At 36.1% G+C, this 72,089-nt stretch overlaps 1 long non-coding RNA gene across 1 annotated transcript; it reads right to left on the reverse strand.

The window, feature by feature from the left end:
• Window positions 1-24,247: 24,247 nt before the first annotated feature.
• On the reverse strand, window positions 24,248-45,709 carry LOC117098089. The gene is made up of 3 exons (XR_004443170.1): window positions 45,582-45,709; window positions 35,177-35,183; window positions 24,248-24,258 (listed from the first exon to the last, which is right to left on the reverse strand). It is a non-coding gene; the product is annotated as an uncharacterized LOC117098089 (long non-coding RNA).
• Window positions 45,710-72,089: the final 26,380 nt, after the last annotated feature.

The raw sequence follows: 72,089 nt of genomic DNA on the forward strand, positions 1-72,089 counted from the left end.
GCACATACCCCTCTGAATTTAAAATAAAGATTGAAAAAGTAAAGGAAAAGAAAAGAGAAGTGATCAGAGCAGAAATAAATGAAATTCGAATTTAAAAAACACAAAAGATTAACAAAGCAAAAAGTCATTTTCTTGCAAAACAAAATGCAAAGGATCAACCAAATAAAAAAAAAATTTTTTTTTTTTTTTTGCAAAGATAAAGAAAATGGACAGATCTTTAGCTATCCAGACTAGGAAAAAAAAGAGAGAAGATCCAAATAAATAACATAATAGATGAAAGAGTATACATTACAATCAATACTCCAAAATGCAAAAGATCAGTAGCAGCTAGTATGAGTAAGTATATGCAAATAAATTGAAAAACATAGAATAAATGGAGTAATTCCTAGACGCATGCAACCTACCAAGATTAAACCATAAAGAAATTCAAAACATGAAAAGACCAATAACAAATGATGAGATTGGAGCTGTAATAAACAGTCTCCCAACAAAGAAAATCCCAGGATCTGATGGCTTCACTGCTGAAATTTAGCAAACATTTAAAGAAAAGCTAGTACCAAACATACTCAAACTATTTTGAAAAGTAGAAGAGGATGGGATATTTCTAAATTTCTGTGAGACCTGTGTTACCCTGATTTAAAAACAAACAAACAAAAAACAAAGACACATCAAAAAGAAAAAAAAAAAAAAAAAAAAACACCTTACAGGCCAATAACTCTGATGAATAGTAATGTAAAAATCCTCAAAAAATTTACAAGAAAACTGAATTAAACAACACATTAAAAAGATCATTCATCCTGACCAAATGAGATTTATTCCAGAGATGGAAGGATGATTTAACATACCCGCATTAATGTGACTTCTCTTAGCAACAGAATGATGAAAAAAATCTATATGATCATTTCAAATGATGCTGAGAAAGCATTTGAGAAAATTCAGCATCCCTTCATAATAAAACCCCAAAACCAGATATATAAAGCACATATCTTAACACAATAAAAGCTGTATGAGAGACCCACGCTAGCATCATACTAAATGGGGTAAAACTGAAAGCCTTTCCTTTAATATCTGGAACATGATAAGGATGCCCATTTTCACCACTGTTATTTAACATAGCACGGGAAGTCCTATCTAGGGAAGTTATTCAAGATGAAGATATAAAGTGCATCCAAACTGGATAGGAAGAAGTCAAATTATCCTTATTGGCAGATGACATGATCTCATATTTGGAAAAACCTAAAGATTCTTCCAAGAAACTATTCAAACCGATCAACAAATTCAGTAAAATTGCAGAATACAAAATTAACAAAAAATTAATGGCATTTCTATATGCCAACAGCAAACAATCTGAAAAAGAGACCAAGAGCTTGAACCAGGGAGTCAGAGGTTGCAGTGAGCCGAGATTGCACCACTACACTCCAGCCTGGCAAGAGGGCAAGACTTTGTCTCAAAAATAAAAAATAAAAAAATAAAAAAAGAAACCAAGGAAGCAATCTCATCAATAGTAGCTATAAATGAAACAAAATATCAAGGAATAAACTTAATCAAAAAGTGAAACATATCTACAGTAAAACACTAAGACATTAATGCAAGAAATTGAAAAGGACACCAGAAAATGAAAAGATATTCTATGTTCATGGATTGAAAGAATCAATTTTGTTAACATGTTCATTCTACCCAAGGGAATCTACAGATCCAATGGAATCCCTATGAAAGTTTCAATGACATTCTTGACAGAAATAGGAAAAAAATGTAAAATGTATATGAAACCACAAATGACCCATAATAGTGAAAGCCATCCTGAGCAAAAACAACAAAACTAGAGGAATCACATTATCTAACTTCAAATTATACCACACAGCTATAGTAACCAAAACAGCATGGAAATGGCCTGAAATCATATGCATAGACCAATGGACCAGAATAGAGACCCCAGAAATAAATCTATCCATCCACAGTGAACTCATTTTCAACAAAACTGCCATGAACATACATTGGGAAAAGAATAGCCTCTTCAATAAATGGTGCAGGGAAAACTAGATATTCATGTGCAGAAGAATTAAATTAGACTAATCAAATCAAAATGGATTACAGACTTAATATAAGGCCTCAAACGATGATACCACTAAGAAAACTTTGGGGAAACTTTCCGGGACAGACTGGGCAAAGATTTCTTGCGTAATACTCCACAAGCACAAGCAACCAAAGCAAAAATGGACAAATGGGAACCCATCAAGTTAGAAAGCTTCTGCAAGCCAAGAAAATAATCAAGAAAATGAAGAAACCAACTATGAAATGGTTGAAGAAAATATTTGCAAACTATCCATCTGAAAGGTATTAATAAAGAGAATATGTAAGGAGCAAAAACAACTCTAAAGGAATAAACAATAATCTAACTAGAAATGGGCAAAAGTTCCCAATAGATATTTCTCAAAAGAAGACCTATAAATGGCAGAAACAATATAAAAATGTTCACAACATCATTGATCATCAGAGAAATGCAAATCAAAGCTACAATGAGATATTATCTCACCCCAGTTAAAATGACTTTTATACAAAAGTCAGGATATAACAGACTCTGATGAGGATGTGGAGAAAAGGGAACCCTTGTACACTATTGATGGGAATGCAAATGATTACAACCACTAGGGAAAACAGTTTAGAGATTCCTCAGAAAAGCCAAAGGAGAACTACCATATGATCCAGGAATGTCACTCCTAGGTATATAACCAAAAGAATAGAAACCAGTATATGGAAGAAATACCTGCATATTGCAGCAGTATTGGCAATAATCAAGATTTGGAAGCACCCTAAGTGTCCATCAACAGACAAATGCATTAAAATGTGATATATATTCATGATGGAGTACTACATACAGCCATAACAAATGAGATCCTGTCATTTGTAATAGCATGGATAGAACTGGATATTATTGTGTTAAGTGAAATAAGCCAGGCACAAAAACACACATTTTGCAAGCTCTCACTTATTTGTGGGACCTAAAAATTTAAAGTCATTGAACTCACGGAGATAGAATAATGGTTACCAGAGACTGGGAAAGGTAGTAACCAAGGAGAAAAGGGGATGGTAAATGGGTACAAAAATATAGTTTGATAGAATGAATAAGATTTAGTATTTGACAGCACAACAGGATGAGTAGTCAAGAATAATGTATTGTATATTTAACCATAACTTAAAGAGTTGAACTGGATTATTTGTAACATAAAGGAAAGATAAATACTTGAGATGCTGGATACCTCATTTACCCTGATGTGATTACTATGTATTGCATTTTAGTAACAAAATATATTATGTAACCCAGAAATATATATACCTACTATGTACTAACACAAATTAAACAGAAAAGAAAAATGTGAAGCAAAATCCTAACAACAATAACAACAGAAAAGGTGGCATAACTCTTAGACATTCAGACAGATGCTGGGGAAATTCTAAGTGCTCAATCCACAGCCTTTTGATTTCTCTCCTGTTGGCTGTCTATTTGGGGAAACTCCTGAATCACTGCTCTTGTCCCAATTCACAGCCTCTAGGAGTCAACTGAAGTTGATGAGGATCCAATTCCAAGAATAATTTTGGGATAGATCTAATTTTAAATTAGATCTAATGTTGTTATAGGATGTTTTATTTGCAAGCCAAGTCTTTTTGTATATACATTTACATTGAAAAATGAGAATTAATTTTAATCAATCATATCTATTTTCTTTAACTTAGTGGAATAAAAATTTATTCTTGTTTTTTTCAGAAAATAAAGTTAATAAAACATACAAATTACATTATCAAGTACCTACAAGTGAGATAACAGATTTTGCAAGAAATATCTTCATCAAAGGTCACATAACTGTGCAGTTTTCCCATGCATTTTCCTTTATTTACAAAATGAAAATGTCTAAAGGAAGGGTACATGAATATCTATGATAATTTTTCTTTAAAAACTAGATATACATACAGCTTTAATGAAGAGCTCATTAAGAATATTGCATTACTACATTACTTAGATCAGTGTAAACTTTCTTCACATCAAGAGTCCAGCCACAGGTCATCTGTTCATCCTTCGCCATACTGTAATCTCCAGCTCTCAAACTGCCTCATCCCCTAAGCCAAGTCCTAAAAGTGGTTTCATATGAGGACTGTGTGAAGAGCTTTTAGGAAAATCTGACATTTGAATCCAACCTCAAAGGTTTTGATTTTATTAATCTTGGGCATGGCCCAAGCACAGGAAAATTTTTAATTCCAGTTGATTTTAATGTATAGCCAGTGTTGAAAACTACTGTCCTAGAACCTCCCACTGCTTATTTTTCAAAACTCATAGTCTATCATAAAATCCTGCATGCACATAAGAAAAGTTTGTTTCTTCCTTCTGTAACAGAAAACAGGCTCCTTCCCGAGAACATTTCTTACTCTTCAGCTTTCTATTCCCTCCTCAAACCTGCAGTACCTCTCTCCAGTATCACACTCAGCTGATGACCTTGTCTGGTTTATTTCTCTGCTTCAAGAAAAAGAGCAAACATAAAATAATCCCTTTTTTTTCCACCAACCAAGCTTCTAATCTCCCTGTACTTGTGCCCTTCACACTATCTTCTCTGCTAATGAAGGGCTGACCTGATCATTCTGTTACAAAAGGCCAGTCCTTCAATTTCTGTACTAGTCTCTCACATATTCTAGAACCATGATGCTGCAATTAACTCCTTGATATCCTTTAGCACTAAACTTTCTCTCTCTGTTAGATTATTCACAGTAGCAGGGGTGATACTCAAATAATATCATTGGAAGTAATAATACAAATAATACAATGGAAGTAACTGGAACAACCAATCTTCCAGGAGAATATCATCTGTCTTGCCCCTCATGAAATTAGGACGTTTTAATGTCATTCATCTTCATAAACACTTCCTCTTGATTTCACAGACCTCCTCCATTTACCATCTTCTATCTCTACATTTTTTACTGTAAAACTCACACTGTTGCCTCTACTGTCTAAGTCTTCATCCAGCTCACTTTTGTCCTACATCTGATCAGGCTTTCTCCTCACCACTCTAGTGAAGCTCCTTTTGTCAGTGTTAGCAGTGTTACCAGTGTTCACACTGCTAAGCCTCAGTTCCCAGCCTTCATCTACTTTAATGCCTCAGCAGCATTTGAAATCACTTTCTGTTCCTTGAAGATCTTGAATAATGAAGTTTTAGCTAAATTAACATTTTTGCACTTACTTAAAAATTTTAGTTGATATGCCATACTCACTGTTTTGTAATGATGATTGACACTATCAATCAAGTTTAAGAGAAACTATAAGTCAAGTTTAAGAGAAAATATTGAAAATATTCATTCAAAGTTTAAAGGAAAACATTGGAAGGCTCTTGTATAAATATCAAATCATTAAATAATTTTTAAATAAAATTATGTTGAGAGAGGCACAGACATGAGATTCCCGTTACTGAAACAAATAAAATACATTCAGATATATGACTATAGAGCTGAGAGTGTGTATATTTCTATAAAAATTGCATCTTTATGTTTAGAGAGTCATAAAATATCTGATTGTCTAGATCAGTGAAAATAAAAGTTTAGGTATGTCTCAAGTAGAACAAAATATGGACTGAAACTTCTATAATTGATCTTAAGATATATTAGACATTTTCATGAAATGGAACTATTTTAACATTCTAAATATAGCTAAAATACATTAAATTATGGGTTTTCTGATAGAATATATCATAGAGAACCTGAGCTGTGAAAAGCCTAAATGAATTCAAGAAATGAAAAGTATTAGTAATAGATAAACACAAAAGTTATTTTCATAAAGGTACCACTAATTAGTTCCTATTATTGCAAATCTAGCCAGGCAGACTCTGCAAAGTAATAATGTTTCAAGTTTCTATTATGGCTGAAATGAAAACCTGATCTTCAATAACAAGGACATTAACTAGACTCTATAAGACTTATGTAACCAGTTTGTGACTGGTAGGCAGCTTCTTTTCTTTCTCTGCTTCCACCCTTCGAAGGTAAACTTTGCTCTTCAAAGCAACTTCAAAACCAGACAGAATTCAATGTGTTAAAAAGAGGCGCTTATTTTTCCTAGAGATTCCATAAGGATATGAGGAAAAAGATTCTCATTACATATCCCACAGTAGAAACTATAAAATTTCTTTTTAAATAGCTGTCATTTCCCAGAAAATGCCTCTCTCTGGTTAGACAGCTCAGTTTTTATTCCATCTCACCCATAATCAAAGCTTTTCAAAATTGTTTTTACTGATTCTGCTCTCCCACTCAACTTTGTGAACAAAAACCCAGTGACAACCACACAATGGCCCCTGTGATGGTTAATATTGAGTGTCAATTTGATTGGATTGAAGGATGTGAAGTAGTGTTCCCGGGTGTGTCTGTGAGGGTGTTGCCAAAGGAGATTAACATTTGAGTCAGTGGACTGGGAGAGGCAGACCCACCTTCAATCTGGGTGAGCACCATCTAATCAGCTGCCAGCATGGCTAGGATAAAAGTAGGCAGAGGAACCTGGAAGGACTAGACTGGCTGAGTCTTCTGGCCTCCATCTTTCTGCCATGCTGGATGCTTCCTGCCCTTGAACATATGACTCCAAGTTCTTTAGCTTTTGGATTCTTAGACTTACACCAGTGGTTTGCCAGGAGCTGTCAGGCCTTTGGCCACAGACTAAAGGCCACACTGTTGGCTTATCTATTCTTCAAGCTCATAATTTCAAAGCCTAATTTTCCCACCTATGTGGCTCTTCGAGATACAAAAATGACAATCCACTGCTAAGAAAATAAAATTAATCTATAACATTACACTGCCTTAATGGTTTGTATTGAATTGCTAACATTTTAAACACTTAATAAGAAATTGGGCTTTACCTCTACTAAAAGCCCAAATAATTTTTAAATTTAAGATTCAGAAGGCCCATGTGCAGATCTGTCATATGCGTATATTGCATAATGCTGAGGTTTGGGTTTCTAATTATCCCATCATCCAAGTAATGAACATAATACCCAGTGGTGTTTTTTCAACCCATGCCCTCTCACTCCTTCTTTTTTTTTTAGAATCTCCATTGTTTATTGTTCCAATTTTTATGTTTGTGAGTACCTAATATTTAGCTCTCATTTACATAGGGAGATATCCCATTTACAGTGAGAATATTTGATATATAGTTTTGCTTCAGCTTTAATTTGCTTAAAATAAAATAGCCTCCAGCTGCATTCATATTTCTGCAAAGAACGTAATTTTATGATTTTCTATGGCTGTGTAGTAATCTATTGTATATATGTACTACGTTTTCTTTATCCAGTCCACTGTTGACAGAGACCTCAGTTGATTCCATGTTTTTGCTATTGTACATAGTGTTGCAATGAACATACAAGTACATATGTCTTTTTAGTAGAATGATTTATTTTCTTTTGGATATATAGCTTTGGATATATACCCAGTAATTGGATTATTGAGTCAAATGGTATTTCTATTGTTAGATCTTTGAGAAATCTTTAACCTGGTTCCAAAGGGGCTGAACTAATTTGCATTTCCACCAACAGTGTATAAACATTCCCTTTTCTCTGTAGCCTCACCGATACCTGTTGCTTTTGACTTTTTAATAATAACCATTCTGACATGTGTGAGATGGTATCTCACTGTGGTTTTAATTTGCATTTCTCTGAGGATTAGTGATGTTCAGCATTTTTTCATGTTTGTTGGCCCCTTGTATGTCTTCTTACAAAAGTGTCTGTTCAGGTCCTTTACCTTCTTTTAAATGGGCTTGTCTATTTCTTGTTAAGTTCCTTACAAATGCTGATATTAGACCTCTGTTGGATGCATAGTTTGCAAATACTTTTTCCCATTCTGTAGGTTGTCTGTTAACTCTGTTGATAGTTTCTTTGGCTGTGCACAAACTCTTTAATTAGGTCCCAATTGCCAATTTTTGTTTTTGGTACAATTGCTTTTGATAACTTGGTCATAAATTCTTTGCGTAGGGCAATATCTAGAAGGGCATTTCCTAGTTTTTCTTGTAGGGTTTTTATATTTTGAGGTCTTATATTTAAGTCTTTAATCCATCTTGATGTAATATGTGTATAATGTGAAAGGAAAAAGTCCTTTTTTATTATTCTTCTGCATGCAACTTTCCAGTTTTCCAAGCACTATTTATTGAAAAGTTGTCTCATTTCCCCATTGTTTATTTTTGTCAGCTTTGTTAAAGATCAGTCAGTTGTCCATGTGCAGCTTTATTTCTGGAGTCTTCATTTGTTTCCAGTCAGTCTATGTGTCTATTTTTTTTTTATTATTATACTTTAAGCTCTAGGGTACATGTGCATAACGTGCAGGTTTGTTACATATGTATACTTGTGCCATGTTGGTGTGCTGCACCCATCAACTCGTCAGCACCCATCAACTCATCATTTACATCAGGTATAACTCCCAGTGCAATCCCTCCCCCACCCCCCCTCCGCATAATAGACCCCGGTGTGTGATGTTCCCCTTCTCGAGTCCAAGTGATCTCATTGTTCAGTTCCCACCTATGAGTGAGAACATGCGGTATTTGGTTTTCTGTTCTTGCGATAGTTTGCTAAGAATGATGGTTTCCAGCTGCATCCATGTCCCTACAAAGGACACAAACTCATCCTTTTTTATGGCTGCATAGTATTCCATGGTGTATATGTGCCACATTTTTTTAATCCAGTCTGCCACTGATGGACATTTGGGTTGATTCGAAGCCTTTGCTATTGTGAATAGTGCCGCAACAAACATATGTGTGCATGTGTCTTTATAGCAGCATGATTTATAATCCTTTGGGTATATACCCAGTAATGGGATGGCTGGGTCATATGGTGTCTATTTTTATACCATTGCCATGGTGTTTTGGCAATTGTAGCCTTGTAGTATAGTTTGCATTCATGTAATGTGATATCCCTGGCATTATTATTTTTACTTAGGTTTGCCTTTGGCTATTCAGGATATTTTTGGGTTCCATATGAATTTTAAAATAGCTTTTTCTAATTCCATGAAGAATGATGTTAGTCATTTGATAGAAATAGCATTGAATCTGTAGATTACTTTGGGCCATATGGACATTTTAAAGATATTGATTCATCTAATCCATAAGCATGAAATGCTTTTCCATTTGCTTGTGTCAAATATGATTTCTTTCAGCAGTGTTTTATAGTTTTCCTTGTAAAGATTTTTCACCTCCTTAATTAGATTTATTCTTAGGTATTTAATTATTTATGTGTGGCTATTTAAATGAGATTGCATTCCTGATTTGGTCCTCAGCTTAACTGTTATTGGTACACAGAAATGTTATTTATTTTTTATGTTGTTTTGTGTCCTGAAATTTTGCCAGAGTTGTTTATCAGTTCCAGGAGTCTTTTAGTGGAATCTTTAGCATTTTCTAGGTATGGAATCTTATCGTCCACAATGACAGGTCATTTGACTTCCTCTTTCCCTATTTTGATGCTTTTTATTTTTTTCTCTTGCCTGGTTACTCTGGCTAGGATTTCCAGTACTAGGTTGAATAGGAGTAATGAAAGTAGACATTCTTTTCTTGTTTCAGTTCAGGGGGATTGTTTCTAACTTTCACCCATTCAGAATGATGTTGGCTGTGGATTTGTCATAGATGGCTCTTATTATTTTGAGATATGTTTCTTTGATGCCTAGTTTGTTGAGGGTTTTATGCTTTCTCTGCATCTATTGAGAGATTCATATGGTTTTTGTCTTTATTTTTATGTGGTGATTTACATTTATTAATTTGCATATGTTGAACCATCCTCACATCCCAGGAATAAAACCCACTTGATTATTGTGAATTAACTTTTGATAAACTGCTGGATTTGGTTTGCTAGTATTTTGTTGAGGATTTTTATGTCCATGTTTATCAGGGATATTGGCCTGTAATTTTCTTTTTTGTTGTGTCTTTGCCAGATTTTGGTATAAGGATAATTCTGATTTCATAGAATGAGTTATGGAGAACTCCCTCTTCCTCAATTTTTTTGGAAAATTTTAGTAGAATTGGTACCAGCTCTTATTTGCATGTCTGGTAGAATTGGGCTGTGAATCCATCTGGTCTGTCTGAGGTCTTTTTGTTGTTGGTGGTGGTAGGTTGTTTTTTATTCCTGATTCAATTTCAGAACTCATTATTGGTCTTCTTAGGAGTTTTATCTCTTCCTGGTTCAATCTTGGGAGACTGTGTGTTTCCAGGAGTTTATCAATTTCTTCTAGATTTTATAATTCGTGAACATAGAGATGTTGTTTGCATAGTAGTCTCTCAGTACCTTTTGTATTTTTGTAGGATCAATTGTAATGTCAACTTTGTTATTTCTGATTGTGCCATTTGCATCTTCTTTCTTTTTTTCTTTGTTAATGTAGCTAGTTGCCTACGAAACTTGTTTATCCTTCCAGAAAACCAACTTTTTGTTCCATTGATCATTTGTCTGAGTGGATTGATTCAAGGAACTGGTCTTTGAGCTCTGAAATACTTTCTTCTTCTTGGTCTAGTTCAAGCTTGTCCAACCCATGGCCTGTGGGCCACATGCAGCCTAGGACAGCTTATAATGTGGCCCACCACAAATACATTAACTTTCTTAATATACTATGAGTTTTTTTGTAATTTTTTGTTTTTTTTTAGTTCAACAGCTATCGTTGGTGTTAGTGTACTTTATGTGTGGTCCAAGACAATTCATCTTCTCCCATTGTGGCCCAGGGAAGCCAAAAGATTGGAGACCTCTGGTCTAGTCTGTTGTGAAGACTTTCAACTGTCTTTTTAAATTTCTGTAGTGAATTGCTCAATTCCAGAAACTCTATTTGGTTGTTTCTTAATATGGTTATTTTGTCTTTCATATTTTAGATCATTTGTGTGTGTGTTCTAAGTGCTGGATTTCAACTTTATCTTGGATCTCACTGAATTTCTTTGCCATTCATATTCTCAATCCTATAGCTATCATTTCAGAAATTTCATTCTGGTCAGGATCTATTGTTTGGAAGTTAGTGGGATCCTCTGGAGGTGACCAAACACTCTGACTTTTTCTATTGCTGGAGTTCTTGTGTTGGTTTCTTCTCATCTGAGAGTCTGCTAGGGCTGATACTTTTTTTAAAAATTTGCACTGATTTGGATGGGGCTTCTTGATTTTATTCCCTTGAGGGTATGACTATGGTATATATTGTTTGATTGGCTTCATTTGGGTACTTTCAGGTTGCCACATCTCTGCACAGGTTTCTTGGTGGAAGGCAGGTTTGTGAAATGGCTTTCTCAGGCATTGCTTTTGTAGCAGTGTAATTTTTCTTGGTAGTATAATTCAGGCTGTACTCCAGTAGGTGTTGTTTAACAGTAGGAGCCAGCAGGTAGGGGCAAGGGATGTGGCAATGGAGAAGTGTGAAAAGGCACCAGTGTGTGTTTTTCACACACTTGTGTGTGTGAAATAGAGAAGTGTGAAAAGTTCTCCAGTGTGTGTTTGCCTTCGTTGGGGGTGGAGCTGCTGCAGAAGCCCAAGAAGCAGTCTCTTTCTGCCCCTGTTCCCTGGGCTCTTAAGGGAGGAGCTGCTGCTGAGTCCACAACAGTGCATTGAGGACATGTGGCAAGGGATAAGAGATGACCTTGTCTCTACATCCATTCCTGGGCTTTGGTGGAGCTGCTGTCAGTGGCTGGTGCCATGCTTGCATTTTTATTGTGCTAACGGGGGCTTTAGTGGGCTGCACTTTTCCCTACCTTAGGGGCAAATCAAACTAAGAGTTAGATTAGAGGAGTGGGTTCCACCTTCCTCTTGCTCCTCAGAGCTGGTAGGACACTGTTCCCTAATTGACCAAGGGAACAGACTAGAGCACCCAGAAATGACACATGCAGACCGGGTTTCAGGTCACAAAGCTGTCTCTGGCTATAAGTCTCACCACCCAGGAGAAATGTGGCTTCAGCTACTCTCCTCCTCCAGTCCTACAATGGTGGGGAGCATATAATTCCAACACCTACTCCTGGGGCAATCTCCACACTTTCCACTCAATTCTGGCTATTACAGCCCTTCTTGAAACATCTGTTTCAAGACTAAAATGCCTACTGTGACTGCTGCTACTAGATCACTAAAAAATGTCTGTAAGTTCTCAAAATGATGCCATCTATGGAAATGTGAGTGGAGTAGTTTGGGCCTGTGTCAGTTGGGCAGCAGGGGCAAGAAGCTGTGAGGAGTATGGTCTGCTTGATTCTTGGTCTCACAGCAGCCTGTAGAAGGGCACTGGGTATTGTCATAGGTTGCAAGAGAGCCTCACTTCCCTCTTGGCTGGGCAGTGGCTGCAGTCATAAGCCCAAACTCAGGGTTAGGGCAGGAAACAGCTTGGCATAAAATTCTTGAAATGGTACCTTGGGCCTGGGACCAGAGAGAATGGGCACCACCCAGGCAAGCAGTGTGAACAAGAAACTACAGAATGCAGTTCATTTGTATCTCAGTCTCAAAGGCAGCTTACAGCAGGATGGCAAGTACCTTCCCAGGGGTATGTGAACACCACCAGTTTCCCTCTCCTTCTTTGGAACAGCACTGCAACTGTAGCTGTGTCTGTAAATCCTCGGTACTGGGGCTCTCAAAATGGCTTGCATCTGAGGCTGCACCAGGCTCATATGCCTGTGGGATTCTGTGTGTGTTTCTTTTCTAGAGCAACATCTTGTGAAATCTGTAGACATCTCTGTATTTCAGGCATCAGGACCTAGAGGGTCGAGTATTTCTCCCATACCCAAGATCATTAAAGCCCATTTCAGATTTCTGAGGATTTCTCTCTTACTATTTTCCAATGTCTAGTAGCCTCTCCCAGCTTTCAGTTGGTTCCCAGCTGGGCAAGCTACTGTAAACTTTCTCCTTACTTATGGTGCCCCTCACCTCTTCTCTGATGAATCCAGGCATTCTGTTCTAGAAAATCTATTCTGAATGTATCCACTTACTATTCTGGGTCTTCTCCGTGGAGGAGGCACATAGGACCTGAATCTAGTCTGCCATCTTGATTCCTTCCCAACTACAAATAAATTTATACAAAGTTTTCTACTACTCAGGGTTGCCATGAAGGAGTTCTCCACTCAAGGTGTGGAACAAGTTAGTGCAGGACCTTGTTTGTGAAGAATAATCTAGATTTAACTATCATCCTATAATTACAGCAGACACATTTTACGTTGAGAGTTTTATCCATTTTCTCTCTTAGATAGTGGGAACACTTCTGAAGTATATGCTCACTTTTATGAGGATGACTTCACTTTAAAAATTGTATTTTTGTGTTTTACTAGGAATAGATAAACATCAAGGGGACACATGATTATTTTAAAAAGAAAGAAAGTTAAAATAAAATCTTTATTCAAAATGACAATGGTTATATATTTAGGTGTCTTGTCTGTTTATTGGGTATTTCCTAATTTTAATTTTTAAACTTTGATTCTCTTTTATTTCTGTTGATCTTTCTATTTTCTCCTTGGTTTCAAATAAGTAAGAAAAGGGTTCTGGAATTGAAGAGTTACTTACACCCTTTTGACAGAAACATACTTGTGAGTAAGGGAAGAAGAAAATTAGAAAGTTAATCTTTAAACTTTTTACACATGATTTTAACTTGAAATTTTTTATTTTGTGTCTTTCATTTGTTTTCTCTTTCATTTTCCATATTTCTGACTCTTTCATTATTTACCTCTGAACCTTCTAATAAAACTCCTGTTTGAAGTCTGACAATGCTATTCAGTTTCCTATGGAACTAACATTTAAACCTGGTATCTACATAGTCTAGACTTTGCTTCCTAGAGCACATCCCAAATATAATAGTATACAGACCATGAGTTTTTAAAATAACTTTTGACTCAGAAATTTGACTTTTAATAATCTATTCTAAGGAAATTAGCATGTAAATATTTATGAAAACACTATAGGATATAGTTTTAAAGAGCCTAGTGTCTGGTATATAACCTCCTTGACTTACATCTCAAAGCTTACTAATTCTATGATTTTGTAAAAATTACTTAAAATCCATGTGCTTCTGTTTTTTTTCATTTACAAAGTAGGAATACCTTGAGACCTACCTCAAAGAATTATGGTACGGATTAAATAAAATAATACATGCAAAGTCTTAGCATAGAGGCTCTCGCATAAGAAGATCTCTATATGTGTGAGCTATTTTGTTAGCTAAGATTACTGGTATTATTACACAATAAATATCTGTAATACATGTATATGTGTGAATGTTTATGAGATAACTCTCTTGCATTATTGATTTCAATTTAAAAATAAAAAATATCCATCAATATAATATTAATCAATCATATTATAGCACATCTAATATGCAGCCATTAATAACTGTGATCTTGAAAAACTATTTTTCATTATTTTGATAAACATTTACTAACATGAGAAAATGTTCTTAAATATAAAATAAAAGGAACAAGATATAAAGATATATCTTTCTCTTATAAAAGAAAAAATATGCACATAAAGAACACCAACACATAGCAAAATGTAGCAGTTTTGTAGAGGTGATTTTTATATCTTTATATTTCTATACATTTAAAATATTATAATGTATATTGTATAATATAAATATAATTATAGAAATATCAGACTTGTGTCTGAGAATGAAATGAGAACTCAAAAGGTGAGAAAGTGTGTGGTCTTTCCCTATCATTTACTACATGAACAACCCAAGACAAAGAGCTTTGAGGCTTGTCCGGGGCCACAGCAATGGTGTAGTTGGAATAGGATTGAGCAATGGTATAGTCGGGATAGGATTGGTAATGATCATGCTTTCCAATTCTGGCTATTGAAGTCTTTGAGAATAAATATTCAACTAAATATTGTTGTAGTTAAAATAGAGATGTTGAATTCAAGTCAATTTCAAATAATATCTAATGAACCGAGGGGATGCCACAGCCATTAAAAATGTTTATTGATGATGAATGTGTACCACACACTGACAGGCAACACAGAACAACAGCAATGCTCTTCTGTGTTTTTCCTCTGCCCTTGGCAGACACGGCAGTGCGTGACCCAAGCCTGAAGGTAAGATATGTCCACAACAAATTCAGACTCATGGGGATTTCTGAAACACTTATGATGGGGCTACAGAGGGAGAATGTGTGAGAAGAAGAAGTAGGCATAAAACTCTGTCCTAAAACAAAATCTGCCTAATCCAAATGAAGAGGCAATTTCAAACAAGGAGCCACTGCCTGTCACTTAGATTGCTTCTTACATCTAATGCTACCTTCAGAACACATACATGTATGTATGCACACATATGCACATAAACCTACATTCTCCCATTTCCAAAGAGTTCAGATCTGAGTTGTAGGTAGAACTGTGTTATAAGAGCTGAAAGAGTTATTTTCTCCTAAGAGACATTCAGGGTACAAATTGTAATTTAAAAGGGGTTGAGAGGTATTTGGTTCACTTCTATGAGGAAAGTAGAATTAATTGCTTAGGACCTGGAGAACTCCTGAGAACAAAGAATCAGTCTGGCACTTTGAAGCCCTCAGCAATAGATTCCTCTACAGTGGCGAAAAAGTGCCAGGTGATATGCCAACATCAGCAAGCACAGCAGTAGTTGGAAAAGTGGATCATATGCAGTGGTACTATTGGAAGCAGCATTCTTCCCTAGCCCTGGAAATCTAGCAAAGCATTCATGTATCTTGGTTGTGTGTTAGATGGCAAGATACATCATAAGAGCAACATAAGAGCAACATTGTTTCACCCCCTAGCCCTCGCAGAGATCCAATGGCACGACGAGATTCAAATGCATAATTACACAAATAATTCCTTAATTCTGATTTCAATCATGCTCAAAGGAGAAATACAGAGGTTAAAAGGACATGTGTGTGTATTATATATATTTTATATAAATGGCAGATATATATATATATATATATAAAATCCTCCAAACTGAATTAATTTTTTCTGCCACATACATATATGTGTGTGTCATATATATATTTTCTGCCATATATATATACATATATATATATATACATATATATATATATACATATGTATATATATATACATACATACATATATATATATATATATATATATATGGCAGAAAAAATTAATTCAGTTTGGAGGATTAACTGTAGAGGTTATAATAGGGAACACATACAAGGAGACCAAAGCTAGAAGCCAGAACAAAACCAGCAATCACTATATTGGTAGGTTAGTGAATTTGAATATGAATACATGTAATATCCCCACTATGAATTCAGAGTTGAGTCTTACAATAACAGGAGAGGAAAAAGGCAGTGAAGTATGATTGTCAATGCATTGCTGATCTTAAATTTAACTTCAAGTTTAGATAGCCTGACACTGTTACTTATGTGTCCTCAATTGTAAAGCGTAGAGGGATATTTGGGACACATAGATGGGAGATGCTTAACTAGATGTAAAATACTCATCCTGACAAGTAAAAAGAGCAGAGTTGGGACTGCACACATCTTACCTGCCAGGCCTTCACCCTGCATGGCTCTTTGCATCCCTGTTTCTTCTTTATTTCATTCATGAGTGTCTTGGCAAGCCATTTTAAAATTTTCTGATTTCAGTTCCCTCTTTTTCTTCATTCTTTTCTAATTATTTGTTTTCTTTTCTTTCTTTTTTTTTCTTTTTTTACAATTCTCCTGCATCTCTTTTTCCACCTCCCAATTTCTTTCTGATTTTATCCATTTTATATTTCCTTATCATTACATTTTATCATTATATAAATGAGACAGAATACAAATAAAAATGATTGGTTAGGAATGAATTCTTTATTCAGTATAAACAATGACAAATGGCATAATAAGAGAATTTAAGGAAAATAAGAAAACACAGGAACTAAAGAGTCCCAATAGCTAACCACATGAAGATGTTAGAGCAAGAAAGCAAATCTTTATTCCTTATATTGTAACCAATATGTTTAAATCTTGTGATACATTGAAAGTATTACAGAGAAATGAAATTGTATTCATTGTGTAAAAATGTTCATTTTCATTAATAATACATTAAAGTACATGTAAAACTTCAAAAGTTAAAACTATTTTACATATGGTTTCAAAAATTTATTTTTCTTATAATATTAAAAATTATTGACTTTAAATTGACAAAATTAAATGTTAACTAATAATCATTAATAAACATTGTTAATAAATTGGCACTTAAAATAACAAATAAATATAAATTTTAATTTAGACAACTTCATTAAATATTATTAAATATTTTCATAAAATATTTTCTGTTCTAGTTTTCAGTGTTTATCTAGTTGCCAATTACAAAAATCAGTGTCAAGATACTTGTTATATCTAGACATATACAAATTTAAGAGAATTTAAATTGTTTGGAAGAGAAGAATGCTCCCCAGGTACCACAGGTGATATTTCAAATACCATATTAATTTGTGAGTAACTCCAGAACTTCACATTGGAACAAAAAAAGAAACAACAAAATAACTAGGAAATGAAATGTTTTTGAGAGAAGCTGTGGAATTCATGCTATCGGAGTTATATATTTTCTTCCTTCGGATCTAAACATCCTGCTGCACAGATCATTTTGGTACTCTGAAACAGCACTACCCACAAACCTTCATGAAATCTGAGACCAGTTACTTAGTGTTTTGAGGGCATAGTGCAAGAGATGTGGAGAACTGTTTTCTTGGTGTCTGAAGAGTGTTAATGAAGACAGTGAATGTTTAGGATTTCCAGGGACGGTCTGCCACACTGAATGTAGAAAGCTGTATATCAAAACTGTGTATATTCCTCTTTTTTTTTTTGAGACAGGGTCTTACTATATTGTCCAGGTTGGCTTCAAACTCCTGGGTTTCAGCAATCCTGCTGCTTCAACCTCCCAAGCAGCTGGGTCTACAGGTGCATGCCAACATGCCTGGCTATATTATTTAATGCTGCATGTATGTGTGTGCACATGTGTATGTGCGTGCGTGTGTGTCTTTGTGTGTGTGACAGAAAGTCTTGTTGAAGCTGGGAAATCCAAGAGACAATGGTTGTCTTCTCACTATAATCTCACAATAAAGAAGGAAAGAATGAGAGATTTTCCTCATCTCTTCTTAGGAGGGCACTAATCCAGTCATTAGGGCTCTTCACTCTTGACCCAATCACATCCCAAAGGCCCTGCCTCCTAATATCATCACATTGGGGTTTGGGATTTCTTCTTTTGGAAGAAACACAGGTATTCAGTTCACTGCAACTGGCATGGACCTGTAGGTAGAAAGGTATACACAGTAGGATAAGCATGATACAGCAAAAACAGAAAATGCATGGGACTAAGATTTCAGATATTCTTTGCAAAGGGTTTTATCGATATCCTAGAGAAGAGGAATAATGCACTCTGAAATTATTTTATTATATATTATGCGTTGTTGATATGGGATGGGGGCAGGAAAATGCTAGGTAGGGAAGGGCAGGGTCCCTGGAGAGGGCTCCATGCTCAGGCCTGTGCCCACAGACCTAAATGAGAACAGCCATTTCTATTTTTATGCCCAAAAAGTTGCCTTTTGGCCTGCCACGCCCCCATCCTGTGGCCATAAAAACTCGAGACCCTAGCGGGCCAGACCCAAGTGGCTGAATGTTGAGAAAAGCAGATGAACAAACCGACAGACACCACCAGACACAGGCATGCCAGCAATGGTGGAACAACGCAGACACCGAGGGGAATTCGGCAGGGGGCAGTCGGAGGCGAGTCTGGTTGCTGGATGGCCCAACTCCAGAGCAAGACCAGCTTCCCACTCCATCCCCTTTCTGGTTCCCCATCGATCTTGCTGGGATCTACCTCCACCAGTCAATAAAATCTCCGGTTTCATTATCGATTATATATATATTTTTTTCTTCAGTCTTTTCTAATTATTTTTCTTTTCTTTTTTTTTTACAATTCTCCTGCATCTCTTTTTCCACCTCCCAATTTCTTTCTGATTTTATCAAGTAGCACTGCATAGTTAGTCCATTTTCCCAAAAAGAATATTGACCACAAATGTTGATTGGATTTACAATCAACTAGCTGAAGTATGTTTATTAACTATTATTTGCAGCATTCTTCTAACATTTAAAATTCGACAAAAAGATGTATTGATATGGTTTGAATTTGTGTCCCCACCCAAATTTCATGTTCAATTTAATCCTCAGTGTTGGAGGTAGGGCCTAGAGGGAAGTTATTGGATCATCAGGGCAGTTTCTCACAGCTTAATACCATCTTCCCGGGTGCTGTTGTGATAGTGATCAAGTGAGTTATCACAAGATCTGGTTGTTTAAAAGTATGTAACAACTCTCCTGCTTCTCCACCTCCTGCTCCAGTCATGTGAAGACACCTCGTCCTGCTTTGCCTTCCACCATGTGTAAAAGCTCCCTGAGGCCTCTCCAGCCACATTTCTTATACAGCCTGCAGAACTGTGAGCCAATTAAACTTCTTTTCTTTATCAATTACCCAATCTCAGGTATTTCTTTTTTTTTTTTTTTCTTTTTTTTTTATTATACTTTAAGTTCTAGGGTACATGTGCATAACGTTTATATCATGTATAACTCCCCAATGCAAGCCCTCCCTCCTCCCCCCTCCCCATGATAGGCCCCAGTGTGTGATGTTCCCCTTCCCGAGTCCAAGTGATCTCATTGTTCAGTTCCCACCTATAAGTGAGAATATGCGGTGTTTGGTTTCTCTTCTTGTGATAGTTTGCTAAGAATGATGGTTTCCAGCTGCATCCATGTCCCTACAAAGGACGCAAACTCATCCTTTTTGATGGCTGCATAGTATTCCATGGTGTATATGTGCCACATTTTCTTAATCCAGTCTGTCACAGATGGACATTTGGGTTGATTCCAGGTCTTTGCTATTGTGAATAGTGCCGCAATAAACATACGTGTGCATGTGTCTTTGTAGTAGAGTAATTTATAATCCTTTGGGTATATACCCAGTAGTGGGATGGCTGGGTCATATGGTACATCTAGTTCTAGATCCTTGAGGAATCGCCATACTGTTTTCCATAATGGTTGAACTAGTTTACAATCCCACCAAGAGTGTAAAAGTGTTCCTATTTCTCCACATCCTCTCCAACATCTGTTGTTTCCTGACTTCTTAATGATTGCCATTCTAACTGGTGTGAGATGGTATCTCATTGTGGTTTTGATTTGCATTTCTCTGATGGCGAGTGATGATGAGCATTTTTTCATGTGTCTGTTGGCTGTATGGATGTCTTCTTTTGAGAAATGTCTGTTCATATCCTTTCCCCACTTTTTGATGGGGTTGTTTGTTTTTTTCTTGTATATTTGTTTGAGTTCTTTGTAGATTCTGGATATTAGCCCTTTGTCAGATGAGTAGATTGCAAAAATTTTCTCCCATTCTGTAGGTTGCCTGTTCACTCTGATGGTAGTTTCTTTTGCTGTGCAAAAGCTCTTTAGTTTAATGAGATCCCATTTGTCAATTTTGGCTTTTGCTGCCGTTGCTTTTGGTGTTTTAGACATGAAGTCCTTGCCCATGCCTATGTCCTGAATGGTACTACCTAGATTTTCTTCTAGGGTTTTTATGGTATTAGGTCTAACATTTAAGTCTCTAATCCATCTTGAATTAATTTTCGTATAAGGGGTAAGGAAAGGATCCAGTTTCAGCTTTCTACTTATGGCTAGCCAATTTTCCCAGCACCATTTATTAAATAGGGAATCCTTTCCCCATTTCTTGTTTTTCTCAGGTTTGTCAAAGATCAGATGGCTGTAGATGTGTGGTATTATTTCTGAGGACTCTGTTCTGTTCCATTGGTCTATTTCTCTGTTGTGGTACCAGTACCATGCTGTTTTGGTTACTGTAGCCTTGTAGTATAGTTTGAAGTCAGGTAGCGTGACGCCTCCAGCTTTGTCCTTTTGACCTAGGATTGTCTTGGCAATGCGGGCTCTTTTTTGGTTCCATATGAACTTTAAAGCAGTTTTTTCCAATTCTGTGTAGAAAGTCATTGGTAGCTTGATGGGGATGGCATTGAATCTATAAATCACCTTGGGCAGTATGGCCATTTTCACGATATTGATTCTTTCTATCCATGAGCATGGTATGTTCTTCCATTTGTTTGTGTCCTCTTTGATTTCACTGAGCAGTGGTTTGTAGTTCTCCTTGAAGAGGTCCTTTACATCCCTTGTAAGCTGGATTCCTAGGTATTTTATTCTCTTTGAAGCAATTGTGAATGGAAGTTGATTCCTGATTTGGCTCTCTGCTTGTCTGTTACTGGTGTATAAGAATGCTTGGGATTTTTGCACATTAATTTTGTATCCTGAGACTTTGCTGAAGTTGCTTATCAGCTTAAGGAGATTTTGGGCTGAGACGGTGGGGTTTTCTAAATATACAATCATGTCATCTGCAAACAGGGACAATTTGACTTCTTCTTTTCCTAACTGGATACCCTTGATTTCTTTCTCTTGCCTGATTGCCCTAGCCAGAACTTCCAACACTATGTTGAATAGGAGTGGTGAGAGAGGGCATCCCTGTCTTGGCCAGTTTTCAAAGGGAATTTTTCCAGTTTTTGCCCATTCAGTATGATATTAGCTGTGGGTTTGTCGTAAATAGCTCTTATTATTTTGAGGTACGTTCCATCAATACCGAATTTATTGAGCATTTTTAGCATAAAGGGCTGTTGAATTTTGTCAAAAGCCTTTTCTGCATCTATTGAGATAATCATGTGGTTCTTGTCTTTGGTTCTGTTTATATGCTGGATTACGTTTATTGATTTGCGAATGTTGAACCAGCCTTGCATCCCAGGGATGAAGCCCACTTGATCATGGTGGATAAGCTTTTTGATGTGCTGCTGAATCCGGTTTGCCAGTATTTTATTGAGAATTTTTGCATAGATGTTCATCAGGGATATTGGTCTAAAATTCTCTTTTTTTGTTGTGTCTCTGCCAGGCTTTGGTATCAGGATGATGTTGGCCTCATAAAATGAGTTAGGGAGGATTCCCTCTTTTTCTATTGATTGGAATAGTTTCAGAAGGAATGGTACCAGCTCCTCCTTGTACCTCTGGTAGAATTCAGCAGTGAATCCATCTGGTCCTGGACTTTTTTTCGTGGGTAGGCTATTAATTGTTGCCTCAATTTCAGAGCCTGCTATTGGTCTATTCAGGGATTCAACTTCTTCCTGGTTCAGTCTTGGGAGAGTGTAAGTGTCCAGGAAATTATCCATTTCTTCTAGATTTTCTAGTTGATTTGCATAGAGGCATTTATAGTATTCTCTGATGGTTGTTTGTATTTCTGTGGGGTCGGTAGTGATATCCCCTTTATCATTTTTTATTCTGTCTATTTGATTCCTCTCTCTTTTCTTCTTTAGTAGTCTTGCTAGCGGTCTGTCAATTTTGTCGATCTTTTCAAAAAACCAACTCCTGGATTCATTGATTTTTTGGAGGGTTTTTTGTGTCTCTATCTCCTTCAGTTCTGCTCTGATCTTAGTTATTTCTTGCCTTCTGCTAGCTTTTGAATGTGTTTGCTCTTGCCTCTCTAGTTCTTTTAATTGTGATGTTAGAGTGTCAATTTTAGATCTTTCCTGCTTTCTCTTGTGGGCATTTAGTGCTATAATTTCCCTCTACACACTGCTTTAAATGTGTCCCAGAGATTCTGGTATGTTGTATCTTTGTTCTCATTGGTTTCAAAGAACATCTTTATTTCTGCTTTCATTTCGTTATGTACCCAGTAGTCATTCAGGAGCAGGTTGTTCAGTTTCCATGTAGTTGAGCGGTTTTGATTGAGTTTCTTCGTCCTGAGTTCTAGTTTGATTGCACTGTGGTCTGAGAGACAGTTTGTTATAATTTCTGTTCTTGTACATTTGCTGAGGAGTGCTTTACTTCCAATTATGTGGTCAATTTTGGAATAAGTGCGATGTGGTGCTGAGAAGAATGTATATTCTGTTGATTTGGGGTGGAGAGTTCTATAGATGTCTATTAGGTCCGCTTGGTGCAGAGATGAGTTCAATTCCTGGATATCCTTGTTAACTTTCTGTCTCGTTGATCTGTCTAATGTTGACAGTGGAGTGTTGAAGTCTCCCATTATTATTGTATGGGAGTCTAAGTCTCTTTGTAGGTCTCTAAGGACTCGCTTTATGAATCTGGGTGCTCCTGTATTGGGTGCATATATATTTAGGAGAGTTAGCTCTTCCTGTTGAATTGATCCCTTTACCATGATGTAATGGCCTTCTTTGTCTCTTTTGATCTTTGATGGTTTAAAGTCTGTTTTATCAGAGACTAGGATTGCAACCCCTGCTTTTTTTTGTTCTCCATTTGCTTGGTAGATCTTCCTCCATCCCTTTATTTTGAGCCTATGTATGTCTCTGCATGTGAGATGGGTCTCCTGTATACAGCAGACTGATGGGTCTTGACTCTTTATCCAGTTTGCCAGTCTGTGTCTTTTAATTGGAGCATTTAGTCCATTGACATTTAAGGTTAATATTGTTATGTGTGAACTTGATCCTGTCATTATGATATTAACTGGTTATTTTGCTCATTAGTTGATGCAGTTTCTTCCTAGCCTCGATGGTCTTTACATTTTGGCATGTTTTTGCAATGGCTGGTACCGGTTGTCCCTTTCCATGTTTAGGGCTTCCTTCAGGGTCTCTTGTAAGGCAGGCCTGGTGGTGACAAAATCTCTAAGCATTTGCTTATCTGTAAAGGATTTTATTTCTCCTTCACTGATGAAACTTAGTTTGGCTGGATATGAAATTCTGGGTTGAAAATTCTTTTCTTTAAGAATGTTGAATATTGGCCCCCACTCTCTTCTGGCTTGTAGAGTTTCTGCCGAGAGATCTGCTGTGAGTCTGATGGGCTTCCCTTTGTGGGTAACCCGACCTTTCTCTCTGGCTGCCCTTAAGATTTTTTCCTTCATTTCCACTTTGGTGAATCTGGCAATTATGTGTCTTGGAGTTGCTCTTCTGGAGGAGTATCTTTGTGGCGTTCTCTGTATTTCTTGAATTTGAATGTTGGCCTGCCCTACTAGGTTGGGGAAGTTCTCCTGGATGATATTCTGAAGAGTGTTTTCCAACTTGGTTCCATTTTCCCCCTCACTTTCAGGCACCCCAATCAGACGTAGATTTGGTCTTTTTACATAATCCCATACTTCTTGCAGGCTTTGTTCATTTCTTTTTCTTCTTTTTTCTTTTGGTTTCTCTTCTCGCTTCATTTCATTCATTTGATCCTCAATCGCTGATACTCTTTCTTCCAGTTGATCGAGTCGGTTACTGAAGCTTGTGCATTTGTCACGTATTTCTCGTGTCATGGTTTTCATCTCTGTCATTTCCTTTATGATCTTCTCTGCATTAATTAGTCTAGCTGTCAACTCTTCCACTCTTTTTTCAAGATTTTTAGTTTCTTTGTGCTGGGTACGTATTTCCTCCTTTAGCTCTGAGAAGTTTGATGGACTGAAGCCTTCTCCTCTCATCTCATCAAAGTCATTCTCTGACCAGCTTTGATCCGTTGCTGGCGATGGGCTGCGCTCCTTTGCAGGGGGAGATGCGCTCTTATTTTTTGAATTTCCAGCTTTTCTGCCCTGCTTCTTCCCCATCTTTGTGGTTTTATCTGTCTCTGGTCTTTGATGACGGTGACGTACTGATGGGGTTTTGGTATAGGTGTCCTTCCTGTTTGATAGTTTTCTGTCTGACAGTCAGAAGGACTGTCTCTTGGTCTGTTGGAGATTGCTTGAGGTCCACTCCAGACCCTGTTTGCCTGGGTATCAGCAGCAGAGGTTGCCGAAGATAGAATATTGCTGAACAGCGAGTGTACCTGTCTGATTCTTCCTTTGGAAGTTTCCTCTCAGGGATGACTCCACCCTGTGAGGTGTGGGGTGTCAGACTGCCCCTAGTGGGGGATGTCTCCCAGCTAGGCTACTCAGGGGTCAGGGACCCACCTGAGCAGGCAGTCTGTCCGTTCTCAGATCTCAACCTCCGTGTTGGGAGATCCAGGGCTCTCCCCAAAGCTGTCAGACAGAGTCGTTCGCGTCTGCACCGCCCCCGCTGCTTCCCCTATTGGACCTCAGCTGTGGGCTGTCCCCAGAGGTGGAGTCTACAGAGACAGGCAGGCTTCCTTGAGCTGCTGTGAGCTCCACCCAGTTCGAGCTTCCCAGCGGCTTTGTTTACCTACTTAAGCCTCAGCAATGGCGGGCGCCCCTCCCCCAGCCTCACTGCTGCCTTGCGGATAGATCACAGCAGACTGCTGTGTTAGCAGTGAGGGAGGCTCCGTGGGCGTGGGACCCTCCCGGCCAGGTGTGGGATATATTCTCCTGGTGTGCCTGTTTCCTTAAAGCGCAGTATTGGGGTGGAAGTTACCCGATTTTCCAGGTGTTGTGTGTCTCACTTCCCCTGGCTAGGAAAATGGATTTCCTTCCCCCTTGCGCTTCCAGGTGAGGCGATGCCTCGCCCTTCTTCAGCTCACGCTGGTCAGGCTGCAGCAGCTGACCAGCATCGATTGTCCGGCACTCCCTAGAGAGATGACCCCAGTACCTCAGTTGAAAATGCAGAAATTACCGGTTTTCTGTGTCACTCGCGCTGGGAGTTGGAGACTGGAGCTGTTCCTATTCGGCCATCTTCAGGTATTTCTTTATAGCAGCGAGAGAACAGACTCATATGTTGAAAAATAATTCACTATGGAAAGATCTATAAATACAAATATAAATCTGTGTATAGATTCATGAATACATTTAATTAATTAGGATTATGTTTGCTTGCAAGTGAGAGAAAAGCAAAAATAATAGTGACTTAAATAAATAGCAATAAATTTCTCTGTCATATAATCAAAATCTAGAGGCAAGAAATGGTCCCAGGATAATTTGGTAGTTATGCTCTATGAAGCCTCCAAAAACCTGGGATCTTTCCAGCTCACCACCTTGCCATCCCTAACATATAATCCTTGACCCTGTGGCCCACAGAGGTGGTATCTATACTCCAGGGAACAGCATGAAGAAAACTCTGAAAAGGGGACAAATGGAGAGGTGCCAACTGAATCTTAAGAAATTTTCCTGGCAGCTGCCATGTGACACTTCTATTTAAACCTCATTGGCCAGAATTAGTCACATGGCTAAACCTAGCAATGAGTAAAGTTTTATTCTGGATGGCAAGAAACTCCACTAGCATATGAGAAATGAAAAACAACTACTGACGGATAACATCACTTTGCCATGCTTATTTTATATAGATACCTTATTGATGGCAAATAACATACTACAAAAGAATTTCAGGCCAGGCTCAGTGGCTCACGCCTGTAATCCCAGCACTTTGGGAGGCCGAGGAGGGTGGATCACGAGGTCAGGAGTTTGAGACCATCCTGGCTAACATGGTAAAACCCCGTCTCTACTAAAAATACAAAAAATTAGCCGGGCGAGGTGGTGCACGCCTGTAGTCCCAGCTACTCTACTCGGGAGGCTGAGGCAGGAGAATGGCGTGAACCCGGGAGGCGGAGCTTGCAGTGAGCCGAGATCATGCCACTGCACTCCAGTCTGGACAACAGAATGAGACTCTGTCTCAAAAATAAAAAGAATTTCAGTGTGCCTAATTCTTTCTCTCTAGGATATTGATGCAGCCCTTTACCAAGAATATCTGAAAGCTTAGTCTCAATGTGTTTTTCTTTGTTCTTTATCTTGTTCACCCTACTTTGTGCATTTATCTGTCTCCATATCCATGCCAGTTGCAGTGGACTGAATGTTTATCCCCAACCCCAAAATGAGTATGTTGAAATCCTAAACCTCAATGTGATGATATTAGGAGGTAGGGCCTTTGTAAGGTGACTGGGTCACCTTTGTGAGGTGATTGGGTCATGAACGAAGAACCCTCATGACTGGATTAGTGCTCTCAAAAGAAGAGAAAAATTTCTTATCCCTTCTTTCATGTGAGATTACAGGGAGAAGACAGCTGGCTATGAGGCAACCCTTATCAGACATTTAATTTTCTGATGCCTTGATCTTGGATTTCCAAGGTTTTGGAACTGTGAGAAATAAGTTTCTGGCATTCTTATAAGCTACCTAATCTATGGTATTTTGTTATAGCAGCCCAAATTTACTAAGACACAAGTCCAGCCAGTTTTGTTATTCAGAATTGACTGATAGGCTAATTGCAAACCATTTCTATATTTGCAATTGTGCTAGATTTGCTCTTTATATATCCCAACTGAATTGTGTTCTGTTCCATTTCATAAAAAATAATAAAACTTTGGAGATATTACAGTGTTGATACCTTTTGCAAACAACACACCTACAAATAGTTTCTGTTGCTGTGGTGGCAGAGGTTTTAGAGGGTGCCTCACCTTTAGTGTGTGAAACATAATGCCTGGTTTGATTATTGCCTTCCCATCACTAGAAATCCTTTACTCTGAGATTAGTTTCCATAATTCATTAATAAATACTGCTATTCCCCAAAAGTGCAGCTATAATTAGAGCTAAAAATACTACTGTTAAATTCGTTTTTGAATTTTATTACTTTTATTAACATATCACATTTGTTTATTTCACTATGTTTAGTTATTATTGATGAATTTTATCTCTTCTTTCTAGACTCTAATTCCATCTGTAAGAAATGTGTGTGTATAACACAGTCCTTGACACATAGGAACTAAAATACACAAACAACGCATTGATTATTGATTTACACTGCATGTACATTAATGACAAAATAGTTGTGTATGATGTCAGTTGAAAGAAGAAAAATTTTCAAAAGTCTTTATCAGTTTTTGTCAAATCAGAGAGAATCAAGTAGGGGAATGGGAGTAAATTGGTATAGCTATTAACTGTCCTTGGAAACAATAATAGAATGCCTTTTTATTCCAACCTGGACTGAAAATGGTAAAAGAATTTAACAAAAGGGGGAAGGCATAGTTTTTGACATATATTTTGGGCATAGCACTGGAATTTAAAATAAATAGTGAACAAATGATTATAATCCCCTAAAATATTTAATATAAATCAACCATTTTTAAGAAGTCAATTCTGCTTTGGAGTATCTTGAGAAGTTAGAATACTCTTCTACTTCTATGTTTCTACTGAATGTACCCAGGAGCATAGCTTCCTATCAAGTCCACATCAGGACTGTCGTGATAAGGGGAAACACTACAAGTCCCAGGGCTGTGATTGGGCAGGTAATAACTCGTATCAGTTACCAAGATAACACTTTATTGAGGGAGTGACATAAACATTTCCACTTAGAAATTCTATTGTCCATTGTCTTTCTTATTATCTGTTTCCCTCAAATTCCTCATTCACATTTCCTGCGAGTCAATTTTGGCAAGAAGGAGAGGGAATAATGACATATGCCTCCAAACCTTGTGCGTGCCATATAATTGCCATGTTAAAGTGCATCTACACTCATGGATACATTCTGAGGTAGATTTATATTTTTGTCTCATTTCCTCAGTTTATGAAACCTGAATTTTCTACCTTTCAGGTACAAGGATTTTATGGTTATATAAATAGGTATGTATAAAATAATGTATATGTTGAATTTAGACTGTGAAATATAAAGATGATTCAAGGAATTAAGAAATTATCAGCTCCTGCATATACTTTTACCATGTAGAGTTAAGGAACAAATAGAATAAAGCATGGAGGTAATTCAGTTTCCTAACAGCTATATAATTTTTCCAAAGATAAACTTTATTAATTATTATTTTTCATTTCCTTGAGAATTTAAGATTCAGTTGATCAGATTTTCTTCCCGAATTTATCTGGAATCAGCATCTCTGCCAATTTACTACTTATTCACAATTATGATATTAAAAATACATCATAAAGGGTTATGTTAAACATCGGTTCTATCAAAACTATCAGATTTTTCAGACATTCTGTTGTACTTACTGTGTTTTATAAGTAGAAATTTGCTTTGTTTGAAATAATGAGAAAGGATTTGTTGTTTCTTGCTTATAAAAGTCCCCCAGAAAAAAATTTTAATATTCAGCAAATGACAGAAGTAGCAGCTGCCATGAAATTAGTTTTTTACTTTAACAAGGATAATGCATAGAACTGCTCAATCTTCAAATGATTTTCAAGACATTCATTGATTAATATTAGTTTTTGAGGAGAGTACTTATTAAAGGTAGGTGATGATATACTAGAGAATCTATAATTTATTTGTGTATATGTGTGTACTCATTAAAGGTACAAACTTTTTTAAATTTTGATTTTTTAATATGGTATATATTATAAAAGTATTTAAGTGCTTATCTTGACTTAAAGTTTGTCCATTGAGTGAATTTTAACGTTTTAGTTTGGAGAGGTTTTTACTTGAATGATCTTACAATTATGATTAATAGTCTTTCTGGGATATCTGGTATTCAATGAAGAAACTAGAACAAAAGTGGGCTCAATCATCTTTAAAGTCATATGAGTATTGCTATAAAAGCAAAAGTCAATTACAAGCGTGATTGATTGATAGCAATGTAACATAAAGCAAGTTAGCTGAAAAGATTAGCATTCAACTTTTCAAGAGACATAAAAGAAAGTCCCAGGCTCACAACTTATAATCAATGTCAAGATTTATTCAAATCTGTCAATTGATTTTTCTGTTATGCTCTCAGAATAGTTGAGAAATGTAATTAATTTAAAAAATGACAGAAGAGTACCACTCTCTTGCTAATTGGCAATAACTTTGAGCAAAGGCTGGCATGTGCAGAAGACAGGAAAGTTGTTAAGCACCCCCATCTGGTAACTTAGTCCCACACAATTACATTACCATCCTCACCTGCATTGAGAAGGGCCTCACAATCTTGAATTTTATAAGTAAATGACACTGAGAAAAGGAACCATAATGAAGGTAAATAAACAGAAGCAGGATGTCTGGAATACGTCTAAAGCAAAGAGGTGATTCCAAATAGCCCCAGTGTTATTGGAGTCATAGTTTTTATTTAGTAAAGCTTGCTCTCTGATTAGAGGAGAGTTTATTAGATTGGTTTATGAAATATGTATTTACTCAAAGTAGTGGAGTTTGAATGGAGTCAAAAAATGCATTATATTTTAAGACATTATTTTATTTATTTATTTATTTATTTATTTATTTATTTATTTATTTTTTGAGATGGAGTCTTGCTCTGTCACCCAGGCTGGAGTGCAGTGGTACCATCTTGACTCACTGCAAGCTCCGCCTCCCAGGTTCACACCATTCTCCTGCCTCAGCCTCCCGAGTAGCTGGGAATACAGGTGCCTGCCACCACGCCTGCTAATTTTTTGTATTTTTAGTACAGACGGGGTTTCACAAAGTTAACCAGGATAGTCTCAGTCTCCTGATCTCATGATCCGTCTGCGTCGGCCTCCCAAAGTGCTGGGATTACAGGCATGAGCCACAGTGCCCAGCCAAGATGTTATTTTTAAAGAGAAAACTTTAAATAAGAAAGAAAGTAAGGTGTATAAATGTGATCAAAGCATTGTCAGAATGACATAAACCAAGGATCAAGACAGACTATCTGTAGATGTGCCTGTGAAATCGTTCTGAAATTTTAACACCAGTCAACAGGGGGGCAAACCAGGGAGAATTTCCAACCGGGAATCTAGTTGAAGGTAGATTAACTCTTTTCTCTCTTCTCCATCTTTCATATTGCTCTCCCCCTCCCTCCTTTTCTATTCCTGTTTCTATCTTTTCCCTCCCACAAAAATTCTCAACTTCTTGTCAAATAGCTACTCACTAGCTAGTCTTCAAGTCAGTCACTAAATTGTCAAGTATTTACCAGGCTTATGAAAACTAGTTGGGTTCTGAGCAGGAATGGAAGACTATATGGCAATTCTCCAAAATAATATGTTTTTAAAATTTTGTTGCAACATCTAAAGTAAGCATTTAATGTACCTAACTAAATAGATTTTGGAAAAAAAAAACTGCCCATGTGCAGAAGAGACAGGAAAGTTTTAATCATCCCCATTTGATGTGGTTCCACACAATTACATTATCATCCTCACTTGCATATTTTGCTGGTTGCATAATTTTAACAATTATAACTGATTTAACCTCTTAGTTACTTTCAGCACACGTGATAAAAATGGATTTACACAGTATCATCTAATAAAACAGATACTCCCAAATATTTCATAGCAAAATTTAAATGTCTAGTGACAGAGGACTATTTTAATAATTATTATGTATTCATTACATGATATATTGTAAGAACCCTACTAAAATAATTCTGTGAAATTTGTATAGAAACTGCTTATGTTACACTGTTAAGAGAAAAAAAGAATGCAAAGTTAAACATTTACTGAAAGCATTCTGTCTATAAGATTAGTGAGTTGGTATTAAATAGCTAGGTCGTAAAATGCCTGATATACTGTGACCAGAGTGTGCTTATTGTTATCACACAAAGTACATCTTATTACCCAGGTTGACAAACAATGCTGGAATTCAGTTTTACTTGGGATGCAATTTGGAAGTTAGCCTTTTCATCCATGGAAAAGCAAAGTGAACTTCCTGCCTCACAGTTGGAGAAGAACAGAAACAAAATAGATACTCAGGCAATGAATATCTCTAGGGCTGGACCAAGAAAGAGAAACCATTTCTGGTAATAAGCAACTATGGGCAGGGATTTTCTGACGTAAATAAGACTTCTTTAGAAACATACTTGACGAACAAATATCTGTACTTTAAAAGAGCTTTGTGTAATTGCAGATTTAGAGACATAATTTCTTGCAAATAATAATAAAGATTTTGAAAGAAGGAAACAGTGCACACTGCAAGGGCAAAAGTGGTACACAGAAGAGGAAATTAGGCTGAAAGAAATATTTTTCTGCCACATTTGACCAAAGGTTTTCACTAGCACCTTAGTGGGGAGGGGTTTAAAATTAGTATAAGAAACATGCCACTATATATTAAAAGACATGAATTTTTATGTTTAGATTAATTTTATACTGTTGTCATTCCATCTTGGGTATTTATAATTGTAACTAATTTATTTTGCTTTCTTCACAAAGAGCCAAGTTAAAGGATCTCGGAAAGTGGGGTTTTAGATAGATATTTAGCTCAGATTCTCTTTTACCTAATAGTGAAGTATATAGGTTTTAATTGGTAAAACCGTATACTTAATTATATTTTTACCATGTTGACTTGAACCTGTCTGGTTGTACAGCTAAGATAATTAAAATTATATAAAATTATATATAAATATGGACATAGGCTTCTAAGAAGCAAGATCAAATCTAAAAATAATTCAGTTTGTGGGATAAGGTTTGGGACTGATTTACTGTCACTTTTATAAGATTTTAATTATTATTATTTTACTAATATTTATTTATATATTACTGTGTCTCAGGAAAAATAAGGAGAATTTATAACAATATTATTTGTGCAATATTTATCAATTTTAGTTATGATAATATCTTACTAATAGATGTTATTAATCTATTATCAACTGACATCATTAATTTTAGCAAATCCTTTCTGTTCTTTGGTGTCAATGACCTCTAGCCAAAGATCCCTAGAAATACACTTATAATTAAACAAGTTGAGTTTGTTGCTCTGTAGTGGGATTGATAGGGAATCAGAGAGACTGATGGGGTTCAGGAGGATATTTATTATTTAGGTGCACTGGCCCAGTTGGATTAACGTCCAAAGGATTGAGTCCTGAACAAAGAGTTAACTTTTAAGCATTTTGTGGGGTGGGGTGGGGCAGGGGAGATCTGTACGGGGGGGGCACATATTACAGAAGCAAGAAAGAAAGACAGTTTTTCAATTAATTGAGATATGCATTACATCATTTCTTACTTTTTAAGGAAAACATGTTTTACGACTTGAGTTTATCTGTCTGGTGACCTTGCAACTACACAGCTAGAAAAACAGGGTCTTCACAATGTCTGGGAAAGGAGGAGAGATAAGGCTGACTAGCCACAGAAAAACAGGCGGTTAATTTTTAAAGGACTCCAGCTCTTTCTTTTTCTTGGGAGGAACTGAGTTTTCTTACATACAATTGAATTTCTGCTTACACATTCTTTTTTTTTTTTTTTTTCTCCAATTCCTGTTCTAGCTCACTGCAGTGAGAAAGAACAGATGCCAGGGGAAATCATGAAGTATACAGTATATCAGTAAATGGTTAGAAAGTACCTATTACAAGATTTGTGCTTTGAATGTTGAGTAATTCTGAGGAGAATCTAAAGAAGTGGGCCTTCGTTCTGGATTGGATACTGTTGGGAAGGTAGAATAATTCTACAATTAGGCATTTAAAGAAATATTATCAATGGGAAGAAATGGATAATGGTATACAGAGAATCTAACAGTCACTCATATTAATTGGAAGGGGGAACTATTTGATATTTTGCTGGTTGTGCCAACAAAAATAGATCTTGTTTTGTCCCACTTTATTATTATCTCAGATCGTTTAACTTCAACCTGAGAACATGGACTACCTGTGAGCATCAGACCAGTTCTCAGATGTGAGGTGTTGCCTTTTTTTTTCTTTGTCCTTGGCAATGCCATATTCTAAAGCATCACCAGAATGTCTATTTTCATAAGTATCAATGCCTATCTGAGAGCTGTGGCTGAATCTGGCCAGAGACTAAGATCCGGAAACTAAGCTCTACAAAATAAATAAGCAAAGTGCATATTTTTAGCCAGTTGTATTCCTAAAGAGCTCCTATTTTCTACTCCTAGTAATTTCTGGGAATGGTTTTCTTTCTTATTTAAATGCTAGAGAGATCCTTTGTCTGAGTATCTGTCCTGACTCATTTGCCTTCCAAGGGATACAGCCTTGTTTAGCCTGGGAGGAGTTAGTTTCTCTAGATTAGGAATACACTAAATGCTTCAGCTGGCTGTACAAAGGAGAAGGAAAGCACCAGTGAAATAAACTAGATAGGTGCAGGGGAAAGATCATCACTGCAAAAATGCAAAGTTAATCATGTCAAAGGCCAGTACCACAAGAAATTGAAGACAAGACTCTGTGAGTCAACACAGCCAAGAAATGGGCTGAAAGAAGGAATAAGAATGAGGTACATGGGAGTGATGTTCAAGAAGAGACCTTCCCATGCTGAGCATGCTGCCTCTGGGGACCTGTTTGCTCCTCTCTGTCTGTTTTGCAGGTGAGCCCCATCTGCTAAAAGTGGCCTATCTTTAGCTCCCTTGACCCAAAATAAGCAAATAGAGGATCTAAAAATACACACACACACACACGTATATATACACATGTATACATATGTGTATGTGTGTGTGTGTAATTTTAACAGAAATCACATATACTTCATTAAAGGTGTTCACATAAAACTGATATGGTTGACACGTGCTGTTTTCATGGGAACATTTTCCAAAGCCTGAAAAAGAGAGAGAGAGGGAAAAAAAATACTTAACAACAAAACAGAACATTGAGAATGGAAACTATGTATGAAGTGTAAGAAATGTTTCAGTGGTGGTGTCTGACAACGAGAAACAATAGCCTTGGCTCTTGGCATTAAGAGTTGACAATAAGGCTTGATCTTTTCCTCCTTCAATTACTCTCAAGGATCTGCTTCACCTCCTACTATCCCATCTCTACTTCTAAACCAGATGATGTTTATGCTAAATAAAAACTGGTTCATGTTTTGTTCAGACACTTCAGGACTCTCTTGACTCCCTATGTCTATGGGAGAGCACTTCCTTAATTGTTTTCCATGAACATTTCTAAGAGACATTAAAAGCTATTTTTAAGATTCTTTCAGCAAATAAGATAGAAGACACCGATTCGGCAAGGTTAAAGAGGCTTCTGTATCACAGAATTTTTTCACAGCTGTGACTCAAATACTATGTTTATTATGCGACCTCTTTCCATACTACACGTACTAAGAACGTGGAGGACCCGCTGTACCAGAAAACACTGTGGGAAGTATCTATCAGGGGCATCCAAGGGAGAGAATACAGTCATGGGTTCTTAGTTTCTGTTTCTGGTTGGGCAAGTAAAGCCCATTCCTCATCCCTCTTTTCTGCTTATCACTAGAGACAGAAACTAAAAACCATGGCTTCAGGCTGATAAAAGCCTAAAACAAAACAAAACAGAAAAACAACAACAAAATAAAGTGGTTGGACAAGCTTGTGTGATGTCAGCATCATTTTTTTTTTTTTTTTTTGGATTTGAGGACATTCATGACCTAGCCTCTACCAAGCACAAAAATCACATTGTCTCCAAACATGTTCATTATAGGCATAGTTTTCTGTAACTTCTTCCTGGGATCTTGTTCACTTTGACCATTCCCTTCATACCTCCTGTATACATTTCTAGTTTAGTACCATTAACTTGGCAGCTGTTTCGTTATATCCATGCTCACCTCACCCCTACCCTCCACCCCAGATTAGTGTATTAAAGGACTGTTCCTGTCATGTAATCCTGCATTCCTATCACAGGGCCTGTCACATAGTAGGTGCCCTTTTAATATTTGCTGAGTGAATTCAGTGGCAGTTTTTCTCCAAAGGCTTATAGTTAGTTTGTTAAAAATGGTCTCACGGATACTTACGGGCATGATAAGAGCTTTGCAAGAGAACAAATACAATGCTGCCAAGAAATATAGCCACACGAACCAAGTACTATTTGTTGTGGTGGTGGTTATTGTTGTTTCAAGGTTAAACACCAGACTGATGAAAAACGTATAGAATTATGGAATTTCAAGAAGATTTAAAGCGACTTTAGAGGTCATTTGGCTCATCTCATGTTTTTGAAATTCCAATATATTTGCTGCCAAGTGGTTGTACATCTTCTGTTTAGACACCAAAATCCCTTTGGTAGGGACGTAAGCTTAATCTCTCTTGTGATAAACCTACCTGGCATGTGAGGAATTTCTATTGATCTGAAAAAAGAAAAAAAAAATATGAACTCTACTTATAATCCTAAGCTTGCCCTAAAGGACTACAGCAAAAAAAATCTGATTCCTATGTCACATAGCAACTCTTCAAATAGTTAGCTACACTACTCCCCCATGCATAGTCTCTTCTCTAAAACAGTGTAGTAATAAGCAGCCCAAATCTTCAACACTTCTATATAAGTCCCCAGCTTAGCAGTCCCTTGACTTCTGTTCTTCCTTCTGTGAACCATTACATTATTTTGTAACTTTCAAAGAATGGCATACAGAAATAAATCCTGTATTCCATGTGTGATGTAATCAGCATTCAAAAATAATATATTCCAATTAATACTGTTTTTGGACAATGATATTATACTAATGACACTTTTAATTAAGACTGTACTGTCATCTAAAACCTTTCCAGCCTTTAATGTATGCAGTGTGCCAGGCCATGTACTCCATTGCATAGTCATGAATTTGGACTTTTGGAACCATATGTGTAATCATAATTTATTAGACTAAAATCTTTTTTGCAACATTCCTTCCCCAGACTATTGTTATTTTCCATCATGGCTTTGTTTTCTATTAAACATTACTGAGCATCTCAGATGTATAAGATCCCATGTTATGCAGTAAGAATGCAAAATCTGATAAAGTATATTTCCTTTCTTCCAGATATTAAAAGCTATATGATAAGACACACAATAATTTCAGGATATCGAGGAGACAACTTTAACCAAATTATTGGGAAAATATATTAAACAGGCAAAAGGGATCTTGGGAGCATGCCAGTAGTAGTTTTACCCTAGAATCGCCTCCACCAATATTCTTTATATACATGTTTGCAAATGTATTTTGAAGTATACTTTACTTTCTGAAATAAGTATTGAATGGCCCAAGGCTAATGGTTAACTTTGGTTGGATAACAAGGGAATGTTAACTACACCAAGGATCTAGCCTGGATAACATAGTACATGAAGTTTTATGTGTAACTACCTGGTACAATCCCTTTTAATTAATTTGAATTCCTCTTGCCTTACAATTATTTTCCTGTCAACTAGAAACAAGTGACCCAAATCACTTTGAAAATGGCCCTCTAGGTATCATTAAATGTCATGTTTTATTGTTATCTTTCCAACAGACTGAACATGTCCAGTTCCGTGAAACTTTCCTTAAACGTTTTATTTAATGAACCTTATCATTTTATTTATGACACTAAAATTGGTTTTCTATTGTAATGACAAAATGTAATCTGAATATAATACTTTTAATGAGATCTATTGAATGCCAAATGGAGTGGAATGATTATTTTGGGAGGCAAATATAGGATAGTTTTCTTTTTCAGCAAGCACATTCATTGTATTATTTTCCAGAACTTTATCCCTGGGGTGTACACAGTTTTACAATCCCTTTTTTAAAAGCTCCCATCCACTTGCCCACACCACCCTGGAAACAGTGGGTAGAGATTAGGAAACAGCTTACCATTAGCCTTTCATTATCTCAATTTACCAATTTTAGATCATTTCTTCAACCTATAAAGCTATTCACATTTCCATAATTTTATCTTCTTTACTGGTGATTACATGAAAGATTTTACTAAGTTGCCTATCAATAAAAATGTGGAGCATATAATTGAAATGAATTCTATTGGTTCTAAATCAAAGAATGGGGAGAGCTTGGGCTGATTTTATTCATAGTACTACACTTAAAGTGCAATTTGGAAGGTTCTGAGACTACCCTCAGATTCAATAATTCACTAAAAGGAATCATAGAACTCAGAAAAGCTATTATACACATGGTTGTGGCTTCTTGCCATGAAAAGATACAGATTATAATCAACAAAAGGAATCAGCAAAGGGATTCATAAAGCAGGATCCAAGACAGAACAGATGTGAAACTTCCAGTTGTTCTCTTCCAGTGGAGTAATTCACACAATGCTTCTCTCACTAATGATATTTAAAAATATGTATAAAGTATTGCCAACCAGAGAAACTCACCCAAGCCTCAATTCAAGGATTTTTATTGGGGTTGGTCACGTAGATATATCTGACTGCCTGAATATCTGATCTTAGTCTCCAGTTCTTCTGGAAGTCAAGCTCATACTATGTGGCCCAAGGCCTCTATCAGGAATTACATTGTTAGCCTAGGCTATCTGGAGTGACCCAAGACCCCCAAGGAAACAAATATAGTCTTATCAGGCAGGATATTCCAAGGGCTTAGAAATCCTGGGTACAATGGCGCAGTTAAATGCAGTTATCATCTCATTAAATACAGATGCAGATAAAATATCTTTAGTGCTGCAACATTTTACCTTTTTGTATGTTTTAATGACTGTGTGTTATTTTCCAAAGCTGTTCCTACCTCACCATGAGGCTTTATGGATTGTTATGTATTATAAATGTTCTATATGAGACAGACTACTGTGTTTCTTCTCATTTATTAAAAGTTAAGTAGAAAAATAAAAAAATAAAAAATAAAAAAAAGAAATCCTGGGTACAAGGAACCGGTTAAGTGCCAAACCATTCTTTTGACAGGGTTGATTGAAAAAACAGATTCTGAATTTAGTTTGTAGAGCATTTTGGACACAATAAATTTACTTTGTTTAATAAATGAACCTTGGAGACTATCATGTCATACTTAAACTTAGCAGAAATATATAATATCAGATGTCTTTTGGAAGATATTCAAAGCCTTAGGAAGATAGAACTGATAGAATAGATTTGTAATGTGAGATTTAGTCATGCACTCTCTTAACAATGTTTATTGAGAGGGCTCAGAGGACCTTCTCATTACTAAAAAATTGAGGTATATATTCATTATATTCTTTCATTCATTAGTTCATGACTAGTGAATGCAATCATGAGCCAGAAAATATTCCAACATAGGATTCATCAGTAAGAAGAACAGATAAATGTCCTTACCACTGTGAAATTTACTTATATTCCAGTGGTGGTAAGGGAGCAGAGAAGAGATATACTATAAAAAAAAATAATAATAATGAATTGGTAAACTATAATATGCCACGTAGTGATAAATACTATCTAAAAAGAAAGAAGTAGGCCAAGGTAAGTAGGATAACCAGTGCCAAGTGAATGTGGTACATTACAGTAGTACTAAATATATCCTGTGAGAGAAGAGGGCACCCCAGTGGTTCTTTGTGCACCAGATTTTATAGACAGGCTTGAGGAGTCGGTCTCTGATTTACATAGGACCTACAGATTGCTTGGACCAGGTGTGATGTTTACACAGTGTGTGGGGAAGCTGGCCACCCCACCCTAATCTTATTATGCAAACAGGCTTTTCACATGGCCAGTGCCATGTTGTCTGCTCCCTACTGCACACGTGGTTGAAAAGGAAAAGGGAAGACCAAACCACCATTTTGAACACGCCTAGTCCTAGTTAGCCTTTTCCTATTGGCACAAGTGTGGGCATTTACCTGTGCAAGCTTTCACTTTGCTTATCTGTGGCTCAATTTTACAGGCGGCTCTTTGTTAGAAAAGAAAATGATTTGGGGGCTGCTTTTCATTAAAACAAAAACCTTACTGAGAACTTCCTTACTGTCATTATCTGCCTAAAGAATTTCTTCTTAACTCCTATATCACTTTGTCTCTCTAATCCAAGCTCCCATGTTCCTTGCCTCTACTTGGAGGCAGAACACCTTTTGCTTCTACCTAAGCCAAGATTGGAACTAGATGTAAGAGTTGACTTGCTAGTGCCTGCAAAGGCGTCTCAGCTAGTTGTCTTATGTGTTGTTCTTATGAGAAATAACCTACTCCCAGCACATTTTCTGCAGGTGTGTAACATTTCCCTGTACAAAGTACTTCATCCTTTGTTAGTACTTTCTTGTTGTTTTGTGTTTTGATTATCCTTTCTTATTGAATGTTACTTAATTTTCTTCCCAAAGGGATTTCTTGTCTCCTTTGGTTATCAAGGGGTTCCACTTTTGTTTTCCCACATTGTTGTGGAATTATAAAGTTAATATTATTTAAAAATTAAAAAAATATATTTTTTATAAATTCAAGGAAGTAGAGAGAGGCCTGTACTTAGTATGCACCTTCGAAAGAAAAGTCAATATCTCTTTTTCTGTGTACACCCAAAGGTTGCAACTTTCTGTAACTTAAATGTCAGAAACTAAGGAAATAATGTAATTCACCTTTATGTTTTAAAATTGCAATTACTTCTCTTTAAAAAGTAATATGTGATTAATGCAAAAGATCTTGAAAAAATAACGTCAAAAATCAGCAACAATCTTGCCACTTAAGTATGATTATTGCTTTATTAATCTATTTTCTTCATATACATATAAATATATACATATAAAACATGTATGTAAAACATATTTATGTATATTTATATATGTTAAATATTTTCACACACATGTATTTGAAAGCACATTTCAAATAAATGTGACGTGAACATGTTTATGACAATACTATTTATGAGATTATTTTAAATTATTATATAGTGTTCTATTATACAAATACAATATATTGTTGACCTTTGAACAACATGAGGGTTGGGGTGCCAACAACCTGCCTAGTAAAGGATCTGCATATAAATTTTGACTCCTGAAAAACTTAACTACAAATAGTCTAATATTGACCTTAGTGATAATATAAAATCAATTAACATGTATTTTTTATGTTATATGTGTTATATACTATATTCTTACAAGAGAGAAAGCTAGAGAATAGAAAATGTTATGAAGAAAATACTAAGGAAGGTAAAGTACATTTACCATTTATTAAGTGAAGGTGAATAATCATAAAGGTCTTCATCCTCTTCATCACGCTGAGAAGACAAGAGGAGGAAGAAGGGCTGTTCTTGCTGTCTTAGAAGTAGTAGAGGCAGAACAAAATCCTTGTATACATGGACCCACACAATTCAAACCAAGTACTTCCAGTTTTGTGCAATTGTAATTAATGTCATTCTGAGCTGCTTTATTCTTGAATCTTCACACAGAATTTTCGTGAATTTTGTAAGAAAGCATTGTAAGTAATGGTATTACTAGGTTCAAAAGAATTCACATGTTCAAAGGTTTAATACATGTTGTCAATATTGTTCTCAGTTGACACCTTCTTCTGTGTTGTAGATGATTGGTAGTTTCTAAATATTTCACCAACACCATGCTTTATTATTCTTTATATTCATTGAAAACATTAAAGGAAATATATGTTTTCTCATTATTGTTTAATTTATGACTATTAGGGGGTTGGGTTGAAAACATATTATTTTCATCTGCTTTTGTAGTACCTTGAAAAATTGCCTGTTCCTCATTTTTCTGTTTTGTAATTTTTTTTGTTGACTTTTAAAACTTTGTCATCTTTTAAGGATATCAATAATATTTTGACATGCATTATATACATTTTCCCATGATTCCATAATTTGGCTATGGCAAGGAATGTTGCAATGAATATAGGAGTGCAGACATCTCTTCAATGTACTGATTTGTTTCTTTTTTTGTTTTTTTGTTTTTTTGGATATATACCCAGAAATGCAATTGCTGGATCATATAGTAATTCTATGTTTAGTTTTTCAAGGAATATCCATATAGTTTTCCATAATGGCTCTATTAACTCAACTTCTCACCAACAGACTTGCCAAGACTTGCTATCTTCTGTGTGTGTGTGTGTGTGTGTGTGTGTGTGTTTAATAAGAGCTATTCTACAAATATGTGGTGATATCTTGTTGTGGTTTAGGTTTGCACTTCCCTGATGATTAGTGATGAGCATATTTTTCATATACATATTGGAGATTTGTATGTCTTTTTTGGGGGAATGGCTTTCAGAACCTTTGTCCATTTTTAAATCAGATTATTTGGTTTTTGTGTTCTTTATGTACTTTAGATATGAACCTCTTATCAGATGTATTGCTTATAAATATTTCTCCCAAATTATTCACTGTCTGTTCATTCTATTTTCTTTCTTGTGCTGAAGCTTTTTAGTTTGATGTTACCTCATTTGTCTACTTGTGCTTTTGTTACCTGAGCTTTTGCAATCAAATTTTAAAAATCAATTTTAGTTTCAGATTTTTCACATCTTTATTCCATTTAAAGATGATTTTTGTACATGGTATGAGGATAAGGGTCCAATGTGATTCTTCTGCATGTGGATACTGATTTTTCCCATCACTCTTTATTGAAAAGAGTATTCATTTTCCATTGTGTATTTTTGGCATCTCCAATGAAAATCAATGGACTGTAAAACATGGGTTCATTTCTGGGCTTTCTATTCTATTCCATTGCTTTTATTGTTATGCCACTATCATGCTGTTTTAATTGCTCTAGCTTTGTAATGTAATTTGAAGTCAGGTAATGTGATGCCTACATTGTTGATTTTGTTCAAGTTTTCCTTGAATATTCAGAGTTTTTGTGGTTCCATATTAACTTTAGAGATTTTTTTTCTATTTCTATGAAAAATGACATTGGAATTTTGATTGAGATTGCATTGAATCTGTAGATCACTTTGGGTAGTATGGACATTTTAACAATATTAATTCTTCTAATACATAAACATAAACTATAATTTCAGTTATTCATGTCTTCTTCAATTGATTTCATCAATGTTTTGTAAGTTTCAGTGTACAGGTATTTTGCCTTTTTGGTTAAATTTATTTCTGAGTATTTTTTGGGAGGCTATTATAAATGGGATTGTCTTGATTTCTCTTTGGAAAATTTGTTGTTAGTGTATAGGAATGCTGCTAATTTTGTATGTTGATTTCATTTGTATTCTGCTCCTTTATTCTGTGTTTTCTGGTGTAATTTTAGCATTTCCATATGAACATTTCATCTGTAAACCTTGAAAATTGTACATATTTGTTTCCTATGTAGATGCCTTTTATTTATTTCTCTTGCAAAATACCTCAGGCATGAACATGCAGTGCTTTATTAAATAGAAATCGTGAGAGTGTACACCCTTGTCTTGTTGCTGATTGTAATGGAAAAGTTTTTACTTGTCCACTGTTGAGTATAATGTTAATTGTGTACTTGTCATATATGGCCTGCATTGTGTTCAGGTACATTCCTTCTATACCTAATTTATTAAGAATGTTTAACATTAAAAAATGTTGAGTTTTATCAAATGTTTTTCATGCATCTACTCATTTGATCATATAATTTTTGTTCTTCTGTTAATGTGATACATTGAATTTATAGATTTGCATATGTTGAAGCATTCTTGTATCTCTGGAATAAATCACACTTGATCATGGTAAATTATTCATTTTCATGATTTACTTGATCATGATAAATGATCACTCTCCTTTAAACATGCTGTTGGATTTGATTTGCTATTGATTTATGTTGAGGATTTTTGCATCTATGCTAGTCAGGGATATTGGCCTGTATTTTTCTTTTATTATAATGTCCTTATCTGGCCTTGGTATTTTGATCAAGGTAATGTTGATATCAAGGTAATGTTGGCCTCATAAAAAGAGTTTGGAAATATTCCCTCCTTTTTGATGTTTTAAAGGCATTTGAGAAGGTATTAGTTTTTATTTTTTGTGTGTGTTTTTTGTTTTGTTTTGTTTTGTTTTGAGACAGAGTTTCACTCTATCACCTAGGCTGAAGTGCAGTGACGCCATCTCAGCTCACTGCAACCTTGGTCTTCCAGGTTCAAGCGATTCTCCTGCCTCAGCCTCCCAAGTAGCTGAGACTACAGGCATGCACCACCATGCCTGGCTAATTTTTCTATTTTTGTAGAGATGGGGTTTTGCCATGTTGGCCAGACTGATCTCGAACTCTTTTTTTTTTTTTTTTTTTTTTTGAGGCGGAGTCTCGCTCTGTCACCCGGACTGGAGTGCAGTGGCCAGATCTCAGCTCACTGCAAGCTGCGCCTCCCGGGTTTACGCCATTCTCCTGCCTCAGCCTCCCGAGTAGCTGGGACTACAGGCACCCGCCACCTCGCCCGGCTAGTTTTTTTTTTTTTTTTGTATTTTTAGTAGAGACGAGGTTTCACCGTGTTAGCCAGGATGGTCTCGATCTCCTGACCTCGTGATCCGCCCGTCTCGGCCTCCCAAAGTGCTGGGATTACAGGCTTGAGCCACCGCGCCCGGCCTGATCTTGAACTCTTAACCTCAGGTGATCTGCCTGCCTCGGCCTCCCAGACTGCTGGGATTATAGGCATAAGCCACCACACCCGGCCAGTTTTTCTTTAAATGTTTCATGGAATTCACTGGTAAAATCTTCAAGTCTTGCACTTTTCTTTGATGGCAGATTATTTTATTACTGCTTCAAACTCCTTACTCATTGTTTATCTATTTAGACTGCATATATTTTTGATTCAGGGTTGGTAGATTTTATGTGTTTGGGAGTTTATTTATTTCCCCTAGGTTATTTAATTTTTTTGGCATATAAGTTTTTATGATAGTGTCTTGTGAATCCTTGTGTTTTGGTATATCATTTGTGATTTTCTTTTCTTTCATTTCTCATTTTATTTATTTCCATTTTTTTCTTTACTAAAATTTGTTGATTTGTTTATCTTTTCAAAAAAACAATTATTGATTTTGTTGATTTTTTCCTATTGGTTTTCTGGTCCCTATTTCATTTATTTATGCTCTGAATTTGTTTTTTCCTTCCGTCTGCTAGCGTTGGACTTGGTTGTTTTTATTTCCTAGTTACTTCAGATGTAACTTTAGATTACTTGATGTATTTTTGCTTTTTGATGTAGGCATTGATTGCTATAAAATTTCCTCTTAGAATTGTTTTTGCTGTATTCCATTCATTGTGGTATGTTTTGCTTTTATTTTTGTGTGTCTCAAGATATAAATTTTTAATTTTATTTTTAAATTTCTTCTTTGACCCATTGGTTGTTTACTAACATGTTGTTTAATTTCCACATACTTGTGAAGTTTCCAACATTTATCCTGTTATTGATTTCTAGCTTTATATAATCATAATTAGTAAATTTACTTGATATGATTTTTTATCTTATTAAATATATTCAAACTTGCTTTGTGACCTAATGTATAATCTGTGCTGTAGAAGTTTTCATGTGCACAAAAGAAGAATATGTCTTCAGTTGCTGTTGTAATGAATGTTCTGTAAATACTTATTAGGTTCATGTGGTCTAAAGTTTTGCTTAAGTCTACTGTTTCCCTACTGCATTTTTGTCTGAATGATTTATCCATTGTTAAAACTGGAGTATTAATGTTCTCTACTCTAATTGCATTATAGTCTATATCTGTCTTCAGATTTACTTATCTCTGTTCAGATTATTTACTTTATAATGTAGGTACTTTGTTGTTGTGTGCATATATATTTATAATTTTTATATCCTTTTGCTGAACGAATCCCTTTATGTAATAACCTACTTTACCTCTTTTTACAGTTTTTGACTTAAAGTCTATTTTGCCTGATATATGTATAGCTATCTCTATTCTCATTTAGTTTCCATTTGTATGAAATATCCTTTTCCATCCCTTTACTTTCAGACTATGTGTGTCATTAAAGGTGAGGGGAGTCTACTGTAGGCAGCATATAGCTGGGTCTGATTTTCTATCTTTCATTCTACTTAGCCACTTTATGGCTTTTTTTGAACATTTAATCTATTTACATTCAAAGTAATTTTTTAAGGTTGGTGCATTTTATTTTTTAATTGTAATTTTAAAAAAATGTTTGAATTTTTGTGGGTATATAGTAGGTGTATATATTTATGGGGTGGATGAGATGTTTTGATACTGACATTCAATATGAAATAAACACATCATGAGGAATGCGGTAGCCATCCTATCAAACATTTGTTCTTCAAGTTACAAACAATCCAACTACACTCTAAGTTATTTTATAGTGTACAATTAAGATATGATTTACTATAGCAAAAATATGGTGCTTAAATAGTAGGTCATATTCATCCTTTCTATTTTTGTACCCATTAACCATCCTGCTCTCCATCTGCCATGCACCTGACTACCCTTCCCAGCTCTGGTAACCATCCTTCTACTGTCTGTCCATGAGTTCAATTGTTTTGATTTTTAGATTCCACAAATAAGTGAGAACATGCAGTGTTTGTCTTTCTGGGCCTGGCTTATTTCACATAACATAATGATCTCCAGTTCCATTCATGTTGTTGCATATGACTGTATCTCATTCTTTTTTATGGCTAAATAGTACTCTATTGTGTATGTGTAGTACATTTTCTTTATCCATTCATCTGTTAATGGACACTTAGGTTGCTTCCAAAACTTAGCTATTGTAAACAGTGCTACAACAAACATAGAAGTGATTTGATATACTTCCTTTCTTTTGGATATATACCCAGCAATAGGATTGTTGGATTATATGACAGCTTGATTTTTAGTTATTTGAGGAAACTCTAAACTCTTCTATATAGTTGTTGTACTAATTTACATTTCCATCAACAGCATAAAAGTGTTCCCTTTTCTCCATATCCTCACAAGCATTTCGTATTACCTGCCTTTTGATATAAGCTATTTTAAATGGTATGAGACAATATCTCATTGTAGTTTTGATTTGTGTTTCTCTGATGATCAATGATGTTGATTACCTTTCTATATGCCTGTTTGCCATTTGTATGTCTTCTTTTGAGAAAATGTCTATTTAAATCATTTGCTCATTTATGATCAGATTATTAGAATTTTTTTCCTATAGAGTGGTTTGAGCTCCTTATATTCTGGATATTAATCCTTTTTCAGATGGGTTGTTTGCAAATATTTTGCCCCATTTTGTGCTTGTCTCTTTGTTGATTGTATCATCTGCTGTGCAGAAGCTGTTTAAGTTAATGTGATCCCATTCATCCATTTTTCCTTTGGTTGCATGTACTCGTGGGGTATTTCTCAAGAAGTCTTTGCCCAGACAGACCAATGTCCTGAAGAATTTCTCCAATGTTTTCTTGTAGGAGATTCATAGGTTGAGATCTTAGATTTCAGTCTTTGATCCATTTTGATTTGATTTTTGTGTATAATGATAGATAGGGATCTAGTTTCATTATTCTGTGTATGGATGTCCAGTATTTTCAAGTGCTCCTTTTATTGAAGAGACTGTTTTCCCCAGTGTATGTTCATGGCACCTTTGTAAAAAATGAGTTTACTGTATGTATGTGGATTTGTTTATGGGTTCTCAATTCCATCCTATTGGTCTATGTGTCTGTTTCATGTGAGTACTATGCTGTTTGGATTACTATAGTATAATTTGTCATATAATTTGAAGTCATAATATAATCCCTCCAGTATTGTTCTTTTTGTTTAAAATAGCTTTAGCTATTCTGGGTCTTTTGTGGTTGCAAATAAATTTTAGCATAGTTTTTCTATTTCTTTGAAGAATGTCATTGGTATTTTGATAGGAATTGCAATGAATCTGTATATTGCTTTGAATGGCATGGACATTTAAAAAATATTGATTCTTCCAGTCTATGAATGGAATATTTTGTCATTTTATATATCTTTTTAAATTTCTTTCATTAGTATTTTATAATTTTCATTATAGAAATCTTTTGTTTCTTTGATTAATTCCTAGGTATTTAATTGTGTGTGTGGCTACTATAAATGGGATTACTTTTTTATTTCTTTTTCAAATTGTTCACAGTTGGCATATAGAAATGCTGCTGATTTTGTAGTTGATTTTGTATCCTGCAACTGCTGAATTTGTTTATCAGTTCTAATTGATTTCTTGTGGAGTTTTTAGATTTTTTTCTTTAGTATAAGATCGTCATATTATCTGTAAACAAAGATAATTTGACATTTATTTATTTATTTATTTATTTTTGAGACGGAGTCTTGCTCTGTCAACCTAGGCTGCAGTGCAGTGGGGTGATCTCAGCTCATTGCAAGCTCTGCCTCCTGGGTTCACGCCATTCTCCTGCCTCAGCCTCCAGAGTAGCTGGGACTACAGGTGCCAGCCACCACGCCTGGCTAATTTATTTTGTATTTTTAGTACAGATGGGGTTTCACTGTGTTAGCAGGATAGTCTCGATCTCCTGACCTCATGATCAGCCCTCCTCGGCCTCCCAAAGTGCTGGGATTACTGGTGTGAGCCACTGCACCCGGCTTGACTTCTTTCTTTCTGATACCCTTTATATATTTCTCCTGTCTGAGGCTCTAGCTAGGACTTTCTAGTACTATGTTGAATAACAGCAGTGACAGTGGACATCCTTGTCATGTTCCAAATCTTAAAGGAAATGCTTTCTGTTTTTCCTCATTCAGGATTATACTAATCATAGGTCTGCCATATATGGCTTTTATTATGTTGAGATATGTTCCTTCTATCCCCAGTTTTGTGAGGATTTTTATCATGAAAGGATGTTAAATTTTATCAAATGCTTTTTCAGCATCAATTGAAATGATCAGATAGTTTTTATTCTTCATTATGTTGATATGATGTATTACATTGATTGATTTGCCTATGTTGAACCATCCTTCCATCCTAGGGATCAATCCTACTTTGTCATGATCAATGATCTTTCTAAAGTTTTGTTGAATTCAGTATACTAGAATTTTGGAAAGGATTTTTGCATCAATATTCATCAGAGATATTCGCCTGTAGTTTTCTTTTCTTTTCTTTTTTCTTTCTTTCTTTTTTTTTTTTTTTTTTTTTTTTTTTTTTTTTTATGTGTCTTCGTCTGGTATAAGGAAATACAAGCCTTGTAGAATGAGTTAGGAAGTTTTTCCTCTACCTTAATTTTTCAGAATGATTTGAGTAGGATTGGAATTCATTGTTTTTAAAATTTGGTTGAATTCAGCAGTGAAGCTATTGGGCCCTGAGCTTTTATTTACTGGGGGACTTTTTATTAGAGCTTCGATCTCATTACTTATTGATCTGTTAATTGGTAAGTTGTATTTATCTAGCAATTTGTCCATTTCATCTAGATTTTCCAATGTATTGACCTCATAGTAGCCACTAATTATTCTTTGAATTTCTGCAGTATCAGAGGTAATGTCTCCTTTTTTATTTTATTTATTTTATTTTATTTATTTGGATTTTCTCTCTTTTTTTCTTAGTCTAGCTAAAGGTTTGTCGATTTTGTTTAGCTTTTCAAAAAATACATTTTTTTCATTGATATTTCATGTTGTTTTTGTCATTTCAATTTCACTTATTTTTGCTCTGGCCTTTGTTATTTCTTTTCTTCTGTTAATTTTGGTGTTGGTTTGTTCTTGCTTTTCTAGTTCTTTAAGATGGATTGTGAAATTGTTCATTTGAAGTTTTTCCTTGTTTTTGATGTAGACAGTTATAACTATTAACTTCTCTCTTAGTACTGCTTTTGCTGTATCCCATAAGTTTTGGTATGTTTTGTTTCTATTACTATTTGTTCCAAGAAATTTTTCCATTTCCTTCTTAATATCTTCATTCAGGAGCATATTGTTTAATTTCCATATATGTGTGTAGTTCCCAAAATTCCTCCTGTTATCAATTTCTAGTTTTATTCCATGTGGTCAGAGAAGATGCTCTATATTATTTCAATTTTTTTTTTATGTTTTAAGACTTGTTTTGTGACTTAACTTATGATCTACTCTTGAGAGTGATCCACGTGCTGAGGAAAAGAATGTGTATTACTCAGCTGTTTGATGAAATGTTCTGTAAATATCTATTAGATTCATTTGGTCTATAGCACAGATTAAATTTGCTGTCTCTTTGTTAATTTTCTGTGTGGAATATCTGTGCAATGCTGAAAATGGGGTATTTGAAGTTTCCATCTATTTTTGTAGTGGGACCGATCTCTGTCTTTAGCTCTAATAATATTTGCTTCATATACCTGGGTACTCATGTGTTGGGTGCATAAAAATTGTTATGTCTTCTTGCTGAATTGATGCCCTTATCATTATTTAGTGACCTTCTTTGTCTCATAGTTTTGGTCTTGAAATCTATTTTGTCTGATATAAGTATAATAACTCCTGCTCTTTTTTGGCTTCCATTTTCATGGAATATTTTTTTACATCCCTTTATTTTCAGTCTATGTGTGTCTTTATAGGAGAAGTGTGTTTCTTGTAGGCAACAGTTAAACAGATGTTGTTATTTCATCCATTCAGCAAGTCTATGTCTTATTGGGAAAGTTTATTTCATTTCCTTTATTGTTATTATTTATAAGTAAGGACTTACTCCTGAAATTTTGTCATTTGTTTTGTGGTCTTTTTTAATGTTCTTCATGTCTTCCTCTAATGAAAGTGATTTTTCTCTAGTGATATTATTTAGTTTATTGATTTTTATATTTTGTGTGTTCATTGTGTTTTTTGTTTTGAGATTGTGATGAAGCTTGCTAATACTGTTTTCTAACCTATTATTTTGATCTGATAACAACTTAACACTGTTTGTATAAACCAACTAACAAGCAAAAAGAAAACTAATAAAAATTCTATGCCTTAACTACATCTCTTGTTTTTTAACTCTTTCTTGGACAATATCTCATTGTACTGATTATATCTTGAAACATTGTTTTACTTATTATTTTTTATTGGTTTATCTTTAGTGTTTCTACTTAAGAGCACTTTATACACCACAGTTACAATGTTATAATATTCGATGTTTTTCTGTGTACTTTCCATAACCTGTGAGTTTGCTACCTCCAGTTGATTACTTATTGCTCACTAATATTCTTTTCTTTCTGATTGAAGTACTCCCTTTAGCATTTCTTGTAGGATAAGACTGGTGTTGATGAAATCCCTCAGCTTTCCTTTGCCTGGGAAAGTATTTAGTTCTCCTTCATGTGTAAAGGATACTTTTGCTTATATACCATTCTAGGATAAAAAAAATTTTCCTTCAGCATTTTAAATACGTCATGCCACTCTCCTCTGGCCTGTAAAGTTTCCATTGAAAAGTCTGCTGCAAGAAATATTGGAGCTTCATTGTATGTTATTTGTTTCTTTTCTGTTGCTCCTTTCTTTATCCTTGATCTTTGGAAGTTAAATTATTAAATCCCTTGAGGTAGTCTTCTTTGAGTTAAATCTGCTTGATATTCTATAACCTACTTGTACTTGTACTTGGATATTTCTATCTTTCTCTGATTTTATGAAGTTGTCTGTTATTATCTCTTAGAATAAACTTTCTAATTGTATCTATTTTCTTACCTCTTCTTTAAGAGCAATAACTTTTAGATTTGCCCTTTTCAGGCTGTTTTCTAGATCCTGTAGGCGTGCTTCATAATTTTTAATTCTTTTTTCTTTTGTCTTTTCTGACTACATTTTCAAAGAGCCTGCCTTCAAACTCAATAATTCTTTTGCTTGATAAATTCTGCTATAAAATAACTCTAATGCATTCTTCAGTATGCCGGTTCCTTTTTTCGCTCCAGAATTTCTTCTTGAATTTTTTTTTTATTATTTCACTTTCTTTGTTAAATTTATCTGACAGAATTATGAATTCCTTCTCTCTGTTATCTTGAATTTCCTTGAGTTTCCTCAACACACCTATTTTGAGTTCTCTGTCTGAAAGGTCACACTTGTCTATTTCTCCAGGTTTGGTCCCTACTGCCTTATTTAGTTCATTTGGTGAGGTCATATTTTTCTGGATGGTTGCTGAGTCTGTCCTTCAGACTCTGGCTGAGCAAAGGATGAAAGAAGTATGCTGACACAGGTATTCTGCCTGACAGCACAGCTAGGGGATGCACAACTTAGCACCACCAACGAGAGTGCCACCTCCATAAGCTGGCCCTGCTCGCATTTATTTAGTACAGATTTAATGACAAAGGCTTAGAGTAAACACCTTTTGTGGGTAACAAACATTGTCAGCCCCCCGAGTAGACAGCAGTCCTGCATGCAAATGATCAAAGGTTGGTTTCTGGAGACAGGAGTAAACAAATTTATCTAGATAAGTTCTTTTAATTTGGCTGCCTTCAACCATAATTGTCTCCTGAAGCTTTTGTAAAACCTCCCAGTCTTCAAAAAGTTTTGCATCTTTTCCTATAACTTTTTTATATATATATATAACTTTTCCCACCACCCTGACTGATCTCCTAAATCTCCCCATTTTCTGTTTTTTGAATCAGGTTTTGTTGATTTAAGAATGCAGATGTATGCAGCAACATGTTTGTCTGACGTAGTAGTTACTGCTGGTATTCTGGCTTTATATCATATAATTAGTAAATAACATAAGACAAACATGAGTATAATCAGTAACATTCTTTTCCAATCAAGGAGTGACCCCCAGGAGTGGGGGGGGGTCTATCCAGGAGAGATGTTCTCACACATCCTTCTATATGGCTGTTTTTTGGGCGTTTAGGGACTCTAGAATTTTAGTTTTAAGTTGCTTTATGTCTGCGGTTAAATTATCATGTAAAGTTCCCAAGAGCTGTTGTTTTGCCTCTTACCAACTATGTATTGGTTGATTCCAAGGTAGAGAGGTGACACAAATATGTTTATGCTCCCAGTCACAGTTTAATTGCTGTCAGAATGCCAGTGCATCTTGTCACTCCCCTACATATTCTAAGGCAGCCTCAAGGGCTTGCAGATGTGCAAAAATGTTTTGATATATACTCTTCTGTAAGAGAAGTTTATTAGACACATTTCTAGCCAAGTTACCTACAAAGGTACCTGTTTGTACTGATTCAGTAATAGACACCACAGCAACACTAGCAGTTGCTAAGATGACTATGGCTGAGACTATAAAGTCTGTAAGTTTGCCTATGAATCTTTTTTGTCTGACCTGGTAGAGGGCACATTGTAAGATGGCAAGAGCAGAGGCGCCTTGCCAATAATGTGTCAAATTGACTCATAGGAATGTCTCAGATTGTCTCCTTAATACCATGACGCTAGTAGTATTTAAATTAGATATATAGTAATTAGTGATACATGAGGTGAATCAAACCTGTCCCTGTACTTGGGTCACAAATGTGGAGTTTTGGGGTGTATTGGAAATATTAGTTCTCATAAGGAAAACATATGGATGAGTAGTGCAAATCAGGCACTGATCTGTGTGATTATGAATAATGGTCATAGTATAGTTGTTACTGGAATTTTGAAATGTCCCATGCCAAGTGTTAAGAGAGGTGCTAAGATGTCCCAGGCACCATAAAGTGTTATAGGGTGGCATGGACTCTACTTGGGGTCTGGAATATCTCATCCCCCTACTGGCCCAAATCATAGGGGAATGAGACGTGGCTATGAAACTGTGATTGATGAAACAATGGATGTGAACATCAGTATGGTTGCACTGCAAATGGTAATGGGGTCTCCAGTCTAAGATATTATAATTGCCTAACTGGAGGCTACAGGCTTGTCCCAGCCAAAGTGGAATCCATTACTTTCCCAGCTACATTCTTTAGCACAGGAAGGAATGTTGGGGAATGTGGTATTGGTTGCACTGCCTGGTTTGAAGCTACCTGCAATTAAGGATGTTAAGGCGTTTGCTTTGCCATGATGTAGCCATAATTTTGTTTGTGCTGATACACACTAATGGTTAGAACTTTTATAACTTACACACAGTGGGAGGATAGTGAGGTGATATGTAGTGTTACCTGGGACCTTGGTTCAATGTGTGCTATTAATGAGGGACCCCACTGGGGGTAAGTCAATCCCTCCTAGCCAAGTAGTTACATTATTAGAGGCTGGGAAGGGGGTGTCCACCCAAGTAACAACGTGGAAGAAAGGTGTATCTAAGAGATGAACTCAATAGAGTATAGCCAGTACAGGTTGCAGGCAAGGTGAGAGCATAAAAAGGATCAATATCCTACATGTGTTGCAATGTACAACATAGAGTTTAGTAAGGAACAAATTATCTGGAGTGAAAGGTGTCCATGTCCAGAGAAGGATTCACTCAGCCTCCTGTGTTGTCTTCTTCAGCATTCCCCAGGTAGAGATTGTGTCATCTGAAAAAGCCACATCATACAGTGCTATGGGTCCTACAGGGTCATTTCCTTCATTTCTGACACTGGGTTGGGTCCTAGTGATGCCATGGTATGGTTTGATGCATTGTGCTGCAATCTAAAGAGGACCTGAGGGGGTGTAAACACAAGCATATCCTCTTCCTCATGTTGGCAATTCATTTGGTCCACACCATACATTACTATTTACATCTTTCCATAAAACTGCAGGTTTTATGTCTTGAGAGGTTTTAGCAAAGTGCTTTTCTATAGCTGATTGAAATTTATCATTTAAATTTAAGAAATTAAGGGTAAATAAGGCTTGTGCTAGTAGTGTTGCAGGGTCCTTACTCATATTTCCCCTTTTTTGTTTACTGAGCATATTTTTAAGAGCAGAATGGACACGTTCTACCATGACCTGTCCTTGGGTGTTATACGGGATGCCTGTAGAATGTTGAATGTTCCACGTGTGACAAAATTGTTGAAATTGTAAGCTGGCATAAGTTGGACCATTATCAGTTTTAATTTTTGTGGGCTGCCCTATAAATGCGAAAGTTAGGAGAAGATGTATGATGACATATTGGGTGGACTCTCGAGGAAGAGCATGTGTGCTAATTAGGTGAGAATTCATATCAACAGATACATGTACATATCTTAGTTTTCCAAATTCAGGGACACATGTAACATCTGTTTGCCATAACTGATTAGGTTCTAGTTCTCTATGGTTAGCACCTACTGAAGGAGGCGACGTGACTGTGAGCTGGCAAGCTGGGCATTGCAGGATAATTTGTTTAGCTAGTCTTTGGGTAAGTTTAAATTGTTTAGTTAAGTTTATTCAATTTTGGTGGAAAAATTGATGGGATTGGGTGGCTTGGTCAAGCAGTGACATCATAACTTGCAGGTCTGCTTGATAATTGCCATAAGCCAATGGGCCAGGCAGTGAGCTGTGGGCTCGAATATGTGTGATAAAAATTGGATGTGTATGTTGATCCAGCAATTCAAAGTTGAAGAAAAAGTGCACACAGTGTGGGCTCAAGAGTGGACTTAATGAGGGCTGTTTCAAGGTTCTGCAATACATAAACAGAGTAAGCCGAGTCACCAACAATATTGATAGGCTGAGTGGAAAAGGTCTCCAGGGCCAATATTAAGCCTTTAACCTCAGCTTTCTGAGTGCTAGTAAATCCAGAAAGAGGAGGGAATGATGTGGTCTCCACCAAATAGCTGCTTTTCTATTTTTACCAGAGCCATCAGTAAAAAGTGTTTAAGTGTTAGATATGTATTGGGGGAACCAGCCCCCAATATTTCAATGTAGGTTCTTTCTATTTTCCCTAAGTGTTGGCCAGTCTGAGAAATAGTACAAAGAGAGGAGTTTTACAGCTGGGCCTCCGGGGGTGACATCACATATTGGTAGGTTCATGATGTCCCCTGAGCTGTAAAACCAGCAAGTTTTCATTAGGGATTTTAAAAGGGGAGGGGGTGTATGAACAGGGAGTAGATCACAAAGATCACGTGTTTCAAAGGGCAATAGAGATCACAGGCAAAGGCAAAATTAGCATTACTGATGAGAGTCTATGTCCCGCTGTGCATGTATTGTCTTGATAAACATCTTAACAGAAACAGAGTTCAAGAGCAGAGAACTGATCTGACCAAAATTTACCAGACTGGAATTTCCCAATCCTAGTAAGCCTGAGGGTACTGCAGGAGACCAGGGCATAGTTCAGTGCTTATCTCAACCGCATAAGACAGACACTCCCAGAGCGGCCATTTATAGACCTCCCCCAGGAATGTATTCCTTCCCCAGGGTGTTCCTTGTTAGGAAAGGAATTCAGTGATATCTCTCTTACTTACATATCCGTTTATAGGCTCTCTGCAAGAAGAAAAATACGGCTGTATTCTACTCCACCCTGCAGACAGTCAGACCTTACGGTTATCTTCTCTTGTTCCCTGGAATTTGCTGTTATTCTGTTCTTTTTCAAGGTACACTGATTTCATATTGTTCAAACACACATTTTACAATCAGTTTGTACAATAGTGGTCCTGAGGTGATGTACATTCTCATCTTACAAAGATAATGGGATTAAGAGATTAAAGTTAAAGACAGACATAAGAAATTATGAGAATATTATTAGGGAAGTGATAAATGTCCATGAAATCTTCACAATTTATGTTCAGAGATTGCAGTAAAGACAGGCATAAGAAATTATAAAAGTATTAATTTTGGGAACTGATATATATCCATGAAATCTTCATAATTTATGTTCTTCTGCCACGGTTCCAGCCAGGCCCTTTGTTCAGGGTCCCTGACTTCCCGCAACAGGTATGGGAGAGTGAACTACTTTTGTAGGCAAAACTACAAGAGTACAAGATAAGAACTGAAGAAGTTTGTCAGCAGGAAGGGTATGCTCTACATGGCCTGCATAATAAGAGAATGCTATCTGAAGACCTAGAGATAGGGGCAATACTGCTTTGAATCGCTTTTTACTCAAAGGAACTCTTATGACCTCAGGGTCATAACCTAGCAACTGACTGCATCATCTGTGGCCTGTATAGATGACTTTACTAACTAGCTGGTTATAGGGAGATTGTGTTTTAGTCCTGGTATGTGAGCAAAAATCCCATTCTAGAAAGCACAACCCTGGGGCCATCTGTCCTATTAATCCTGTTGGGGAAAGTTTAGTGGAAAAACAAATAATTGGACTGAATATTATAGGTCTATGTGATCTAGTTGCCTCTGAGAAATAGCTTGCTCTGTTTCCTCAATTTCCCTTTTTGCTGCAGAAGTTAAATACCTGAGAGAGTTTAGGACTGTATTGCCCTTTAGGATAGAAAACAGGTTTTGTAACATATCAGTAGTTATGCCCAAGGTGGGGTGAAGCCAATTAATATCGCCCAGTAATGTTTGATAATCATTTAAGGTGTGTAAGTTGCTACTATTTAATTTAACCTTTTGAGTTCTTACTGACTGGGAAGTTAGTATGTATCCAAGATATTTCCAAGGAGAGAACAATTGTACTTTTTCAGGTGCTATGATTAGACCTCTTAATTGTGTATTGTTTATGACCGAGGCATATAAACTTAAAAGTACTGGCTCTGTTGAGGCTGCTAGTAAAATATCATCCATAAAATGAATAACCTTGCAATTATGAAATTATTTTCTACTGAGGAGCAAAGCCTGATTTACATGATGCTGACACATGATAGGATTGTTCAGCTTTCCTTGAGGAAGTACTTTCCTGTTAACTTGGCAAGCTGGCCTTTCATTATTGGTAGCTCGTATTGTAAATGCAAATTTTTCTCTGTCCTGTTCTGCAAGGGGAATAGTATAAAAGCAGTCTTTTAAATCAATAACAACTGAAGGCCAGTCTTGAGGAATCACCGTGGGGGAATGGAGACCCTGTTGAAGGGGCCCCATGAGTTGCAAATTAGCATTGATAGCCTGTAAGTCATGCAAAAGTCTCCATTTGCCAGACCTTTTGGGAATGATGGAAATGGGCAAAGTCCAAGGGCTGATTGATGGTTCTTTATGGCCAACTTTTAATTTCTCCTCAACTAATTCATGCACTCATTGTAATTTCTCTCCATTTAAACCCACTGTTCAACCCAAATTGGATCTTGAGAGAGCCACATCAGGGGTAGAGGAGGAACAACAACAGTGACTAAAATTAAAAAGAGGTCTGCAGAGTGACCCCCCCATTGGGCTAATGGGTCCTGTCCCCAAAGATTAAGAGGGATGGGCATGATTAGAGATTGTATAACTGCTTTTCTTCCTTCTGAATTACAACATATTAGGGGGCGCATGCCCTGCTTGGGTGTATGCACTTCCCCAGTGCCAGCAATTTTTTGTTTCTGAGTGATTATTTTGCAAAGACACCAGCCTGAAAGTTATCTGAAGTCATAATTTAAGAAGATCGGTTATTTATACACCAAAGGAGCTCTCCTTTCCAGCCATTTAAGTGGCCCTTTTCCCTAACTTGTTACTGTCCATTGCAACATCCTAGTCATTTTTTTCGTAGAGATTTGCTTCACTTATATATGCTTTTTTTGTTGTTGTTCATTGACTGCCAACAGTTCTCCTTCCCAGGAATATAGTCTCTGAGGAAAAAAAAACCTGAATCTATTTCATGTATTACTGTGTAACCAGTATCTACCATAGCATCTAGCACATAGCAAGTCCTTAATAAAATGTGTTAAATAAGAGAATAGAATAAAGAATGACATCTCAGGAGAAAAATGATGCTTATACAGTAATTTTCTAGAAATCCATAGGAAAAAATTTTAATTAGCTTTTATTCTCAATAGACAATGAATAAAAACCTTAAGATTAGACTGAGGTGAAAAAATATAATTCAAAGTTCAGATGTTGAGCTTCATTTATATTTTGCAAATGATTACAATACATGTTTGTTGTAACAAATCATACAATTTACTACAAAGTCTTATGAAAGCAAAATTATTTTCTCTTCCAGACCATACCCATTCAATTAATTCCCGGCACCCCAAATAACCAATGTAATTAGCCAGTTATGTATTTTCCTGCATCTTTTTTAAGTTAATACATATAACAACCACCTTTAAGAGATATTGGTGCATATTTTTTTTAACCAAAACAGACCTATATTATACACGTTATTCTTCAATTTTATTTAAAAAATTTGAAAATATATCAGTCAAGTCATCAGACGTGGGTTATTTCTTCTTTTATTTTCTTTTCTTTTTTGAGACAGAGTCTCTCTCTGTCACCCAGGCTGGAGTGCAGTGGCGTGATCTCAGATCACTGCCACCTCTGCCTCCCGGGCTCAAGCGATTCTTCTGCCTCAGCCTCCTGAGTAGCCACCATTCCCAGCTAATTTTTCTATTTTTAGTAGAGACAGGTTTCACCATATTGGCCAGGCTGGTCTGGAACTCCTGACCTTGTGATATGCCCACCTCGGCCTCCCAAAGTGCTGGGATTACAGGCATGAGCTATCGCGCCCAGCTGGTTATTTCATTTTTCTCCTATGTGTGTGCGTTTGTGTGTGTGTGTAAAATATTTTCATAAGTGGAAGTAGATCATTGTTTTAGAAGCAGTATTTTCAACTTGTCTTACTCTACTTCTCCCTCTAAAAAAATCTCTTCTGGCCCTCACCCTTCTCTCCCAATATAAGTAACCCACATTAGCAACTTGCTCTGCTTTTCACCTCACTTAATGTTTAACATCAACATCAATGCACATACACAGACACAAACATATTTACATTTACACACATGAGTGTCATCATTATGTTACTTCTTAAAAAATGCAATCGTATATCCTTTTATAAATTTTACTTTTGTCACTTTATAATACTGCCACAAATAACTGGCAAGTGTCCAATTTATTGTATTAATAGCTATAGCCTTTCATAAAGTAGAGACACCATAATGTATTGACCTCATTCTCTCCTCCTTGATCTTCATTGACATCAGTGTAATGGAATCTCTCAATGTGACTTCAGTTTACATTTATGTAACTATCAGTAAATTTGAGTATCTCTGTGTCTCTAGACAAAGTCTAGAGAGTTCATCATCACTAGTCTTACTTTAAAGGAAATACTAAAGGGAGTTCCTTAAGCTTAAAAAGAAAGGGCCTTAGTAAATAACACAAAACATCTAAAAATAGAAATCTCAATGCTATAAATAGCACAAGTTGCATACAAAATAGGACTGTAATAGTGGTGTATATAAAATTTGAACTCTAGTTTGATAAATAAAAGACAAAACTATTAAAAACTATAGCTAAAATAAATTGTCAGGAGATACAAAGTATTAAAAATGTACGCTTTGACACCAAATCATAAAACATGTGGAGAAGGAGTAAAAGTATACACTTGTATGTAGTCAAAGTTGTTACTAGCTTAAAAACAGACTGTTATAAGTATGAGCTGTATTATGTAACCCTCATGGTAACCATTAATAAAACTTTATAGTTGATATACAAAATGTCAATAAAAAAGATCCAAATCATACCACTACACAAAACCATTAAACTGCAAAGGAAGACAGCAAAAAAGGAGGAATTAAATAAAGTATATCCAAAACAACAAGAAAAAGAATTAGAAAATTTCAACAGTAAGTTTTTACCATCAATAGTTACCTTGAGGAGAAATCAAAACAAAATGGCAGAATAGAAAGCTCCACAGATCTTCCCGTTCCACAAGGACACCAAGTTAACAACTATCTATACAAGAAAACAAACAAACAAAAATAAAAAATCGCCTTCATAAGAACCAAAACCAGGTGAACACTTAGAATGCCTGGTTTTAGCTTTTCATCTCTGAAAGAAGCAATGAAGAGATATAAAAAATAGTTCTGAGGCTGGGTGTGGTGGCTCACACCTGTAATCCTAGCACTTTGGGAGGCCTAGGCCAGCAGATCACCTGAGGTCAGGAGTTTGAGACCAGCCTGGCCAACATGGCAAAACCTGCCTCTACTAAAAATACAAAAAATTAGCCAGGTGTGGTGGTGGGTGCCTGCAGTCCCAGCTACTCAGGAGGCTGAAGCAGGAGAATCACTCAACCTCAGAAGGTGTAGGTTGAAGTGAGCTGAGATTGTACCACTGCACTTCAGCCTGGGTAACAGAGTGAGATTATGTCTCAAACAAAACAAAACAAAAACAACCAGTTTTAAATCACCCATGCCACCCCTCTCCCACCCCAGCCAGCAACATGGTGCAGACAGAATGGGCACTGAGGGAGGGAGAACACAGCAAATGTGAAGTGCTGTCATGTTGGAGGAGAGAGGAAACCAGGACCAACTCAGCTGTTACTGGCCCAAGGATGGAGTGTTTAAATCAGCCCTGGCCAGAGGAGAATTGTCTATGCTAATTGTTGAACTTGAGTGGCTGCAAACTTTGCCACTGAGGGCTAAATCACTCTGTGTCTCCAAGTAATCTTGAAAGGCAACCTAGACCATAAAGACTTCAGATCTCAGGTGAATCCTGGTGCTGAGTTCAGAGACAGTGGACTGAGGGGCACTTGACATACTGAGACACCAGCTGGAGCAGCCAGGAAAATGCTGGCGTCACCCCTCCCTTAACCCTAGGCTGCACAGCTCAAGGCTCCAAAAGATCCCTTCATTCCTTCATTCCTTCATTACTTCTCTGAAAGAAGTAATGGAGAGATATAAAAAATAGTTCTGAGGCTGGGTGTGGTCGCTCACACCTGTAATCCTAGCACTTTGGGAGGCCTAGGTGGGCAGATCACCTAAGGTCAGGAGTTGGAGACCAGCCTGGCCAACATGGCAAAACCTGCCTCTACTAAAAATACAAAAACTTAGCCGAGTGTGGTGGCTAATTTATTTTCACAGCCTAAGGAACTAAGTTGTAAACTATGTAACCATGTGGGAAAAGAAGTTATCACTGAGGAAGTAAAGAGAAACTAGGAAACACTGGTTTGTTTCCCTTTCCAGGAAAACATTAAATAGCTGTTGCTATATGTTATCCCTTTTAACATCATCTTTCTAAAAGTGAAATAACTCTATATTGAATAAAAATTTATGAATTTACTCATAAATAGTGATAAACATTAGGAATCTACAAGTTGATTTTTTAGGCCAAAACAAGAATAACCATCTATAATGCTTTGAGGCTTTTTCTTGATTTTGATGCAGTACAGTCACCCCCTCAGTATCTGTGGGTATTGCACTGGTGGATTGAAAATATTTCAAAAATATTTTTAAAATTTGCATCTTTGCTAAAGTACGGGCATTTCTTTTCTTGTCATTATTCCCCAACCAATACAGTATAATAACTATTTAGACAGTATTTGACTCTACGGTTTTGTCTTTGTCGTATCTGCTTTTTCACTTGGATTATCCTCATAACAACAAAAATGTGAAGAGGATCCTTTATATCTACTTCATTTTCTAACTTCTAACCCAGCTATACATATTATGGTGAAAATGCAAAACACACACACACACAACTATTTTGACAGTATTTAGACAGTTATATTATTATAGCCAACCCAGAGATGATTTAAAATATATGGGAGGACATCCATAGGTTATATGTATTATGCCATTTTATGTAAGAGACCTCAGCACCTGTGGATTTTGGTATCTGAGAGTGGTCCTGGAACCAATATCCTACAGATACTAAGTGATGACTCTACTGTTTTGTCTTTGTCGTACTTGCTTTTTCATTTGGACTATTCTCGTAACAACAAAAATGTGAAGAGGATCCTTTATATCTACTTCATTTTCTAACTGATAATACAGTTTATTTATCGCAAGGATCCCACTTGCTTGTTTTATGTTCTCTTTTCACTGGAGAATTTTTTCACATAAAAGATGCACTGCACTAACTGATTTATCATATTCCCTAAGCTTGCCTCCGCTACTACCAATTTAGCTAGCATATTCAGTTTCTATTTTGAAGTTTGGAAAAATATCCAATACCTTAGTAATTTTTATAATAAATAAAAAGAGAAAGTAAAATTAAAGTTATAACTCTTCTAAGTTTGTTCATTTTCATTATTTCATTTGTTACAACTTTAGTAATAAATTTGAAATTAGTTTTCCATTTTCTGTTTCCAGCGCCCTTTTTTCAGATTACTTCATTCCCTATCAGCTCTCTTTCAAGTTATTTTTCCCCTTTTGTACTTTGAAGTGCTTTTCTTTTCAGGTTTCTGCCCTGGGCAAAGTTTTAATCTAATTCCAAGCCTCTTCTTTGACAATCTCATTCACTCTGTTATCTCTGGTTTGCTGAATTCTCAATTGACATCCCCGGTTCCAATTTCTGAGGTGAAATGCGGGCTTCACCATCAGATTTCCTACACTCAACTCTCTGCATGGACCAGTCACCTAAGTCAGCATGTTTATGTGAGTAAAATCATCATATGCCTCACAAATATATCTGTTTTTGTTGTTGTTGTTTTGCGATGACACCACTATTTTCTTGGCTGTTCAAGCTGGAAACCTGAGTGTCATCCCCAACTATTTACTTTCCTTTTAATCCAATATCCAGGAAACTATAAATCTTGCTTAACTTGCCTTCTATTCTTTTATTATCAAATCTGGTCAGCTTTTTATTGTCACAATGACTACCCTCATGTAAATCGATATTATCTCTTGCCTTGATTATTGCAATAGCATACAAATTGATCTGGCTTCCCTCTAACCTATTGCCCATACTCTAATTATGTCATTCTCATTCTTAAAATATGTGTGTGATTCTACATTGCACTTACAGTAACCCCATTATCAAAACTCCAGATTCTTTTTTCTGGATGCATTTTTAGTTCTTGAACATCTTTCCTTTGATGTGCCTAACTTTGCATGTCTTGACATACTGGACTGAACTACTTAAAAATTTCCAGACACATCATGTCTTTTTCTCATCTCCACGCTTATTTACTTGCTTATTCTTAGAACAGCCTTCTCCAGTTTGCACTAAATGCTATACATTCTTCACTTTTTTATCATGTTAATTTTTTCCAAACTTACCACAAATTCCCCTGTTCAATTCAGCCTGTCTTGGTTCTATCCAAAATCTACTCTTCAGTAGTCATGGCAAATTAATCTTTCAGTCCTCAGATTTCTCATCTGTAATATGTGGGATAGTGTCTCTTAGAATTGTTTCCTGGATTAATTGATACAATGCATATAAAGAAGTTAGTATACAACTAAGTAGTAAATGTTAATAGTTTTATTATTTTAATAAATATAGCTACTTCTTACAATTTTGTGTGTCTAGCATTAATCTTAGCAGAGACTATCTGGTTTATTATCTGTAATTATATGTCTTACATGTAAAAGTAGGAGTTCAAAAATATTTGTGCATATGAATGGAAGAAGGAATCTGGAATGACAGAGGATAACATTTGGAAAATGTCTATTTTGCTAATTTTACTTTTTACCATGAAAGCTCTTAGGTCATATAATTAACACGAATCAAAGATGAGTTTTATAACTTGAGCCAGATTTGGGATATGAAAATATTTTTAAGCATCTCTGCTTATGAATTTTCATAGCTGGAAACTTTTGAGGAATAAAAATAAAACTCTGAGTCCCTCAACCAACTAAACAGGTCATCTATTGGTCAATGAGACACCAGAGAAAACTTGGAAGCTGAGTTCTCTGCCATGACTGGATGGGAGGTCATACATGACCTGTTATACCCTTTTCCCTGCTAACCGCCATTTATCTTTACTCCCTAAGAGCTAAAGAGAAGCTAGCCCTTTCAAAATACTCCACCATTAATATCAACCAACTCCCTGAAGTTGCCCCTCATTTTTTTGCCTGATAAAAAAATGAGTGGTCTAGCCAGTCTATAGAAAACACACAGTAAGGGCTTTAGTGTCATCTGCTCCACCTTTTGGCATGAGAGGGCTTAAAACTCCACCCACGGATCATGCTAACCACCCCCATTTTTTGAACAAGGGTCCCATGGGGAGAAACAAAGCTCGATTGCACACATAGTGTTTGTTTTTCCTTTCATAAATATTTATGGCCTTCTGTGGCTTATTAAATATATATATTTGGCCACCTTGCTCAGTATAAATCCCTGTCTTATTCTTCCCAACCTCAAAGTATCTAGTTTCTGCTTCTGGCCAGAAGCTGTGCTTCCCAACTTCTCAGAATGGCCACCCTGCAGCCTGTAACCTGTAACCTTTTATGAGAAGTAAAGCTCTCCTTTCAAAATTGATGAACCGTGTCTTTCTTCAGGGGACACCTTTAAACTCTGCACACAGTTGTATGTCTTAGGAAATAAAATATCTTCTGAAAATCAACCCCCTTTTTAGGGTATTGCAAAACATTTAACTCATAAATAGCTTAATTAATTCTTTAGCAGCAAGCAACTTTCTCAACAGCAAATACTAAGGTACATGAGGCAGAATGCACTGGAGTTGAGTTTGATCCACAGTCATAGACTCTCTAGAAGTACCTAGAATCTCCTGAAATTTTGTCTTTTTATCGAGTGTGTCTAGGTGAGCAGAAAAGAGCTACTGTCATCAGAGCATATTCAAAGGCTTTCAGAATGAAGATCCAGTACGTTAAAGTCACTAGTGACTTAGAATTCAGGGAATGACAGTTTCCTTCTGCTAGCTGTTTTCTTAATAGATACAGAGATTTGTTGCTGTTCTTCTTTTAAAGTTTTAGTGATTGAAATATTTATGTTTACAATTTTAGTAAAACCAAGTATGATCTGCAAAATTCTAGAGTTCAAAATAAAAACCATCTGATGGATTTTAAAACCAAAGAATGTAGGAACCGGAGAATTAATACTTCAAGAACATGAGGTAATCTGGCTAGAGACAAAAGTGAGAATAGTGACCACAAGATAAATAAGATAAAAACTACCAGTATTAGAAATGACAAGAAAATAAATAAAGACAACTACAAATAAAAATCATTTTAAAAAAAATTTTAGATGCAGGGGCTACACACACAGATTTGTTACATGGATATACAGTGGAATGCTGTGGTTTGGGCTTCTATTGAACTCATGACCCAAATAGTGAACACAGTGCCTAATAGGTAGTTTCTCAACCATGACTTCTCTGTTCCTCCACTTTTGGAGCTTCCATTGCCCGCTGTTCCAATCTTTATGTCCATGTGTTCCCAGTGTTTAGCTTCGGCTTAAAAGTAAAAATATACAGTATTTGATTTTCTGTTTCTGCATTAAGTCACTGAGGATAATGGTGCATCTGTGTTGCCATAAAGAATAAGATTTCATTCTTTTGCTGTCTGGATACTATTCCATGCTGTATATGTACCATATTTTCTTTATCCAATCCACCCCTGATGGCTACCTAGGTTGATTCCACGTCTTTGCTCTTTTTTTTTTTTTTTTTTTTTAGATGGAGTCTCAGTCTGTTTCACAGGCTAGAGTGTAGTGGTGCGATCTTGGCTCACTGCAACTTCCACCTCCCAGGTTCAAGCAATTCTCCTGCCTCAGCCTCCTGAGTAGCTAAGATTACAGGTGTGTGCCACCATGCCCAGCTAATATTTGTACTTTTAGTAGAGATGGAGTTTCACCATTTTGGCCAGCCTGGTCTTGAACTCCTGACCTTGTGATTCACCTGCCTCAGCCTCCCAAAGTGTTGGTATTACAGGTGTGAGCCACTGCGCCCAGCTCCATGTCTTTGCTCTTATGAATTGTGCTGTGATAAAATGCAAGTACAAGTGTCTTTTTGGCAGAATGATTTATTTTCCTTTGGGTATATAGCCAGTAATGAGATTGCTGGATCAAATGGTAGTTCTACTTTTAGTTATTTGAGAAATCTTCAAACTGCTTTCAACAGAAGCTGAAATAATTTACATTTCTACCAACAGCATATAAGCTTCCCTTTTCTCCATAACTTCACCAACTTCTATTATTTTCTGACATTTTAATAGTAGCCATTATGACTGGTATAAGAGGATAGCTCTTTGTGATTTCAATTTGCATTTCTCTGATGATTATTAATATTGAGCATTTTTTTCATAGGTTTGTTGGCCAACTATATGTCTTCTTTTGACAAGGGTCTGTTCATGCCCTTGGTCCACTTTTTGACATTCTTTTTCCTATTTATTTGTTTAAGTTATTTATAGATCCTGGATATAAGCCATTTTAACATTATCTAGCTTCAAACTATACTACAAGGCTATAGTAATCAAAACAGAATGATATTGGTACCAAAATAGACTTATAGACCAATAGAACAAAATAGAGACCCCAAAAATAAAGCTGCACACCTACGATCAACTAATATTTGACAAAGCAAACCAAGAAAAAACAGGGAAAAACACCCTATTCAATAAATGATGCTAGGAAAATTGACTAACCATATGCAGAAGAATGAAACTGGACCCTACCTCTGACCATATTAAAAAAAACTAGACATGGAATAAAGACTTAAATATAAGACCTCAAACTATAAAATCCTAGAAGAAAACCTAGAAAATACTCTTCTGTACAGTAGCCTAGGTGAGGAATTCATGACTAATACCTCAAAAGCAAATCAAACAAAGACAAAAATTGACAATTGGCACCCAATTATAATAGAGTTTCTAAACAGCAAAAGAAACTACAAACAGAGTAAACATGCAATCTACAGAACAAAATAAAGTATTGTGAAAAACCAAAGTTCTTCAAATTGAAAACTCAATAGATGTTAAAGACTTAATTAGTCTTAGATGAAAAGGTACTAATGAATTGGAATATATATCTGAGATTACTCAAAATGGAACACAGAGTGGAAAGGCAATATGAGAATTAGAAAAAAGGCACATAGATAACAGAATGAAAATGTTCAACTTAAAAAAAAATAAATTAGAAGCAATGAGGAAAAGACAATGAAGAGAATTTTCCAGAATTAATGAAAAAGTTTTATATTCAAAATGAAAAAAACATACATAATTCAAACCATGTTGAATAAGAAAGAAAAACCCAGCTATACATATTATGGTGAAAATGCAAAATACACACACACACGCATACACAGAAAATCTCAGAGAAGGCAACTAAAAGTATTAGGTCCTCTCTCTGTATCCGATGTGTATGTGTGCATGTGTGTAAGTGTGTGTATGTGAGTGTATGCATGTTCATTGTGGGTGTATTTATGTTTGTCTATATGGTTTTGTTTGTGCCAGTTCCCTCACTGGCCATAAGATCAAGATTGAGGCCGGGCGCGGTGGCTCAAGCCTGTAATCCCAGCACTTTGGGAGGCCGAGACGGGTGGATCACGAGGTCAGGAGATCGAGACCATCCTGGCTAACACTGTGAAACCCTGTCTCTACTAAAAAATACAAAAAACTAGCTGGGCGAGGTGGCGGGCGCCTGTAGTCCCAGCTACTCGGGAGGCTGAGGCAGGAGAATGGCGTAAACCCGGGAGGCGGAGCTTGCAGTGAGCTGAGATCCGGCCACTGCACTCCAGCCTGGGCGATAGAGCGAGACTCTGTCTCAAAAAAAAAAAAAAAAGATCAAGATTGAAAAATTAACACAGCTTGAAAACCAACAACTTTAGAAAAGAACCACGGGGAGTACCCACGTGTTACCACATGTATTTTTCTGTTCTCACACTGCTATAAAGATACTACCTGAGACTGGGTAATTTATAAAGGAAAGAGTTCACAGTTCTGAATGGCTGGGGAGGCCTCTGGAAACTTACCATCTTGATGGAAGGTGAAGGGGAAGCAAGGACCTTCTTCCCATGGTGGCAGGAGAGAGAAGAGTGAGGAGCAAGGAGGGAAGAGCTCCTTATAAAGTCATCAGATCTCGCGAGAACTGACTCACTATCACAAGAACGGCATGGAGGAAAATGCTCCCGTGATCTAATCAACCTCTCACCAGATCATTCCACAGACATATGGGGATTATGGGGATTACAATTCAAAATGAGATTTCTTTGGGGACAGAGTCAATCTATATCACCACAGTATGTTGCACACAGAAACTTTTATTAAAAGATCTCAGACATTATGTATTTGCATATTTTAGAAAATGTGTTTAGTTTTCAGTAATTTGTATATCTTTGGACCTCTGTGAAATATACTGACTTAGATAACTTAGATATGTTACTGTTAAAAGGGAGTCTTGTTTTTCTATTTCCTTAGATCTAACCTGACAAAATATATAGACATATTTTTGTTTTGTTTTGCTTCTCAAATGGCTCAACTCGTGCTTAGTTATGAATGGCTTCTGACGTGCTGGTGCTGACTAGTTCCCATGTAAACTGGACAGATGAAATTTTATTTGTGATTGAATGTATTTTTGTTAGAGGCAAGTAAATGGTTGACATAAAGCATTACTCATTCAATCCTTGAAGCTTTGTAAAACAAAAATAAATTATTCAGTACATTTTGTTTATGAGTTATTATAAATTACTGAGCACATGAATTTAATCTCGTGAAACTCATCAAATTATTTTATCATTATAAAAGGGGGTTTACAGTCTATTAAACAGTAATTCTTCAATAGAAAAGGAATGTATGGCACACTTTACCTATCATCATATAGATTAAAGGCTTCAATAATTTTGCAAAGCATTATTGAAAACAAAATTAAGAGTCCATTAATACTTCACACCCCCCACAGTGGAAACATTAACATATATAGCAATTCCAAAGTAGCAGAGTAATGATCTCTATGAACACTCTCTCCAGAGAAACAGCCATTATCTGTTTAAAAAAATAACACACATACGCACACAACCCACACCATACCACACAGAGTTGTCCCTTGGTATCCATGAAGGACTGGTTCCAGGACTTCCTTCAAATGCCAATATCTGAGGATGTTCAATTTGCTTATAGGAAATGGCACAATATTTGCAAATAAACTATGCCCATTCTCCTGTATACTTCTATTTATTTTTATTTATTTTACATATTTATTTATTTTATTTATATATTTTGAGACAGACTCTTGCTCTTTGGAATACAGTGTAGCTGTAAAAGCAGAAGGCTCTGAAGCTCTCTTCAAGAGAATTGACTGTTTCAAACAAGGTATGGGGAAGGTCAAGCCTAAGGACACTCTTGATAACAATGAAATTTTGCTGATAAGTAATTAAGAGGAGGCTGGTAACTCCATGAGAGCAACAACCTAAACTATAGTCCAGCCACAAGTTTGCCAGAGAGAAAATCAGAGAAAGAAGCAAGTAAGAGCCCTCCTGGATTGGAACAAACCTCAAAGACTGATCTTATACAAAGGATCCTACATTTAATTGGATCAAACTGAAATGGAATTTATGCACCAGAACATTGTTGAAAACAAGAAATCAGCCTGCAAATAGTGGAAGCTAACAGATGAATGTGATACTTACAGAAGCAGACAGTTTAATAGGAAAATCAGGGAAAGAGACCAAGAGTCCTCGCAGAACCACTGCCATGCCAGGGTGAATGTGCAGATGAGGAAAAACATCAGAGGCTGCACACTGCAAGGGAAATACACTTCAGTAAAATATTTCAGCCTAGTCACCAACAAGCAAACAAGCAAACAAGTCCCAGAGAGGAGGTAGTGAAGGGGAAATCAGTACTCAGTGTTGCTACAAAATATTATCTGAAATGTTCAGTTTTTAGCAAAAGAAAACAAATAAGGGACATGCAAACCAACAGAAAGATGCAACCCATACACAGAAAGAAAAGCATAACGTATTCCAGGGCCATTTATGTTGCCTCAAAGGACAGGGTTTTATTCATTTTTAAGGCTGAACAGTATCTATCTATCTATCTATCTATCTATCTATCTATCTATCTATAGTTATATAAATCCAATTTTCTTTATCCAGTCATCTGTTGATGGACACTTAGTGTAATTTTCTGTCTTGGCTATTGTGAATAGTGCTACAACAAAAATACATATGAAGATATCTTTCTGACATATTAATTTTTTTTCTGTGGATATAAACCCAGCAGTGAGATTGCTATATCATATGGTAGTTATATTTTTAGATTGTCTAAGAAGCTCCATACTGTTTTTCATAATGACTGGACCATGCTATTTTGCAGTCCCATGAGCAATGTACAAGGGTTCTCTTTTCTCTGCATTTTTTCCAGCATCTGTTATTTTTTATCAATTTGATAATAGCCACAGAACGGTTTTTACCTAATGTAAATATGCAGAATCTGATACAATAACATCTATTACTTCTATCATCTAATTTATTAGTAGTCTTTGTCAGAGCAGCCTAAATGTTTTAAAGCATTACATTTTCAAATATATTTTTAACATTCTAGAATGTATTGGGCAGTGAATTCTGCCTGTTTCTCCTATGAAGAACAGACATTGTGTGAAAAAATATGCAGTGATAAATATGATTATACTCACAGAATTTTTCTGCAAATGAAAAGCAGACTGAACAGGTCCTTGTCTCTTGGTCTCTGTAAGATCCGATACTTAAAGTGGAGGCAGCAAAACTTTATCTTAATTATACTTTATATCCACTTCTTTCTTCACTTTTCAAAGAGCTTTCTTTCAAGAGATTATTCTAGTCAGTTTGGGGTGATTGGCATCTCTATTCTTTTAAAATCTAGTAAATGATACATACTTAAAGATGTGTCACACTACATGTAAATTTATTCAAAGCATTGACCAATTTTTATTGGTTCTTTTATTCATGCCCCAAAGAATTTTGAAATGGTTTTTCTTGAAAATTTTAGTAGTTAAGCACATGGACTCTGGCTCTAGATTGCATGGTTTCAAATTGTGACTCTGTTCCCTATCCTCCATGCCTCAGTCTCTTTATATTTAAAATGGAGATAAGAATATTCCTTATCTCATAGATTGTGATAAGGCTTAGATGTGTTAATATTTAGAGTGTTTCAGACAATTACTAGTGCATTCCTTGCTATTTCTTTCTTAAAACAGTTTCATGTGTAATTGTCAAGCATAAAGTTTAATTTAGTATCTGTATAATTTAAATGACACATTTGACAGAATATTGAGCTCTACAAAATTGACACATGTATATCCACACATATATGTGATATTGACAAGGAAATTTGAAGTTGGAAGCCATCTTCTCTTTTGATGTAAATGTTCTGTAATAATTTCTTATCCCATCATGGAGGCTATGCTTACTCTAATACTCAGTTCTTGCATTTCTGCCAAGAAATACCCAAGGTTGAATAATTTATAAAGCAGAGAGGTTTAATTGGCTCATGGTTTGGCAGGCTTTATAGGAAGCATGCTGCTGGAATCTGCATCTGCTGAGGCCTCAGGAAGCTTACAATCGTGGTGGAAGGTGATGGAAAGCCAGCATATCACACAGCAAGAGAGGGGCAAGAGAGAGAGGGAGGAAGTGCAACATGCTTTTATTCAACGAGATCTTGAGAAAACTCACTTACCATTGTGAGGACAGCACCAAGACATCCATGAGGGATCTGCTCCCATGACCTTAACACCAACCACCAGGCCCCACCTCTAACATTGGGGACTACATTTCAACATGAGATCTGGAAGGGACAAACATCCAAATTGTATCACTTACTAAATCACAATTTTTCATTTTTTTGAAGACTATTAAGAATAATTTGGAAACGTTTAGATTTGTTTTTATTACATTAGTTTGTAAGTCGTGTAACATATTGAGTCATATTATTGAAAAGATAGTAAAAAATATTTTGGGTTCACCTACAATAAATAGAAATGTAAAGAGAGTGAAACCCAGCTGTTCGCTGAACTAGCTCCCAAAGGATCACAAGGCAATCCTTTCCTAGCTTCTCCCCATGAACACACTTATACAAAGAAGGAAAGAGCATGATCCCAACACCATTTGAGAAGTGGAGCTAGGCCTGGATTGAAGTCACTCACCAGTAATACTGTAGTTGAATTTTTATTGTCATATTTTGTATTATAGTGAATTTATATTAATTACTGCTTTTAGAATTTATCATCACTGTCCCATCAAAGTTTTGTTCCTCTGTTAAAAGCAGCTTATATGTCATTCTTTTGGTGATAACTATGATAGTATGATCATGGTTATTTGTGCAATATACTGTTTATGGCTTATCAACAGGGCTGCCATACCTCAGACGCTCCTGAACTCATGAAGAACTAGGATATAGTTTTGGCATTAACATCCCCAAGTCATCCTCTCTAGGGAGAAAATTTCTAGGTACCAAAATAAGAGGGTCTTCTTTTTGAGTATGCCATTAAACCAATTTGAAATAATTATCCCTCACAAAACCAAGGGGGTATGATAAACACTCACTAGTGTGCAAATTCAAT

The sequence above is a fragment of the Trachypithecus francoisi genome, unplaced genomic scaffold (assembly GCF_009764315.1).
Source record: "Trachypithecus francoisi isolate TF-2019V2 unplaced genomic scaffold, Tfra_2.0 Lachesis_group15, whole genome shotgun sequence".
NCBI classification, from domain to species: domain Eukaryota; kingdom Metazoa; phylum Chordata; class Mammalia; order Primates; family Cercopithecidae; genus Trachypithecus; species Trachypithecus francoisi.